Source organism: Nelumbo nucifera, chromosome 2 (assembly GCF_055504915.1).
Source record: "Nelumbo nucifera cultivar China Antique chromosome 2, China Antique-T2T, whole genome shotgun sequence".
Classification (NCBI taxonomy): Eukaryota; Viridiplantae; Streptophyta; class Magnoliopsida; order Proteales; family Nelumbonaceae; genus Nelumbo; species Nelumbo nucifera.
Genome location: NC_142650.1, coordinates 13,950,360 through 14,022,448, shown reverse-complemented (window position 1 = coordinate 14,022,448; position 72,089 = coordinate 13,950,360). Strand labels below are relative to the sequence as shown.

Genomic DNA, 72,089 nt, shown 5'->3' with positions numbered 1-72,089 from the left:
TTTGGAACCAAACAGAATGAAACTGTGATGTGTTGATTTTTTTTCTTTCTTATTTCGCTTGAAAGATTTATTTGATCCCAGTATTTATAATTTATTACGGTGGTCAAAGACCAAATATTAGCAAAGAATTGCCTGAGAAGAGTGAAAATAGAAATATATACGGTCCAAATACAAGGTTTAATCACTATGCGCATATATGTATATATAGGTACCCCAGACGAGTCGCCTAGAAAAGAAATTTAAGACGACCTCAAATCTAACACAACAAGGCAACGGTTTTGAAAGTTATCAACGTTGTTGGCTTCTTGACCCTCTCTAGTGATGATCTGTTCATGACTCATGAGCCAGTCCAGATGCAAATTAAACTCCATTAGTCTTAATTTTATGATAAAAACTAAATGAGACGCGTGCAGCAGACTGGAGTTAAAAACGTGTCCATATTACATTAATTTTATTTCAATTGAATTGATTGTGGGTGAACTTAAATAGCTCTATATTTAAGTTTTATTTTAAAATAAAAAAACGTAAAATTTTAAAAGGATAAAAAAGAAAGAATGCAACGAGAAAAAAACTCCTGTACAGATCGTGAACGTGAAAACAGGGGAATGCCACGTATGATAAATAAATGTATGAGAGATATTCCCAATAAGTGGATAGATTTAATTACAATAGACAGGTCAGGGTTCAGCAACATGAGGAATTTGATATGGACAACTGTATTTTGAAATATAGTATAGATTAACATTGAAGCTTTGAATGGCCAAATGATCCAATTGGCCATTCAAACCTATAATAAAGACAAGGTAGTTTAGTTGTTCCCCCTGAACGACTCAAACCTATAATAAAGACAGAGGGTCCTCAATCGGTCCCATTAGGCATTAGGCGAGGTCCAGTAATTAAAACTGCATTTGGTTGCATTTGAAAGGAAAGGGAAATAAATGTTTTTTTTTTTTAAATTAATGGAATGGCACGTGTCATGTACTGTGCAATTAAAAATAAAAGAATAAAAAGACATTCAAATGTTAAGGAATTTTTTGTACTTGGTTAGCTGCCACAATTGAGTGAATGAATTCATAAATTGAATTATTTGTATAATTACTTGACAAATATTGATATTATATAATGTTATTAAAATATTTTAAGCTAACTATTATGACTTAAAAGGCCCTTAAGGTGAATATCACATTACTTGTGTGCAATTAAGTATTATGTTTTACAATCAATCAAAACACTGTAAAAGCAATTTTCTAAGAAAAAAAACATTGTCTTCCCATTTTACTAGCCAACTTCTATACCCACAAGACATTATTAGACGCTCATTCACATAAATGACAGTATATATACAAGTGAATGGGAATAAGATGGAGACACATCTTCCCTTATTAGGTCCATTAACAGATGTAGAAGTGAATGGGAATTACAAAACCAATATTGGAAAAATTTAAGTGTGTATTTTGTTTTATAGGTGTTTCGTGATAGGCATTTATCAAAATGTTGTAATGTTATTACCAAATCAACATATTTTTCATCATATTCATCTATATCCATTGATATTAACAAAAATATGTTTTGACTTATGTATACACCAACCGTAAGGGAAACTTTATTTAATGCTTTTCCCTAACGATTAAACATTTATTCATTGTTCCATTGAAGTGACACCTACTAATGCTTAATTGTCATTAAACAATTTATCAAATACTTTTCTCGGTTTTAATGATAAATCAAATGCAAACATTTATTTAATAAATGAAAGCTATACCATATACATACTTTTTTGTGCAGAGTAAAAAATGAACCGATTAGGCAGTTTGAGTTTGGGATGATAGTATAATGCCTGATCACCAAATCAAAGGGGCAACAAGCAAGCGGCCAACAAAGGTCCAGGTCAGGTTAGCATTCAGACCACTCAAACTGGACCCGACCACATGGAAGAAGGAACTGGTGTCGTTGTCGTCATTGTGTCATGTTGTACGTACTTTTTATTTTTATTTTTATTATTAAATTATTAATTGGGGTTGGCACTTAATACTTGGCAGCATCTCCCAAAATAAAGACTGCATACCAACTTACCAAAAACTATAAGTTGATGCGTGGTGTTTTGTTCCTTCAAACTCGGGACAAATTTAAGTCCGGTTGGGACTATATATATATATATATATATATGCATAACTTGATCTGATCAGATTATATCTTCTTTTTCTTTTTTATTTATAAAAGGAAAATTTTTTAGTATCTTATACATTGGGTTTAGTGCTATTTTGATATCTGTCATTAACCAGCCGTTAAGTGTCATTTGAAAAAAATACAAATATCCTTTGAGTATCGTCTAATTCTCTTTATCAATCATCCAAACGTTGACAAAAAATGAATAGTCTTAAGTCTTTGCCTCTTCAAGAAAGTTAAGAAAAAAAAAAAGAAACGAAAAGAAAAAAGGAATAAAAACTTTTTAACAATGGTATTGGTAACAAGATCAAGACACTATAGTATAATAATATTTTGACTTTTTTGGTGAATATAATATTTTCACATTTGATTGGGGCACTATTGAACTTTTTACCTTATAATAACTTTCTTCCCCATCTATATTTAAGTTGATACTATTAGAGGGCCAAAAACATTTATTTATTCTACCTAACCATTTTTAACGTGGACTATTGTTATGGGAGTTCACTTTTTAGCATTCGACTTATAAATATGTAATAAATTTATATGTCAATTTGAAAAAAATCCAACTTTAATAGTTAATATAATGTCTAAGCTATTGAAGTGTACTAGTTATGATCTTCGGAATATCTTTGTCAAAACCCTCATCACCGTTTTTCTCCCTCCAAAGATTAGTTATGAACTTCACTTTCAAATTCACTTCTCTATTTATCTCTTTCCCTCACTCAAGCAAAAATGCCTTTGATTAGTTTGTTTCTATCTTCAAGACCAATATGTTAATGGTGAATGTTCTTAACATATTATAACTTAGACCTTTTGGGTTTAGGTGATGAAATGAGGTACGTCTTAACAATGGATCATTAATAAAATGATTTGATTTTTTTTTTTTTTAACAATGGATCATAAAACAGATTAGAACATTTATTCCTTTTGGTAACTAAACAACGGATCAAAATTTAATCTTGCCTTTTGCTCCAAAACCATCCAGCCACACTATTCGCCTTCGTTTTCTTTGTTATTAGTTATATCTTCCTCTTCATGGACAATTCTACTACCGTGGTAAAGAGAGAAAGAGGGCTAGGTCCTGCTTTTAAGATCTTTAAATAAAAAATTATTTTATTTTCTTTCGAAGGCATATGAAAGTTTCTTCTCGTAAACAGTTTCCTACTTTTCTTTTCTATATTTCACTTTTTATCAAAATTAAACATTCATATAATTTTAATTATAATTCCTTCTTTGGAGAAGATATATTTCTTATGGTCCATTGAATGTGAATCCCCTTTCTAGACAACCATAACATGGCTATAATATATAATTGAATCCTTCTTATTGAGTCTACTGTTATCTTTCACCCATAGCTAAAAAAAGCATCCAAACAAACCCTAAATTAATATTATGCTCATAATAGGATTGTTATTATCTAACTAAAATTAATATTAATTCAATAAGAGGTGTCTTTTGTATTTTTTTTCAAGTTTTTGTGTTTAGATGATTTCACATGCACTATGTTAATCCTAAGTGAGATTCGTGAATTTTTAATTTTTATTCTAAATATCAGGATGAATTTATAATTAAACAATTGATTGATATATGATTTCAGCGTAAACATAAATAATGATAAATTATTGGTTATGGGATCTCCAACCACCATTTAACAGTCCTTATGTGTCATGTGTGTAATTGATGAGAATTTATGAATACAAAAAAAAAAAGATGAGAATTTACAGACAGTCGCAATGAGTTAAATAAAAATAGTAGGTAGTAATAAGGTCACCATCGGAAAGTGTACGTGGCCATTTATGATAGATCAAATACTTGAACGATCAAAAAAGAACATTGGAAATCAAAAATTGTTAAGGGTAAAGATGGAAAGTAAAATCAAAATACAACCATATTAACAGTAGTATACATTATCTTTTTTTTTTAATCGTTGGAAAAACTCTAATAAACAGCATACGGCCTCATGATAATTAAATACTGAAAAAACAAAAATTGTAAAAAGTAAAAAAAAAGGAAACTAAAATCATGATTTTTGACTAAACAATTGTTAACATCCTTATTTTTATAAATGGTACAGTGCCGTGACAAACCATTTTTTCCTTCTAAAATTCGTGTCTTAGTGCAGGCCAATATATATATATATATATATTTGAACCGGCCGGTCACCTTATTCATCATTCAGTGATGGTGGAAAATAGACCACTTGGCACTTTAATTTCTCTAACACTACATGAACATGCATATCAAATTAAATTAAAGAATAAATTAATACTTGTTTGTTAGTACGTACATATATATATAGGTGCATGCATTGTCTCGAGTCTCAACAAGTCAACAGTGAACACCATCACTCTTCAGTACAAATGCATGTGTCATATATAGGTGCATGCATTCTCCAAAGAAAAGGGCAAGATATCACCTATTATTATTCTTATTATTTAGTCTATTTTCCAATTGACTAGCTAGTAGCTGAAATCGGTTTCCTGCATTTCATTGGCCAGTGCTAAATAATGCACATAAATTAAAGGAAATTTTCTATTTTAGTATCTCAACTTTGGGGTAGTGTCCCAACTTTTAAATGTGTAATTGCATTACCTAAGTTTAAAAAAGTGTCAATTTGGTCCCTGTTGTGATGAGATGTCAAACTTTTAAAAAGTGTCAACTTAGTACCCTGATCTGATCAAGTGAATATGTGATCACATGTGTAACTTAAAATTTTTGAAAATATCAATTATCCTTCAAAAGAAAACATTATTTATTGTTTTCTACCTTGAACTAAGATGTAGTAATGCAACAAGCTCGGTCTCCCCCACCCAAATCCCAAACTCTACCATGCGGGCATCAACCTCATAATCCTTATCCGTTTCTCCCTTTTTACGGAACCCAAATAGCGCCCCAGCCTGTATGACTTCGACTTCGGCAGGATGTCATAACTCACCATCTTCTTAATCAAATCAAACGCCATCTCTGGGTCTTCCATTGCAGCATCCAATCTAATGTGGCATCATTTGGAGCAATTCCATCAATACCCATTTGTTGAAAATTCTCAAAACCCCTTCTTAGGAGCGTCATCGTAAAGGCAAAGGGCTTCAACAAGGTCACCATGCTTTGTTCGAGCTCATATCCAGGCTGAACCAAAGCAAGGGTTCAACAGACTCTCAATGGGCTTCCTTTCGTGATTTGTTGGAAAGCGAGGTGGTGGTTGAAGTTGAAGATTCATTAGTGGGTATTGTTGCAAGTTAGAAGAACAACCAAAATAAAATAATAACAGTGAATACGAAAATAATAGAGACAAGTAGTAAAAGATAAATAGGTTAACCTTGATGGTTATGGCCGATTGCCACTCTATTTATATTGACAAAATCCAGTTTACCGTAGGATTTACAAGAGATAAGAATGGAGAAATTGTACATTATCTAGGTTAGATGAGAGTTATCTAGGATAGAGTCTATCTTAGATGAAGATTAGAGTTATCCTAGATAAGGAAGCTATCTAGAAGAGTCCACAGGATTTGGTCTCTTGAGAGAACTTGGCCTAGAGTCCATTTGCTTAGAACTCGTGTATGGCCCATGCATGGGCCCATGAGTTTCTACGTTATCATCCCCCCGCAAGTTGAATGGGCCTACGTGAAGCTTGGACCGAAGATGAGCAAATCTTGAGGACAAGAGTGGCTTGGTGAAGACATTAGCTATCTGATCTGCAGTAGGTATGTGCCGAATGTGAAGCTTCTTTTGAGTGGTGAGATCTCGAAGAAAATGGAATTCAACCTCCACATGTTTGGTGCGGGCATGAAAAATAGGGTTGGCAGCCAAGTGTCAGGCTCCTATATTGTCACAACAAAGGATCGGTGGGAGAGTTGAGCAACCAACATCTTTAAGAAGAGATTGAATCCATAAGAGTTCGGTGACTGCATTTGCAAGGGCTCGAAATTCAGATTCGGTGCTGGAACGGCTATCGTTTGTTGTTTCTTGGAACTCCAAGCAATGAGATTTGAGCCAAGATATATAGCATAGCCTCCAGTCGACCGCCGGTCATCCAGACAACTAGCCTAGTCAACATCAGTGTAAGAAACTAGTTGGTAGGATAAAGAAGACCGAAAAGAGAGCCCATGAGAGAAAGTAGCTTTGAGGTACCAGAGGATCCTCTTTATTGATGCCAGTGTTCATCAGTTGGAGAGTGGAGGAATTGGCAGACTTTATTAACAACAAAAGAAATATCTGGCTGAGTGATTTTGACATACTGGAGAGCTCCGACTATGCTGCAATGCTCCATGGGATTAGGTAAGGGTGTCCCGGAATCCTTACAAAGAAGGCTAGAGGTAGCCATGGGTGAACTAGCTGGTTTGGCTCCTTCTAAATTGGTGCGGTGTAACAAATCCAAGATGTATCTCTATTGGGAGAGATATAGGCCACTAGGAAGCGGTTTACTTCAATGCCCAGGAAATAGTGTATGGGGCCTAAGTCTTTCAGTGGGAATACCGAAGATAGAGATTGGAGGAAGTCGGTAATAGTTGTGGAGGAATTTCTGGTTAGGATGATATCATCAACATACACAAGAAGCATCAACATGGTGTCATCGGAGGTGAAGACAAAGAGAGATGGATCAGTTGTGGAGTTATGAAAACCCATATGGTTGAGGGATGAACTTAAGCGAGAGTACCATGCTCGAGGAGCCTGTTTAAGTCCATAAAGTGCCTTTCACAGTTTGCAGACATGAGTGGGATGTGTTGGATCAACAAACCCTTTGGGTTGATGAACATAAATATCTTTATCAAGTAAACCATGTAAAAACACATTATTTATGTCCAATTGGTGTACCGGCCAGTTGTGAGAGAGTGCAATAGAGAGAACCGCATGAACGGTAACCAGTTTGGCAACCGGGCTAAAGGTGTCAAAACAATCAAGTCCCAGAGCTTGATGAAATCCTTGGGCAACGAGCCGGGCTTTGTATCAGTTAATGGTGCCATCAGCTTTCTTTTTGATCCTATAGATCCACTTAATGCCGACGATGTTCATGGACGGGTCATACAGAACTAATTGCCATGTATCATTATTTACTAGAGCCTGATATTTGTCTTGCATAGCCAAACACCAATGTTCTAATTTAGCTGCTTGACAAAAATTCTTGGGTTCTCGTTCTCCGTTAGAGAGAAGAGTCAGAAGAGCCGAAGGAATAGGATACCATGTGGCAAAGTGAGATCGAGGAAGGGTACCATCCATAGATCTGGTACACATGGAGTGAGAGCGTATAGATGGAGAGACCGGGTCTGTGTGATCCAACAATTCCTAAATGTTGCGATATCGCGATGGTTGATGAGGCGTGGGGGAGGTACTGAGAGGTGAATTAGACGAAGTCTGTTTCAAAGAGACTAGAACTGGAGAGGCTGGAGTCGAAATGGAGCTCAACACAGGAGGAGTAGAGGATTGTTGCTGTAATGGTGGTGTCGGTTCTAGATGTCGTGAGATGGGCACAGAGATGTATACACCAGAGGGAGTGATGGAGGTGCCAGAAGCTGCCTCGTCAATCCCCGAAAAAGTACTTTCATCGAATACAACATGGCAAGCAATAAACAGACGCCCTATAGGAACATGACAACATTTACACCCTTTGTGCCCTGTAGGAACATGAAGACATCTATACCCTTTGTGTGAGCTACTGTAGCCGATAAATATACATATGAGAGAGTGAAGCTGGAACTTCTTCCTATTGTATGGCTGCAAGAAGGGATAGCAAACACATCCAAAATAGTGAAGCAAGGAATAATCAGGGGTAGTGTGAAAGAGCTTCTCATAAGGAGACATACCATTGAGAACCACAGTAGGCAGCCGATTGATAAAAAAAAATAGCAGTTTTAGCCACATCAGCCCAGAAGGAGAATGTGAGATTGGAGGTGGCCAATAGAGACAAGGCAGATTCAATTATATGACGGTGCTTCTGTTCAACAGAACCATTTTGTTCATGCGTGTGAGGGCAGGCTAGTTGATGAGTGATTCCTTGAGAGTTAAGATACTTGGATAGATTATGATATTCGCCACCCCAATCAGATTGAAAAACTTTTACCTTAGTATTAAAGAGAATTTCAACATGTCTCTTGAACTTAAGAAATAAATCAAATACATTTGATTTTCGAGACATAGGGTATATCCAAGAGAATTTTGAAAAATCATCCATAAAAATAACAAAATGAGAAAATCCACTATTTGACTTAACGGGAGTAGGTCCCCGTACATCAGAAAAGACTAAATCTAAAGGACCCTTGGACTAAAAACTAGAGGAATGAAAAGATAACCTATGACTCTTACTCATTTGACACGACTCGCAAATCGACTGACTAGTATTAGACTTATCAAAAGGAAGACCAAATTTTGAGATAACTTGTCGTACGATGCGTAGAGTTGCATGACCAAGCCAAAGATGCCATCCATGAATAGACATCCGTTCCCCATTGAGAGCCTCTGGATCTATGGTGACTGATGAGGGAAAGTTGTATATGTCGTCTCTACTGACCCATCGAAGTAGGATTCTCCCCAAATAATCCTTCACATAACCACAGTCACTGTGAAACTCAAAAAATAAATCATTGTCCTTTGTAAATCGGTTGACTGATAATAAATTTTTGTAGATAGAAGGAACATGGCGGATATCTTTAAAAAAAAAAGCATGTTGGTTAAACAACATAGAAGATGATCCAGTATGGCGAATGTTCAAACCTTGACCGTTTTTGACCTTGACTTGATTTGACCCAGTGTACTCAGTTTGATTTTGCAGATTATCAAAGTCTGGAGTCATGTGATGTGTAGCTCATGAGTCTGGGTGCCAGTTAGGGTTGAAATTATTGTCATTGTACGAATTCTATTACCGAGGAGTATTGACGCCTCCATGGAAAGCAGACGGCTCATTGTATGTGTTATCATTAGCAAAGCCAAGGGCATATTTCGCTTTGGCAGATTTGACAGATTATATTACTCTTACCTCCCCGACCTCCAGAAAACTGTTGAGACTGATTTGGGAAGGATTGATGATTGTACTGCGAAGATCCACGACCACGTCCCTTGCCTCTATTATTATTGAATAACAATGAAAATTGTTGTGGAGGCTTTTGAGAGTTACCTTTCTTGCGAATAACATCGACCAGGTTTGCATTTCGAGGATCAGACGTGTGACAGTTCTTCAAGCCAACTCTCGTGATTAAGGAGAGCTCCCATAATGTCTGCAATATCGAGATCAGCTGCATCTGATCGGTTGGTGAGTGCAATAACTACAGATTCATATTCACTCCCTAGGCCAGCAAGAATGTAAAGAACAAGTTCAACAACTATGGATAGACTATCAGCAATGGACTTAGCACGTTGGATATAAGCAGAAATAGAAAGGGACCCTTTTTGAGACTTTGCAATTGTTGTCGCAACTGCAGTATTCTGGAGTGAGAGTGAGTAGAATAACTATGAGCAAGTGAAGTCCATATCTTGGCTGTTGTTGATAAGCCTTCCACTTGCGCTATAACTCCTTCTGTAAGATAGGAGATCAACCAGCTCAACACAAGTTGGTTTATGTCTGTCCACTTTTCAAATTCTGGGTTGATGATTGTTCTCGTATCGTCTGGATTTGGAATAACTTCAAGCGGGGGCTTCTTCTTCCCTTCCATAAAATCCATGAGATGGTGATGTCACAAAATAGGAAGGAACTGGGCGTGCCACAACAAATAGTTGTCATTACCGAGTTTGATAGGTAAGTAGAGAGTGATGTTTTGGATTGAAGGGAGCGAGCTGCTCATTGATGACGAACCATTGTTGGAGAGAGCAGGACTACTACCGTGTGTTCGAGTTCCAATCGACATTGGCTCTGATACCAAGTTAGACCAGCAACCAAAATAAAATAATAACAGTGAATACGAAAGTAATAGAGACAAGTAGTCAAAGATAAATCGGCTAGCCTTGATGGTTATGGCCGATTGCCACTCTATTTATATTGGCAAAGTCCAGTTTACAGTAGGATTTACATGAGATAAGAATGGAGAAGTTGTACATTATCCAGGTTAGATGAGAGTTATCTAGGATAGAGTCTATCTTAGATGAGGATTAGAGTTATCCTAGATAAGGAAGCTATCTAGAAAAGTCCACAAGATTTGGTCTCTTGAGAGAACTGGGCCTAGAGTCCATTTGTTTAGAACTCGTGTATTGCCCATGCATGGGCCCATGAGCTTCTACATTATCATTGCAGGGAGGGCCAAAGTAGAGAGATGGATTCTCTTGTTCGAGGAGAAGCTATTTTTCCTATTGATGATAACAAATTTGAAAGAAATAAGAATTGGATAATGGAGGCCAGAACGGTGAGCATATTTGTTCTGGCCGCAGAAAGGAAACTGTGTTTTGGGGTTTGGGGTTCTACGGCGAGGTGTTGAGGAATGGATCCAATGGCATGGAATCGATTAGAGAAGATGTTGGTGTGGAGGAAAGAAGAGAGGAGATATTGGGAGTGGTTAGAGAAAGAACCAACGAGTTTCACGTGGACGGGGATTGAGATTTTGAGGGAGAGGAGGGAGGAGATGCTGAAGGTGTGAAGGGAGAGGGATTTTTGGAGGGACGAGGAGAGGGAAAGAAAAGAATCATCGGAGGCATGTGGGTCGACACGTGACTGTTGGGAGAGAAATGATTCAAGTCCTGGAATGAAGGACAGAGCAGTGGTTGTAATAGGGTAGATAGTTATGGTTAGGAGGAGGATGAAGAGGAGGGTGGTGATGGTGATGGTGGTGGTAGACATTTTGGGGCTACGGGGTTTAGGGTTGAATCATAGTGTATTAGACTTGGGAGTCCCCAAGTTTGTGTGAGAAGGTTCAGTGGTCAGTGGAACACAAGTGAAGGGTGTGACAGAGGACTATGAAATGAAAATGGTAGAAGTAGCTCATGGTCATTAGTGATGAATATTTTCCTGTTTGGAGGAGTTTCGATTCGATCTCAGGCTTTGCTCCCATCAAAGCACTGTTTCACAGTTTCCCCATCGAGTAATTCTTGGAGCCACACGAGTCCTTGAGAAGCAATTTGGCATACAATGTAGAGAATGGCGGGAACACTTCCTTGCTTTGGCATACTAACTTGACACTGTTGTGGTACAAAGCAACAGAATCCATAAGCAGCTTGATATTGGAGGTGGTTATTGGTTAGAGATCAGATACCAATACCAATCATAAGAAAATTAGATGATAGGTAAAGGGCATTTTCATCCTTTCACATGATACTAAACGATTTTGGACCAACTTGAAACTTTATGAAAATTTGGGTACTGCAGTAACACGTCTAAAAGTTTAGATACTAACTTGACACTACCCCAAAGTTCATGGTAATAAAGTGGAATTTTCCCTAAATTAAAGCAACCCCCTTTCTCTATGATCAGTGGAATGGAGAAATTAAGGGGAGCCTAGCCTTAGCTTTAGGCTTATCTTCTCAACTGATTGGCATTACAAATGTCTCCAGTATTGTTTATTGGATCCAGTTATTTTTCTTTCGATCTATACATATGTTATCGAAGTTTTGAAAAATGGACCAAACTTGCCTTGATCGGTTGAACTGCTTTCAGTCAAAATTGGGCACGTTTTTTATTGAGTCGTCAATGAAAACCGGAATCTTTACAGGTTCAACCATGCTAGAACTGATGAATTGCCTGGTCCAGTTTTCAATTCGGCTCTAAGCCTCTACCTCTACGTTGAAATTTGGTAAACCTACAAAACATGGAGTGGGACGGTTCTGTCAATTAACTTTTGTTGTTCCCGCTACTACTATCTCCATTAGGCTTCCTTTGGTTTGTGGGAATATTGGATGGGATGGGGAAGCGTAAAAATTTATGTAAGAAGAAGAAGAGAGCTCCATGACTGCAGTGGCGATCAGAGAGAGAGAGAGAAAAAATGAGGGAATAAGAATGAGATAGGAGTGTTGAAAAAGCAGATCACTAGAAAGGGAGGAAGACGGGAAGAATAGGAAGAAGAAGGTGAGGGAGAAGAGAGATCACTGAGAAAGGGAGGAAGACGGAAAGCAGATCTGCTGAGAAAGCAGGTCACAAGTATTTGGTGAAGAAGGCAGTAACAGTGGTTCCTTGCCAATTCGATGGTAATGGGGAAAACATTGGTTATCTCCCTCCTCTGTTCGTCGTCGTCGCTGGTTCGTTTTTCTAAGCCCATCCCTCTATTGTTCGTTGTTGATGGTAATAGTGGTTTCTCCGGTTTTTCCACTGGGATTGCACTGTTTTGGTGTGATCCCGATTCCACGATTTTGAAATCTTGTATCCCACATTTTTCTCATCTCATCCCTCTACTTTTCTTTTTCTCATCCCCATCCCACAAACCAAAAGGAGTTTATGATTTATGGATTCCACTTTCCACCACGTCCCACTGTTACTTACTGCTCACACCCTTTTGGTGTTTGTAGCACTAGCAGGCGGAAAAGTTTTTGTTTTTCAATCTGATCATTATACATATTACGAGTCAGTTATGTCTTTTTTCTTCTTACAGTCAAAATTTTGTTTTCCGCTATGAGAAGAAAGGCGGCCAGCTGGGTGGAGGAGATAGAACATCAAATAGCTATTTGATCAGGTGCCCCCAGGGGATAACCAGCTGTCTGTCTTAAACCAACTCCTTTAACCAGCAAATTAAGCTTTGGGCTTTGGTGCTGGTGGTGGTGGGGTAGAAATAAGAAATCCACTCCAGTAGCTTTAATTCGATCAGATGGCGGTAGCACTAGCACCTTGTGTGATTGGTCTCCCGTAGTAAAATCTAAAATGGCTGTTTCCATCGCAAGCTTTTTGTTTTTTTCCGGGTTAGCTTGGCTTTGTTGGTTTTTGAGTGGAACTTGAACTTGATTGAACATCTGGTTCCTAAGTCCGTCCGGCCATATTCATCATATATGGCTGGGCCTGGGCTTCCACGTCTCCGCATGTGTGATGTGTCCGTGACCGGTGGGTGGGGGTTGACAAAGACGATCCTAGTGCTCGTACCCTAGCAAGCTAGCTTCTTTTTGAGTCTGAGTCGTACGTTGTTGTACTACTTATTGGCTCGAACTCGATCAATGGCTTACCGCTGGTGAAGATGGGATCGGAAGAGACCAGTCGCTTCATGCATGCATGGGCTGGAAGCTCGGCCTCAGATGGATGAATGGGAGAGTGGAGAGTGGTCATTTCATTTCCCAAGGGTGAAAACCGTCCCTAGCTTTACTTCTATAATTCTTCTACACACTAAAATTCAAATGCATGTTACTTGCTAATGCAGCCTACGTTCAAATTCAAATTCAAAGTCAGTCTCTTAGGTAACAGCGAGACGATACGTGGTCGGTGGTCCGCATACCTAAACAATTCTCTTCTCTGCATGACAATTGACACGAAACTTCTCTGTTCCGTAAACTAGTTAAAACCTTAGGAGCAGGAATCTTTACACGTTATACTAAACGTGGGTAATGGGTCTCAATGGGTCGTTTAATAAGTAATAGGGTAAAATATAAAAATGTACTTTGAAGTTTGTGACAATCATAAAAACCTCTCCTATACATTTACTTCAGCAAAAATCTCCTCTGAATTCTTAAAAAAATTGACAAAAATCTCCCTTTCGTTACTGACTTAAACGGAAAACATTTACCTATGCATAATTTTTTTTTCCAAATACCCATTTTACCCTCTTATAAAATGAGTACTGAAATAACTAACAGAAGAAGAATGGTGACGGAGGGTTTCTTCTTGGTCTGTACGAGAGAGATGGAGTTGGGATTGAGATTGGGAGACACCTCCAACACCTTCGCTTTTGCGGACAAGAGTCATAAGGTTAGCGCCAAAAGTCTAGGGTTTTGATGGGCTTAGGTGTTGGGATTGTTAACAGTAGAGAGGGCGAGAAATAGAAGCTGACGAACGGGATTCTGCTTTAAGGGATGCAGATGAAATGGAGGAGGAGAAAAAGGATTCTGCCGATCCGCCTATTCAGCTTGATCTTCTCCCTCCTGGTCCCGTCCCTCGTAATCCGCCTTCTTCTTCGCAGCTATGCTTTCCATGGTCAACTGAAAATGGTAATACCCGATGCTGTCAAGCGTCCACTGATATCTCCACTTTTGTTTTGTTATATTTGTTCTATTAGGCGTCTTCATGTATTATTCTCCCTCCTGTTAGCTTCTTGTCTGCTTTGTCTTTTTTTTTTTAACTGATCCCCATTAGATCGAAGGAGGAACAGAAAGGAAAGAAACAAACAATGAAAATGAAGTAAGAAGCAGAACCAACCAAAGGTTTGGGAGGAAAAACGAGAAATGCTAGCTATTTTCTCAGATATCTGAATATAACAAGAAGAAATAGCAGATTTCTTCAAGACAAGTTAGAGAACCAACCAAAGGTTCAAGAGTTAACAGCAAAAACGAGAAATGCTAGCTATTTTCTCAGATATCTGAATATAACAAGAAGAAATAGCAGATTTCTTCAAGACAAGTTAGAGAACAGAGCTTCCTATATCTCTGAGAAGACCTCGACGATCACTTTGTGATGATGAATGGAGTTATTGCAGAAGCTGCTCGAGATCCTTTGCTGTAAATATCTGCTTTTCGATGATCATCTCCACCATTGATGTCCTGAAATCACTGTAAGGATCGCTAGAGCGCTTCACTACTGCGAAACTTTCCTGCACTTTCCCCCTAGTGGAAAACGTATAGCATCCCATATCGGAATTCTTGCTCACTGCTCTTCTCCATTCAGCTCTGGCTTCTGATCTCCGGCGAGAACTCTTCTTGTTTAGGTGACGAGAAAGTAGAAGGCTAGTCTTCTTCGAATGAAAATATATACAGGAAAGGAGCAGGAGATTGAACTCGACTATAAGAGCTCAGAGCTCTCCTTTGAGATTTTAAAAAGTCCGATACCTTCTTTCTATTTTCGTCTGGCGTGCATCCGGTGATGGGTGTACGTGCATCGTGAGGAAGAAGATGAATAATATTCGTAAAAGGGTAAAATAAGTATTTTGAAAAAAAAACGTGTTGAAATTTTAAAAAATAGAAGGGAATTTTCTGCTAAAATGAAATTATAAGGGAGATATTTATAATTGTCAGAAATTTGAAGGGAGATTTTTTATATTTTACCCTAATAATTGATAAAGATGAAATAATACAATAAGTAATAAATATTCAATTTGGATGACTGTTACGACTCATAAGTCATAATGCATGGGGTCTGGCTCTGCTAGCGGAGTAATTGCCGTAGCAAAAGTAATCCACGCGATCGATTTAGGATTGGGTTCCTTCCATGGACTAAGAGAAAGCCAATTTGTATAGGAATTAGAATTGGGAAAAATGATGGAATATTATCCTATGAGATATTATTGTGGGGTATATATGCAATTAGCTTTTAGGGGTGAAATCCCCAAAATTTCACACAAGCCAGACAACCCGAATTAAATGGGCATGCGTGTAATTTCTTGTTTTCTCTAAATTGCATACGCACGGGGAGGTCCTTCCTGGAAAGATCGAAAGAAGAAGATAAACTCACTTCATCAAATTAAACACGGTCCAAGCCTCCAACTCCAAGGAATTGAAACCATTTTTAGTTAATTACCAAGAAATGCGACTTCAAAATCTGGTATATATTATTTTCGATGCATCGGTCGGTCGTTTTAGATCAGATCCATATTCAAGGGTTTTTTTGTTTTTGTTTTGCTAGATGTAGGACTAGGACTATGAGACCGTAAATTAATGCTATGAATTAATTGTCTATATCATATGTTGAAACTTGAAAGAAGAGGCAGGGTTCATAGTTCATACAGGAAATGGGTCCGTACGATCCCTCTCTACGGAATAGCTGAAAAATAAGACGATTTCTTATTGTTAATAAAGAAACAAAATAGGTGAAAAATGAGAAATAAAAAAAGTGCAATAAGAAATGGTCTAAGCTCCAAGGATCCATCAGGTTGTGAGAATCATCCAAGGATTCCGTCCGAGTTGCTAACACTGTCCGCAAGTAGCATCCTTCTTAGTTCTTACGTATTCCAGAAAACAGCTGGAAGAAAAAGAAAAAGAATCCCATTGACATTTGTTAAAATTGAGTCATAGTCATAGCCACCCTACCCTAGATCTCTGAGTGGTTGAAATAATGGAGAAGACGTCACTGAAACGGTCATAAATGGATCTTTCAAAAAAGAATATGTAGCTTAGCCCCACCTAAAATAATTCTCACAAAACCGAACGTAGCTATCCCCATTTCTTATATTAAAAATAAATGTATTTTTTGATCGGAAAAGGACGACCAAACATGGGTCTTCTCATTTTCCTTGTATGGCTTTTTGGTCTCCTCCTTGCATGTTTACACAATATTTTGGCCCCTAAAAACTAAAATTTGGTTCCAATTATTTTCATTTAATGTGTATGCATGCATTTCTATCAATCAAATAGAAACAAGCCAACTGTGATGACCGATCGACATCTTTTATTAATGGCGGGCAAGGCCACTATAAAATTGTGTACACGCACCTTATGCTTGTCTTGTGTATATCTTTATACCAACTCTAGCTAGCTAGCTATATCCATTTTAACTAAAACCCCACCATTCAAATAGTATATGCAACAAAGTTTGCTTAACAAAATAATAATAAAGCACTACTGGATTATAAAATCTAATTCGTGATTGATCAAAAACAATGCATCTTAATTAAGTAATTAAATAGGTCATCACGGTCTTGAAAACAAAAGCAGCAAATGTCATTCATTCGAAGACTCCAGCTGCAAGTCAGCAGGTGTTTGGATTTTTCCATGGATTACCAATGCTACTGTTTCTTTCCTTTTTTTTTCTATGTTTTGATATTTTTATATACCAATCATGGATCCAGAGATCGGACAATATCTGTGCATTTTAATTTATTTGAATTTGAACCATACAACCCCGTATATCCATTTCTCAGGGTTTTTCTCTATTAGGAACATCCTCGAGATTTTATTTTTTGGAATCCTAAGATTTTTTTTCTATTGATTGATATCTCTTGATTAACCTGGGTCACAGGCTGAATGAGTCAGACTTTGGAATATTATTGGCGAGTAGACTTGTTCATTGCCTGGGTGGTCCAACGGATTTTAAGGCACACGGTCTTAAAAAAGGCTGGTCCGATAGTATTTTATACTTTTTTTTTCTTCTTTTCTTTTTTCTTACGCCATAGTGAGATTTTTTCTTTTTTTATGTTTTAAGGCAGTTTAATATAAATAATTCAAATTTTCAAGTAAAAAATAAAATTTTCATCTTGATCAATTTTTAAGTTGAGCTTCTGGCTTAGAGCCAGAATTCGGGTTTTATATGAGGACCAGGCTTGGGTTCAAGATTTAGGCCTGATGGTTGGGTTGGACTTAGGCTCAAACCTAAACATGTTCTGTTAATAAAGAGGCAAAACCCAATATTAGCTCTCTCTCTCTCTCTCTCTCTCTCTCTCTCTCTCTCAATAACTAACTAATTAACTATCTGTAGGGATGGATTCGAGCCAAGCCGAGTACTTGGCTATTTGACCTCAACTTACTGAAACTATATTAGGCTCAAGCTCGATTCGAGCTAAAGATTTGAGCTCGAGCTCGACTCAATTCAAAACTCGCAACTTCAAGCTTGATTGCAAGCTAAGTTTTTTTAAAAAAAGTAAAAAATATAAATATAAAAATATTTTTTTATTTTACATACAAAAAAATAAGAATTATAAAAATTATTTACCGTTATACATAAAAAATAAAAACATTATTATATAATAAAATTATTTATATATATATATATATATTTATATGTATATGTATATGTAGGTATGTATGTATATAATAAAAAATTATTTATTTATTATACTAGGCTCGCTAGTCTCACGGTCGAGCCTATATATCAGGCTCAAACTCGGTTTAAACGAAGTCAAGCGGAACTCGAATAACTTATGAAAAGCTCAGTTCATGACCACCCCTAACTATCTATCTGGCTATCTATTTATAAAATTCATAAATTAAATAAGACAATCTATAATGCATCAACTTCACAAAGAATGCGAATTAAAAATAACATGCTATAATTGAAAATTTTCATTAATCCTTATCAAATGTGGATTAATGAAAATTAAATAGATCATATAACAACTTTAATGTGACGGGTTTCTTCGGTAAGTAAATGATTTCCTTAAGAAAGAGGAAAAAGAGAAAGACAAACAGAAAAATAGGAAAATATAAAAAGAATAACAAGCAAACTGAAGCAGCTAAACTAACGACGAATCTAAACCTAATAAGGGGGTGAGAAATCTTACTATATATCTTATCACCAACCAAGTTCGTATCTCTGACATATTGGTTAAAATCTTAATTTGACGTTCAACTACTACTCATAAAATAAAATGTTGTAATTATATAAAAAGTAATAAAATATAAATTGACCATATAGGTTGATTCTGGGTGTAGATTCTCTCTCCGGATGGCAATTCGTTACAAACTTACAATACATCCCCCTCGTGGAGTACAAAACAGTACATGTTTTTGTCCATTTTCCTTAGACGGTACCCAAACAACATACTTAAATTGTTTGACACCTGTCACAGCGAAAGGAAGGTGGCCATCTACAAAATATGAGGTCAGGGATTTTGTTGTCTTCTTTTTGGTTGGTCATTTGGAGAGCTGACATTCAAGATCCAAGCCATCCATTTCGTCCATGTATCATCTCATCATCAAATAAATAAATGAAGAGCCATCAGTTGCATCTACCACAGTTTTTTATTACTTGTAATATGCAGTTAAATGCCTTTGTCAAAATCAATGTCCGCTGTCGTTTTCGAGATCAAGCCCATGGTCTCTAGTGTGGGCATACTCCCTTGACGGGAGTAAACTCAGGAGTCAGGACTTTCCAGGCTCTTCTCTTGTATTCACTTTTACCACGTGGCAAACCGCTTTTGTTTGTAAGATGGAGAAACGCGTACATAGACCTATGCCACCTGTCAATATTTTACTTGTATTATAACAAATTTCTTAAACATTGAATCACACAGACTCTAAGGTCAAGGTCTGACGTCAAATGAATAAAGAGGACAGTTACTACAAATGTTTTAAATATTGGTTGATACATCTTGCTTCCGTCGTATGTATGGTTCACAGTTTTAGATGTCTCAAGTGATGAATTGTTTAGTTATGAGAAATGGGTTTTAATTGGTTAAGAACTTAAGATAATGAAGAAGAAAGATGGATAATTAAGAAAATCACTTTATACGATATCATCTTTAGTGACAGTTGAAAAAAGCCATGGCTGGTGGAACGCTCTACAGCTCCCAGGTTTATACAACCAATACTTGTTCTTAAAAAGAAGCTTTATCTTATCTTACATGGAGGAGGGGGCAATAAAGTGATCCTTCAAAAGCAAAAGAGAGAGAGGACTAAAACACAGCTTGGAGGGTGTTTGGAACCGTGTAATGTGGTGCCTAGTCATAAACAGATGTAATTATTACATTTATTGGTTTTACAAGCAAACAAAGTTGAATGAAAAACGTAAACAAAACCAAATACATACTTAGTGATATGATAGAATAAGTGGTAAATCATGAACTCTTAGAGGTTACATAATACGCCGACCATTGGTAGGATGGAAACGTGGGTCAATCAAATGGTGCCAACTGGCAAGTTTAGGCCTGCAACATAATTCATTCACCTCCAAATTAGGGACAGAGAAGGGACCGGGAAAATATTTTTGGTCCAAATCTAGGATAGGGAAGGGACGGGGAAAATATTTTTGCTCCAAATCAGAGACGGGGTTTGCATATAATTCTCCAAACCCAATGGTAAATTAATAAAATATGAGTAGAATTAATATTGATTTTTAAAATATCTCTAAGTTTTCCTCATATTCTTATAATCCTAGGATCCCACAATTCTATTTATAAAATACCCCTAAATTGTTATAATCCAAATCCTAAAATATTTCCAAATTCCCATAATCCTAATTGTAAAATATCCACAAATTAGATTATTTTTAGGTGGTGGCCTCGGGTGGGGAAAATTTGGGGGCTCCCCATCCCCGATAAGGAATGGGTGCCTCGCCTTGAACCCACCCCACCACTAGGGACCTGGTAGGGATGGGGTAGGGTGTCTTGACTATGGGGGCGGGGGACATGGAGGAGTGCTCTGTCCTGTGCATCACACGGGCCACACTAGTCTATCTATATATATAAAGCAAGACGTCCACGTCAACATGCCTCTCCTTCTCCATTACCCCCACTTTGCATTCTCCTTGGCTATCTCTCATCTTCCCTTCACACCACTCCCATTAAGCCACATCACCATTCCCAACCCAACTACCTAAGGGTCCGTTTGGTTCGTAGTCATAATCGGAATCGAAATCCTCCAGAATTGGAATCGGAATGGTCCATTCCCATAGTTTGTTTGGTTCAGACTGGAATGGAAATGGGAATTAAAATCAATAGGAATGGGATTTCATTCCCAAAGGAGGGGTAGGGAATGGCCATTCCCTCAGATGAAGGAATGTCATTCTAGCAAGAATGGGAATGGGATTCTGATTCTGCCCAACCAAACAGTAAGAATCGGAATGGGCCCATTCTGATTTCAATTCTAGACCCCTAATCCTGCAAACCAAACGGGGCCTAAAAATATTCCTAAAATTTCTCTCCTAAAGTATCTCCTCTAAGCCATTAGGAATGTATCATGTTACCCCACTTCCCAATCAATTCCTAAACTCTATCCCCTCAATCTATATCCACTCTCTCTCATTTAAAATATTCATATTATTTAAAAGATAGTTAAATATGATTAATATTTAAAACTCATATTCAATGAGTATTAAATAGTGTTATTACCAAAAGTTAATACACAATTAGTAAATTACCAAAAAATTAATAAATATTGTTATTAATTAACTCATCATGACTTTTTAAAGTATTTTGGGTAAATACTGTTATATTCATTTTAATTACAACATTTTGTAGAAATTGCTAATTTCTATAAAATTGAGAATTATATTTAACAATTACCAAAAAGTATAAAAATTTAGTTATTGCTATTATTGTAGTTCATAACCAAATGTATATGGGGGATAAAATATTATGATGTTGGAAAATGAAATTATTAATTAATTTATATTGGAAAATAAAATATAAATTAGTGTGATTTTGTTAGTAAACTACCTAATAAAAATAAATATTTAATAACAATTTAAAATATTTTTTAATAAATCTCCATAATTACACAGATGTAATAAATTTTTCAAAAATTTCATAAAACTACGTTTTCATAAAATAACATTTTGGAAATTAAAAGATTAAATTTTTGAAAGTTTATTTAAAATTTATTAAATAATTATTGGAATATTTTGGAAATTTTAGGAAAATTTATTACATTTGATAGATTTTGGAGAACTATTGAAAAATCATGTAATTTTTATTGTAAATTATTGAAAATTCTTAAAGATAAATGAGTACGGAAAGGGAAATTTGTAATTTGAACCAATAATTACACAAATTATTAAGATAAATTAGTATAATACTGGAAATCAGAAATTATTGATTAGTTTATATTAGAAAAGATAAGATAAATTAGTGTAATTTTTTAAGTAAACCATTTAAAAATAAAATAAATTATTTAATAACAATTTAAACATAAATTTGAATAAATTTTCAAAATTACACAAATATAATAAATTTTCCGAAATTTTCATATAATTACATTTTTGAACATTAAAGACAATTTGTGTACTTTTAGAAATTTACCATGTGGTTGACGATGAGTGAATGACTTGCCTTGACCCTACCCAACACTAGGGATGGGGTAGGAGAAATTCTAGGATTTCCCATTGTTGATGAGGAGTGGGTGTCTTGCCCTAAACTCTGCTTGACATTGAGGACAAGGCAGGTAAATTCAACGATTCTTCGTCTCTAATGGGGAGTGGGTGCTTTGCCTTGAACCTGCCTGACACTGGGAATGGGGAGGGGAAAATTATAGGATTCCCCATCCTTGATGAAAAGTGGGTGCCTTGCCCCGAATTCACCTGACATTGAAGACAAGGTGGGGAAATTCAAGGATTCTCCATCCCTAGCGAGGAGTCGGTGCCTTGCCTTGAATTTGCCCGACATTGAGGACGAGGTGGGGTAGTTCAAGGATTTCTTGTCCCTGATAGGGAATGGGTGCCTTGCCTTTAACCCACCTGATACTGAGTAAGGGGCGGTGATGGGGTAGAGTGTCTTGACTACGGGGCAAGAACAGGGATGGGGTGCCCCGCCCCAAACTCGCCTTGTTTCCGTTCCTATATAATTGTTAATTATTAGTAAAATTAATAAAAATGTTAACTTTTGTAGTTATTTTTATTTATTTAAAGTCAACCAAAATTTCATTTAAAAATAATGAAAATAATAACAATTATTAAAAATACTACAAACGATTAATAAAATTAAATTTATTAAAAAATATTTATTCAAATTAAATTAATAATTATTTTCTATAAATCAACATTAAATAAAAAATATAAATATTAACAATAACTTTGAATACTTTTAATTAATTAACAAATTTTTATTATTAATTTATCAATTAATTAATAGTAATTAAAATTATTCAATCTTTCAAATTTTTCCGTACATCGCTCGGGTCCCCACTAGTATAATAAAATAATAGGTTTTTAAGAGTTCTCGAGTTATTTTAAATATTTGATAATGTATGTTTAAAAAACAGTATAATGAGGTTGTCTTTGTCTATTCTGATTAATGGATCGGCCTGGAAGGATAAAAGAATGTAGAATGAACTTTGGGTGTCTAATCTGATCTTGACATTCAAGAATGGTTTATTTAATTAAGATACTGGAAGAAGACTAGCTGCTATAGGTTGGAACATCAAGGGGTCGAGACAATTCAATACACTTGTTTATTTAATTTCTGCAGGTTAGGATGAGACTGAAATTGTAAACTATGGCTTTGGGATTAATGTAACCCCCAAAACTTAACTTAGATTAAGGGCTTGTTTGATTCGTGAGAATAAGGGTTTGAAATCAGAATTTTGATTCTAATTATTTGATTGGATAGAATCGGAATCTAATTTCAATTTTAGTGGAATGACATTTCTTCATTTAAAAGAATAGTCATTCCCTTTCCCTCTCTTTGGAATGAGAATCCATTTCATTTAATTCTAACTCTGATTATAATTTTAACTTGAACCAAACAGGTGAGGGGAATAGTTCATTTCTATTTTAATTCTGAAGTATTTTGATTCTGACCCTTGTGATTTGTTTTGAATTCGAGGCCTAGCATTTCACCTAAAATTGCAAAAATTAAATTTATTTTCTAAATTTATAGGTATTCATGGGCTCATGAACAAAGCAAACCCTGCTGACTGCTGTGCAAGAAGAAGAGGAGACAAATCTACCAAATAACAAATTACTTTTTATTGGAAAAAAAAATTAAGGAAAATCAGTGAAAAGGGCGAAAAAACTCGGGCTGTCCACAATCTCGGCACAGACTCTCTCTGCTAGACACGTTAGTGTGGACAGCACAGCACAGTGTCCGAAGGTAGGCACCCATATCTATATATATTTTTTCCGTGTTTTAGATAACCAAGGGAGGGCATTAAGGTCATTTGGAAAGATATAAAGTCGTAAATCGTGATGATGGGCTTCTGTAGGCAGAAAGACAGAAACCCCCAAGAGTTCGAAGACTGGAGCCCCACGAATGCGCCAAGAAAAGATCTGGGCGCTCCTCCTCTAAGGGTCTGTCTACCTTTGACGGCGGAACCGGGGAAGACGTCTCTGCCCAATCTAGAAGTGGCAATTTCCGTAATTTCTGTCCAATAATATGGACAATTAGCCGATGGTCAGAGCCGTGAAGTTGGGGTTTTGGTTGTGAGAGAAGGTGGAGAAGCAACTACGAATTCAAATCTGACAGCTGTGAAGCGTTCCAACGAAATGTTTGTATCGCAAGACAGCGAAAAAGTGGACCGTCCGTCCATCCTCCCCCCTTCCCTTCCCTTCCCTTCCTCCGTTTCCTTTCCGTTTCCAATTCCATCCTTTTATTGGATTTTTTTTAGATTATTTTAAGTAAAAACTAGTTTGTTAATTAGGCGTTTTAATTTTGTGTACGAAAGCCAATAAACAACGAACGGTTTGCCTATTTAAACCCCCTTCCTACCCTCATCTCCTCCCCCTCTTTCTCTTCCTGCGCTGCGCTTCCTTCATCTTTAGTGTTGCTTCAACTCCTGTCCTTCTACGTTTTTCGTTTTCCCCACCTTTCTATTGTTTCCTTCTTGTTTTCTCTCCGCTTCTGCTCATTTCAAACTGGTATGGCTCTCATTTTCAAGTAAAAACAAGATTGGCTGTTCTGGCATTGTTCTTCGAGTATCCTTTGGAGCTTCCAGATTCTAATAATTTTACAATAAGAAGAGTTCTTTTTTTTTTTTTTTCTTTTTGTCTTTGCCTGGGGCTTGAAAAAATTATGCTCCCGCGGTGATGCTTCTTCTGCTTTTGAATTTTGTTGCCCAAAGCTCGTAAATTTTTATCAAAAGTTTCAAGTTTGGGTTCAAATTTAGACTTGCGGAATTAGTTTTGGAATTGATGGTAGAAACAACACCATGTTGCCTTTGTTAATAATTCCTCTATTAATTCCTTGGGGAGCATAATTTTAAGTTGTCGTTTTTTTAGGTTTTCGCACTCGGACCATGAATAAAAGTCATCTCTTTTGTTTCCTTTGCTTTTATTTTTTCAGGGACTTTGGTTGGTACCGACTGAGGCTTGCAAAGTTGATATTTTGTTTTATTCATTTTTTCTCTCATTTGAGTTTCGATCTTGGGGACCTGTTGTGATTTCGCTTGTGAATAGACCAAGAGATGGAGACCAATGTGGTGAGGAAGGGGCCTCCACTGGATCCTTCAGAGTTCAGGCTTCAGGCCCACCACTCCTTCACCTTCGACCACCAGCTTTTGAGCTTGAAATATGGTCCTGCCCTCAAGACTCAGCCACCTAAGGTTTGAGTGATGACTCAACATGCTCATCTGATGTCTCCGGTCCCATGTTTACAAATGACCCTCTTCGACTTTTCTTCTTTCTCCCTCTCAAATCTTATTATTGAACTATTTTATATGCCAAAAGTTTGTGGAAAGTGGTCTATGAGTGGTGTTTGAATTTTCTGTTCTGTTCTTTTTTTTTTTTCAAGTTTTACTATTCTGTCATAAAGCGTATGACCTTTATATGAAAAGCCCCTACTTTTGTTTGAATATCGTATTTCCCAGCTTCGATGCATTCATTGATTTATTCACTATTATCGAACTCGGTGTCAATCATCGATGTACTAGTCTAGTTCTATATTTCTGTGTAGCTGTCTTGGTGCTTCTATGTTACAGTTGGACTTGATCATTTTACAAATATTCCGTGGAAAAAAAATTCTGCGATTAATCTAATCTTAATAATATTCATGGATTCATATCCATCTAGCAGGTGCTAACCTCTGTTTGTTCTTTCCTGAAGCTTCTTAATTCAAGATGGAATTTGAGGACCCATACCGACAAGCTCAGAGACCCAAATATGATTGTCTTCTCTTTGGTAAGTCATTTTATCATTTCTGAATTTTGGTTGACGAAGTGGATGGCCTGCAAGGATTAATTCATGGTGGTTTTCTTACTTTTCAGACCTAGATGATACTCTTTATCCCTTGAGCTCTGGTTTAGCGATAGAATGCCGCAACAACATCCAAGGTATGCATACATGATGCTGAGTTCTGAGCTTATTACATTTCACTAAATTGTCGCTGTTTATAAATTTTCCTGGGTGCATTTCCAGATTATATGGTTCAAAAGCTTGGCATAGAGGAGAGCAAAGCTTCTGATATGTGTAATCTACTATACAAAAATTATGGCACGACAATGGCTGGTCTCAGGGTATGTCTTTGATTTTCCTCCTCCCAATTTAATTTCCATTTTGTGATCAAACAATAATGTGCTAATAAAGTATCTCCATTTAATGGGTTCTATGTTTTGTCTTTCTTGCAGGCCATTGGCTATGATTTTGATTACGATGATTATCACAGGTGCCGATTTTCCCCTATTTTACCTTGTCTTTTTCAAAGACAAAGGATTTCCCCTATTTTACCTTGTCTTTTTCGAAAAACAAAGAATTTTCCCCCGTTTTTCCTTGGCTTGCCCTGTTTTTCTTTTGTTGTTGTATGTATTATTTTGAAAAGGAATGTAACCTTGCTCTTTTCTGTTTTATAGTTTTGTTCACGGAAGATTACCTTATGAGAAACTAAAACCCGATCCTGTTCTAAGGAGTCTCTTACTAAGCTTGCCTATTCGTAAAGTTGTAAGATCTTCATCACTGAATTATAGTCTAGTCTTGTATACTTCTTAGCTGCAAAACTTCCTCCTAATGGATATCTACTGTCTCTGTAAAATAGATATTCACAAACGCAGATAAGATCCATGCTGCCAAAGTTCTTAGCAGACTCGGGTTGGAGGACTGTTTTGAAGGGATTATATGCTTTGAGACCCTGAATCCTACACACAAGAATGCTGTCTCTGATGATGAGGATGATTCTGGGTTTGGCGGTTCAAAACCAACTACCACAGGCTCTGATCAATACTTCGACATTATTGGGCACTTTTCTCAGCCTAGTGCTGGATTGGAATTGCCAAATACACCAGTTGTCTGCAAACCATCTGAAATTGCCATTGAAAGAGCACTCAAGATAGGAAACATCAATCCCCAGAGAACGGTAAGGCAATGAATTATTTGTGAGTTACTGCATTGGGTTGGGGTTTTGGGGGGAGCAAGTTTCCTGTTATGTAAAACATGAAGGAAAAAGTAAGGTCCACATCATGAGTTGTTTCACCAAAGTATTGTGCTGACTGTAAAACTGTAAATAACTAGACATTGCTCACATTCTTTCTTGTCCATTAAAAGAATGTGAGAATGATTATAGTTTAAACAAAATATGCATATACTAATTGGAGTAATTTCATCTTTCAGATGTTCTTTGACGATAGTGTTCGAAACATACAGTCAGGAAAACGTGTGGGTCTTCATACTGTGCTGGTGAGTCGCTGGAAATTCTGTGGAATGTCTTCGATGCCTTGGTGGGCTATAAAGGGGCCATTCTGTTTCTGACCAAGCTGATTTTTAATATGTGTATGATGCAGGTGGGCACTTCTTACAGAACCAAGGGTTCTGATTTTGCATTGGAAAGCATTCACAACATCAGGGAAGCATTGCCGGAGCTCTGGGAAGCCGAGGAAAAGTCAGAGAAGGTCAGATATTCCGGCAAGGTTGCAATAGAGACATCTGTGACAGCTTAGGTGTAGAAAGAAAAAATGTGTCCGGCGATGCGATGCTATATATCTACAATCTACATGTTGTAATATCATCATCATTCAATAAATATAAATAAAAAATTAACCCCCAAAAAAATTGCCTGTTTTGTGTTCATCATGCCCTCATTTTCATAATTTTCATTTTGGTGGTACATTACACATAATAATGTTAAATTGTTACTCACCAGTCACCACCAACTACTGACCACCTCATTTCACGTGGGTTTTGCCTGCCTTAGTCGGCTTAACAGCTTTGCTTTGCTCTCTGGTCGTTATCAAATACGGTTCAGATATGGCAAAAAGGATGAGGCTTTTCTGAATAAACCCAGATGAGACGAGAGCCACAAGATAACAAGAGCGTAGTGCTTAGTAGTAAATTGCTAATTTATTAGGCAAAGAGAAAGTGATGGCAAAATAGGATACCAAATCAGCCCCCCTATCATCATCGGAAGATTAAATGATGATATCTTCATCATCGCAAGACATGAAGTATCAGTCCATCTTTTTCAGGTAAAGATGGAAGTAAGCCCTGTTCATGTATCAATAATTAGAGCTCCCTCTCGCATGTCATATGGTATGGACGATTAGGTTCCGATGGCTGAGCCAGGCTGTAGTGTGGGACTGGCATCCCACATTCTCACTTCATTCACGCTTAAAACATTACACTGTTCATTTCTCAATTATTCCAAGGTAAGGATGACTTGTAATGGAGGTCCACATGACGCGGCAGTCTCCATCCCGCACATTGAATTGAACGGCCCATTGCTAATTACGCATACACTTCTTCATTTGGAAGTTGTAACCACACCCAACAATTATAAAACATTTAATTTTAAAAAGTATAGTATAATTATAAAAAATAAATTTAAAATTAGATTTATGATATAAAATATTTTAAATTAAGAAATATGAGAAATTTCTCACTTTTTTATATTAAGAATTATATTAAAAATATAAAATTTTAATATATATTCATGGTTAAATCGTTTGATTTTGGTCAGTTTATAAATCGTTTGAGAAATTTTTGAATCAAAGCCAACCTAAAATACTAGAAAACTGACCAACTCGGGTCGAGTTGATCGGGTTGGTCAATTTCATTAGTTTGATTAATAAGCCTAACTGAAATAAATTATTGTTATTTTTGTATTATAAAAAATTTATTAAAAGTAGTATATAAAATATGAATAATTATTGATTATTTAAAAAGTTAAAAATATAAAACAATTGTATACTCTTATGTGTTTCTATTAGGGTCATTTACTAGAACACAACTTATAGTTTCACATATTTATTTAAACCTACCTTATAATTTTCATTTTACTAAAACATCCCATATATTTTACAATTTATTTACTTAATGAACCTTTCATTAAGGAGTGTTTGTTTTGTCATTAGGCTCATGATTTTTTATTCAAAAAATACCCTTAATATTTTTTGTACAGAAAACAAAATTGACCAAATATAACCAATAGAATAGTTGTTCGAATCTTATTAAGGGCAAAAATGGTATTTTTATTTTTGTTTTCTTTTGATTAAATTTATTTAAATGAACATTAGGATCAAAACTGTCATTTTCCACAGTCATCTAATAGAAGATTGATTAAATCCATTGCAAATTATAAGTGGTGTTTTAGTAAAATGCTAACTCTATGATAGATTTTAGTAAATCCATGAAACTATAAGGGATATTTTACTTAATGACCATTTCTATTATTTAGCTTTCTCTTAATAAATCCTGTGCATTGCACGGGTCCCCGCTAGTTAACATTAAAATATAGTTCTGCAACGAGGGTTCTCCTTCGCTTTCCCATGAAAATGCCATTACCATGCTCAAAAGCATGGTTTTCTAATTGTCGTTGATTTGGACGGTCAGACCATTCGACCTGATAGTCGTCTAGGCAATCGGTCTCTGGTAAAAAACTACTGAATCGATCAATGATTCGTTGACCCAAACGGTTGAACCGCTGACCTATTGACCCGTTTAACGGTTTTTGGTCGTTTTTACATCTTAATGATTTTTTAAATTATTTTGTTAGAACAGGCCGTCTACTTAGATTGGACAATCGGACCGTCAACCCGGAAACCGATGGCCAGAATGGTTCCGGTTCTACGTCTTTTTTTAAAACATGTCTCAAAAGGACTACCCGGAAAACTCAACCAATAGACCCCTCATTGCATGTTGTGTGTAGGAAGAATGTGGATTAATTTTAGAAAAAAGTAGGAAAATTTTCTATTGTAGTTCAAAAAAAAGAAAAGAAAAAAGCTTTGCATAAGATCTTGGGTAAATTACAAAGACCCCCTATACTATGGGGTCTATGACAAAGGCCCCCTCGTACTTTGTTTTGCAACAAATATCCCCTTGTACTATGACCGTGAGACAAAGACCCCCCTTGACCGTTGAGTGAGATGATGGAATATGTTAAATTATTAAAATACCCCACTATTTTTTTTCTATTTTATTTTTTTGCCCTTTTCTCTTGAAACCTATTTAACCTATTCACTGATTGATTCGATTCAGGCGGCAAAGCCTAGATACAGATTTTATATATATTGTTATTTTTTATTCTGATCATTTCTCTCTATTATATTTTGAGGAGTGTATCTCTGCTCTTTCTTTAATCCCATTTGGTTGCAATCTTAAAATGATTAGTTTGATTCAGAAACAGAAGAGACCAGAATAGAACTTGAAAAGTTTGAATTTCTTTTATGTTCTCTCTCTCTCTTTTATTCATCGTCATCATATCTGGCATCTCGCCCACACTCTATTCTAATAATTTCGTTTTTCTGTTGGTATCGGAGTGGAGTAATGAAAATTATCTACAAAGCCAAAGGTTGTCTGTCTCCGGAGCCACCACGAGAAGTACCTCTTCGTCGGACTTCGAGTTCACCATCTCTCTATCCCCTTGAATGGCCTCCTCCAATCTCTATCCAGCTGACGAGCTCTTCTACAAGGGCCATCTTCTCCCTCTCCATCTCTCCCCCCGCCTCTCCATGGTTCGAACTCTCCTGTTAGCCTCGTCCAGCTCTTCGTCTTGCTCCGACTCCACTACCACTGCTTCTCGAGACTCGATTGGCAGTTCCAATGACTCCAGCTCCTCTTTTTTCCGGTGATCTCATCTTGTTCATCTAGTGTGACTCATCACGGCCGAGCTCGACGGCCGAGGAAGACGAGTTTAAGCGTCTCAACCACAATTATCACCATAAGAGATCATAGATCAAGAAATCCAAGTACTTCTCTCTAGCGAGGTTCTCTTCTGTGTTCGCAAAGACAACAACAAGCATAGAGATCAAGAGAATGTATCGGGTCCTCCTTTTGTGAAGCGGATGAGTGCGTCGGCCAAGGACGTGATAAGGAAGTGCTGGATTTTAATCTCATAAGAGATTGAATCCAATGGGTTTGATTGATCAATTACATGAGAAATTGCACCTGCACACTTGATTGAAAAATTAGCTTTTTTCTTACAAAGCCCAGTTTTGAACTTGTCCCACATTGGAAAATTATAAGCTTTGTTTTCAGTATTTTAATAGGAGCTGATTTGCACTCCTTAGAAATAGTGGAGGAGAGTATGGGGGTTTGATACCGTGCAATGCACGCGCGCGCACGTGTGTGGCGCAATGAGGCGCACTTTGCTCGCACCCGCGTGGCTCGCGAAGGGCAACTTTGGTTTTGGTGCGACGCTGACTGTTTTAACAGTCATTAACTGTTAACTACTTTTTAAACAGTCACAATTTCAAGGTGCCTTCTCTAAACCAGCACTTACATTTTCTTCATACCTCTTCATAAACTATTTAAGGAGCATGAATCAGACTCCCAAAACACACAATTTCGAAATCCACTTTCTCTCAGTCCGGTCTGCTACAGTCTTACAGAAGGTTTCTTCGGAGATTCTTCAACTTTGCTGGTTGCAGATTCTTGCCCAAGGCTCTATTGTATCATGAGAACGGATTTGCCTGTAACCCAACAACAAATTCGGTGAAAATGAGTGGGGGCAAATAACGTTCTAAAGACAGTGTCTTCAGACAAGCCTTAGAGCTTCTCCTCCAAAGTTATAGTGACCCCATTTTCCAACAGGAAGTATTTGAAAATGGTGAAACCTTTATACTAGAAGTTATCACTGAAGCAGCAACAACAGAAGACGGCGACGATGGTAACAGTGGCTTCATTGGCGATGAGGACAGAGAAGTCTCGGAAAAATAGAGATATCTCTGCTTCAAGTGCGAGGAAAGAGAACAACAGTGTATTCTAATACCCACGAAGGAAAAAATGTGTTTCTAGTTGCCCATCTTCGACGTGGTTGTCGCCCAGTCATTCCGGTGTGCTTTGTCAAAGCGGTGTTTTTGGTGGTAACATCGTTGGAAGCATGCAGTATGTAGATTCATCGTCACTGGAGGAATTGCAAAGTGTGATTCAAGGAGCCATTACTCACTGCAAGAACTCCTTGCTTCAGAAATCAGAACAAAACGCTGGTGAGTAATTAGATTTGAAAGTTAGTATTAATTTTGCTCAAAAAGAATGTATCTAAATCTCTGTTTAACTTTTGTTCCTTTTTAATCTCAAGAACTTAAAACCAGATGTCTCTTAGAAAATAATGTATCTAAATCTCTTCTCTTATTAGGTGATGATTACTAAGAGAAACCCATCTCGATTTTCTCTTGGTTTGGCTTGACAATTTACGTTTAATGGAAATATTGACTACGTCATTGAAGGTTCTTCGTTCATTTTCAAGGGGATTGGAGTGCATGAATTGAAGAAAAAATTGGAGGAAGAAACAGGGAACGAGGATCGTGAGGTCGGAGAAGATCAACAGTATTTTTCTCCCTTAATCGGAATAGTTATTATAAGGGTAATATAAAGATTAAAAAAATATTATAACAGTCTTTAAACTAAGGGAAAAGTATGTTTGTCTCACGGTTATGGTACAGACCCCATAGTAACAGGGGGGTCTTTGTAATTTACCCTAAGATCTTTTCTGGCTTATGCAATCCCTTTGTAGGAAATTTTGCTTACTAGGGCAGGGTTTCTCTACTGTCCCGACCCACTATTTATAATAATGAGTGTATTGGCCTATTGGGGGTTATTACCCAATTCATGGGGCATGCCAATGTTATTTTTGAGAAAATTAATTAAGCTCAATTTGGAAGGAGTACAAAATGCAAATACAAATGTACAGAGAGCATAATCTTATGTTTTGTATTATTTTTGTTTGTAATTGTATTCTTTCCAAACTTAAGTTCAATACGAATACCAATTAGAATTATTCATGGGCTGAGTTTGACCTGAAGCTTAGCCCGTAAACAGGTTTAATAGGTAATAGCTGATTTCTTAACCAAAATAAAAAACAAGAAACAGTAGGCTCTTAAAAGGAGGAGGGTTGGATATACCGTATACGTATACCAGATGTTCAAATATTTATTGTAGGTATTATGATATTAATCACAATCTCATCGAGATAAAAGAAAGCACCTTATATCAAAGAACGCCGTGAACCAGATTTTAGGGATCTTATTGTTAAAAGAAAGTACCTTATATCAAACTCTCCTAATTAATATTTTTAATATTTAATTCCTTATTATTGACAATTAGGGTCCCAAACTTCTAGGCCTTTTAATTTTCCATACGAGGCAGATCAATGTTCTATCTGATTTTAGTTAATTCCAATTCCCAATACCATTGTAGGTTGCAAATGGATCCAAATTTGATTCATTATTATTTGGATCGAAATGGGCTTTTATCAGTCGCACTTAGGTTCAGAAAGTTCAGAAAGATTTCAGACAATACAGTGGGATTGAGCACGGTGATTGGAGAACCAGTAACTGTAAGTTTAGGGACCTCATTACAATTATGACGTCAGTTTCTGTGCTTCTGGGACGGAGAACCAGTAACTACAGTTTGGGCACTTAATTTATGTTTTCTTTTTTGGGTGGGAGATCTCATTGCGAGTTTACTATTATGACATGGTTTTTGAACCACCATTGACCTGGATGGTCGGATTGTTCAGTCCCAAGAACCGTCCATGCAATCGGTTCTGTTTTACCCCAAACCTTATTTTTGACAAAAACCATTAAATTGGTCAATGATCTGTTGATTTAGCACTCGGGATTTCCTGCTCACTCTCTACCTGCCGTGTATTGGAACCACATATCTCTATTATGAATTGAGAGATGTATGGCTGCAATCACAGCGGATAGAGAATGGGTAAGAAAAGTGAATAAGAAATCTGGGCTCTTGATTCAGGTGATTGAACCGTAGATCTGTTTAACGGTTTTGGCCATTTTTTATTTTAACTTTTTTTTTTAATTTTTTGTTAGAATAGGCCATCTATCCAAATGGGATGATTGAACCATCAACCCCAAAACCAATGACTAAAACGGTTCCTATTCTTGATGATTTTTTAAAACATTGCACCATGATGCATACACATATTAACCAGAAAAACACAAAGCTTCTATGAAAACATTAGCGTGTTTTGTTTTTTTAATTTTTTAACAGGTCCCATTGAATTATAAATTTTTTACTTTTCATTTTCATAATATTGGACAGATAATAGGTTCTATGGCTAAAGAGCGGTTCTGGGCCTTATGCCCCATGATCCTTAAAATAAAGCTTGTACGGTTGTCTAACATTGTGACCTAGGCCTCCTTTATTAAAGGAAGATATTATAAAGGTTTTTATAAATAAATAGCTTTTTTCATAGTTCAGTTGGTTAAAGTATCCGTTTAACAAGCGAGATGTCTTGACTTCTAATCTCAATGAAAGCATTATTATAATTTTGTTTTGTAATTAACTTGTTTTGATAGATTAATAAAATATTAAATATCAATATAATAAAGGAATTTCCATTGCCTTTCTTTTTCTTTCCCTTCTTTTTCCTTCAAGCCAAACACAGCTTAAACGAATCACGGAATCAGATCCGATTCGATCCGATCCGTGTGGGAGCCCTAATGAAAGACGATAGTCGATAGATCTTAGAAAAGAGCCCTTCTCTTTGAGAAAGAGAGGGAGAGAGAGAGAGAGAGAGCGGGAGGAGGTCTTGGTGCTTAGTGTTCGAGTTCGACTACTTTCCCCAAGCTACTCGAGGTCAGAATGGTCAAGCGTGAGCTTTCCAGCACGTTGAAGAACTTGAAGGTAAGACAGAGGGAAAAAATTAATTGTAGACTGATTTCTTTCTTTGCAAGTTCCTGGTGGAGATTTGGGTTGGTATTTCCTTGAAATTCAATTGGTATATTCTTTATTATTTCAGTTCATGCAAAGGGCAGCTCAAAAAGAGGAGAAATCTAAGAAAGAAGAAGAGCTCCAACCCAATAGTGACTTTGTTTCGCCTGGTTTTCAGAATAGAAAATGGTATTTTGTCTTCAGTTTCTTAGAAGAATTTGTCCGAGTTATGCGGTTATCCCCCCTCCCCTCCCCCCCAAATAATAAATAAATAAATGAATAAAAAGAAATTGGTTTATGAAGATATTTCTTAGTCGAATTACTGTTTAATTATCTTTATAATGTTCGAGATGGAATGTAGCATATTTAATAATAAAAATTTTAGCTGTATTCTTCACCATTGGGTCCATTTGAGACTCTTATATGTTTTAGGATATATAAATTCATAATCTTTGTTTGTTGAAATCGAATTATGCTCTGATTTCAGAGTAAGCCATTTTCTGAAACCATATAACCTGAACCGACAGCGTAAAAAAAAAAAAAAAAGAACAGACGAGACTTCAGTTTGCTCTTCTTCATTTTTTCAATATAAGTAAAATAATTAAGGATATCTTTTATAACCAAGCAAGCGATTGGCATTCATCTATTAACTGTTCTCTGTCATAAGTTATTCTGGCATTTTATAACCAAGGAAGATATCAGTATATTTCAATGTTTAACATATATAGTGTAAAAGAAATAAAATGAAGACACTGATATGAGTACAGATTCTCTTACAAAACTGTGGGAGGTTTATCCAAACTTGATAGTTAGTGGGAATAGTTGTGCAACATGTAGCTTCCTAGATGAAATAGTTAGTAGATGTTTGCTTGGGGTTGGAGGACCTAACAAGAAGATGAAGAAAATTAAGAAAGTTTGTAAGGGAAGTAAAGGGGGTCAAATATGAACCTCTGGCAATGTTGGGTAATCAAATAAAGTTTTGGGTGGTGTTGAGTTGGGATAGTGTTCTCTGTTTGGGCTTTTGCTGATTGTTAGGGGGTGTTTGGTGCTTTTGGTTGGAGTAGATTAATGTACAATGATGACAAGACTGGAGACTCCCTTGTTGGAGGTACAGGAGAAATTAAAGAGAAAAGAAAAAGTAGAGCAGGGCCTCATAGTCATCTTTATTCTTTGATGAATGCAGGGAGTAGGTTGAATTTATAACAATTTCTTCAAGAACTTTTTATAGTCAGTCATTCACTCCAGCCGCAGATGCTATTCTTATGCTTGTTGCCTTTGGGTTCAGCATCCTTTGAAAATTTTGCTAGTATTTCTCTTGAATGTGACTTCGATTTTATTATATATATGGTCATGGGTCTTGTTTCACTTGTCTAGCTATTTCTTTATCTACAGCATAGTCATAATGGAAGGGGATCCCCATCCGGGGGCACTGAAAGGGCGGATGTCATTTCAAAGTTTTAATCCTTCCATTGATGTGAGTATCAAGATTAATCAACTTGAAACAATTCCAAAGACTGTTCACCACATTGCTTCCTCATGTCAAAGCCTTGTCTTCTCTTGGTACTTGGTAGAAAGTGAATGAAGAGGCAGCAAGTCTTTGTCAACCAAAAGCATTTGCCACAAATTCTGTCAATCAAAATGGAGGAGCTTATCCCAGGTTGGTGATTTAGCATTGGATTCAAGTTTCAACATCTGTTGTAAACTTGTAATACCACTAGTGCTTTACATGATGGTGGAACCTCAAATTTCAACATCTGTGAATAGTTCATTATTATGGAGTATCATGTTATTGTATTTCTGTGTAAAGAGGGTTTACCTTTTGAAGCCGTTTCTAGTATGGCTTCATGTAAGTGGTGCATACATTGATGTTTGGTTTTCTTTTCTACTTCTACAGAGAAAATGAGTCTTCAGCAACCATGACAGAGTCCTCAAATGTAGCTAGACCTGACAGTGATTGTGATGGAGATCATAAAAGAAAACAGCCATATATAAAGACTGAATCACAATATCCTGGTGAATCACAAAGAAACATAATTAGCCTGGGTGATCAACGTCCATCACCAAGAAACAGTAAAGCCTCCTATAAGAAACAGAAGCATGAAAAGTTGGACTGGAGTGTTCTAAGACCACCAAAAGCTCAGAACAAGAGGGGATGAACAACATCGGGTGAATATTTTTCATTGTTGTGTGATTTTATTGTTCTATTTACTTTGAGCTTCTAATACATAGTTTAAAACCGTAGATGTGGTATGTAACTCGGTGCATCCTTTCAATAGTACTTCATTTTAACTTTCTTATCTTTAACAAGTATTTTGAAAATTTTTAGTCAGGTTTTCCCCTATCTCTGTAGGATCAAGTTCTTTCATTCTGTTTCTGTTAGTTATTTATAAATTCTTGCAGGATGACCTACAGAGTACAGATTACATGCATATTTGCTGATCCTAGACTTAAAAGTGGACTTAATTGGTGATTTTGAATACAAATCTTTTGTTGTGACCCAACCAAGGATAAGTACAGCGATCAAACTGTGTTAAATGATGCATGTGGGTTAGGGATGTGAAAATTGTATGAATGCTTATGGTAACTAGCATATCGGATCCTAGCACTACCTCTTGTATCCTCTTGAAGAAAACTCAGCTAAAAAGTTCTACCAGATCTTACCCATTGTCCAGTCATCATCCCAAGTCTTTTTGAGTTGGCTAAATGTGTCATATGTCACAGGCTGTTTTGTAGTTTTGCATGGGGCCAATTCTGTTAAAGCATGAGAGTTCCAATATTTCTTACCAAACAGGCAACACTCCTTTGCTTTCCCTCTTATTATTGTGGTGTTCTAATTTTTTTTTTTTTTTTGAAAAAAGATGTTAACTTTATTAATAAATTGAGGGTACATAAGAAGATGTACACAGAAATTACAACTCAAGAGTTAAGTAGGAAGAGAACTATCACTAAACAAGACATCCCTGTGAGCACCAGCTTTTACTAAACCATCCGCATCAGTGTTTAGCTCCCTAGGGATCCAACCCAGCTGTGCATTTAGGTTGAGAAGGATGTCCCTTGCTTCAGTCAAAAAATGAGCTAGAGCCCATGACCCACTGCCAGAGTCAGCTAGCCACCTGATTGTATTTTCTGAATCTCCTTTTATAGTGATGTTCTGAAAACCCAGATCTCTCACAATCCTGATTCCAGTTAGTGCTGCCATAATTTCAGCCTTTGTTGAAGAGGATATCCCTATTGGTCCACTAAAAGCCCCAATAACTGCGCCATCTCTTCTTCTAAAAATTCCACTGATTCCTGCTGCACTTGGGTTTCCAAGCGCACTTCCATCAAAGTACAAGGTTATCTCCCCTTCTGCCACAGGAGAATGTGGGGTAGGGAGGATTAAGGATTGGTGTTTGGAGAACAGAAATTCTGCAGCATTTCTTTGGAGGTCAGAAAATGGTACTCCTTTAAAAATGCTCTGAATTGGAGGTCCAAACAAAAATTCCATGAGAAATGATAGACAAAATCTCCTCAAAGTTTCTTTCTCTGTTGTTGAAGATTCGGTTATTTCTTTCTTCCCAGATGCTCCATAAGATGGCATGTGCTATGGAAATCCATAGAATCCTTCTTCCTCTTTTGCTTAACTTTCTTGCCGTCCATTGTTTGAGATAGTTTATCACAGGTTCGGGGAATGTCCAACTAAAATTGAAATAATTGAGAAAGAAATTCCAGAATTTTCTGGTTTCCTCACAGTGGATCAGAATGGCTTCCCACGCAAACATGTGACTGGCCGTTTCCCCAGCTTTTAAACACAAACAACAAACATGAGGGGATAAATAGGACCTTCCTTGGTTATTTTTCTAGAGAAGATCCGAAGTGTTGATCTTCTTTAGACTGGCTTCCCACGCAAAAAAGCAAACTCTGGAGGGAATGTGAGTGCACCAAACTGTCTTAAACGGGAAAAATCCAGTTAACTGATATTTCTTGATTAGAGCCCTGAAGTAGGACTTGGTTGAGAACTTACCTACTGGGTGTAGGGTCCAAACTCGAGTGTCAAGGGTGTTTGGGGAAAGGTACACTTCTCTGAGAGTGTAAAGGAATCTAGATATTTCCTCAATTTCATTTTCTCTCAAAGGTCTTCTAAAGTCTAGGTTCCAGTTGTATTGAGAATGATGTGAGGATAGGACAAGGGAGATGGGAGCTTCTTTGTTTCGGGTAAGGCTATAGAGGCGAGGAAAGGATTCAACCAAGGTAGAGTCACCCCACCAAACATTAGTTTAGAATTTTATTTTATCCCCATTTCCCACTTTGTACCTGATAAAGGAGATGAAATTTTGGTAGGTTGAGAGTTCCAAGGGTTTATAACCTTGATCTGGTTCAAGTGCAACCTACAATTCCAACCGTTTGCAGGTTTCCCGTACTTGTTGCTGATGATCTCAGTCCAAAGGGCATTCGGTTCTTGAGGAAATCTCCACAGCCATTTACTCAGAAGAACTGTGTTTTTTTCTCTCAAATGACATATTCCCAAACCACCTTCCTCCCTAGAATTGCACACTTGGGACCAATTCACGAGATGAGATCCCTTATCCCCATTTCCCTCCCACAGAAAGTTTCTTTGAAGTCTTTCCAGCTGATTGACAATTTTGGTTGGCATTCGAAAGGACGAGAGATAGTATGTGGGCAAGTTTGCCAAAGAAGCTTTGATTAGGGTGAGTCTCCCGCCTTTGGACAAGTAGTCTCTTTTCCACATGGCCAGTTTTTTTCACATTTCTCTACTACTGGGTCCCAAAAACTTTGAGTCTTCGGGTTTCCTCCAAGGGGCATTCCAAGATAGGAGAAGGGAAGGCTTTCAACTTTGCAGCCAAGAATTTCCTTAAAATTGTTTAGGGACTGAACATTTGCTACATACAGCCCTGCAATACTGCTCTTAGAGAAGTTAACACAGAGCCCCAAAATCCGTTCAAAGCAGATTGTGATCATTTTCAAGTTGACAACATTGTCTTCTTCAGCCTCTAAAAACATCATAATGTCACCTGCAAATTGAAGGTGTGTCATCTGAATTGAATCTCTTCCAACTTTGAAACCCCTCACCAACCCTAACAGATTTGCCTTTTCGCCAATTGGCTAAAAATTTCCATTATGAGAGTGAAGAGTAAGGGGGAGAGGGGACATCCTTGCCTTAATCCTATTGTGGTGTTCTATTTGCAAAACAGGTGCCCTTTCTCATGGTCCCCCAATAAGTTTTCTGGATTATTTAATTTAGCTAACTTAATACATGGACTCCATTTTTGGGACAAGGCATTAGTCACATATATTCCATTTAATCTATGAAAAGGGGACATTACATATGCTGCTAATCCTATCATGGTCTTCGGAGGGGTAAACTGGACACAAACCTAACCTCTTGAACACAAAAAGTGGTTGCTTCCTGACCTCTCCATGCTCAATTCAAACCTGTTGTACCTTTAACAGCTCACATTTTAAGTGGATTGTTTAGTATGTCAATGGTTGCACTGGAATTGCTCAATGAATACTTTCATGTGCATGACTACATGTTCCATTAAATTGTCTAAAACATAAAATGGATATGAAAAACAAAAAGATTAATGTCTACATTATGTTCAATAACCAGTACTAATGAGCATAACAACAAAGTACTAATGTGCCCTCTCTACCTTAGTTTTCTTTTATCAAAGGAAAAAAATAAAAAATAAAAAGAAGGGTTCCTGGCTGAGCTCTTCCTTCCCCAATAATTGTCAAAGAATGTTGGAAAGGCAACTTTAGGTTACATACATATCAGGATATGGTCAGGAAATGCATGAGTTTATATTATTACAATACAAATCGGATATACTAGGGAAAGTGAAATAAATCTCACAATGCATCAATAAGACTAATCTAAAACTTGATCTCAAATGCCTATAAAGAAGGAAAGATTTATGCTATCGCAACACCAATTCCAATCTTTTTATTTATTTTGGGATAGCTAATTCAATTCAAATCAATTCTTGATAAATCTAATCCCAACGTATGAGCTTAACCCATGATATATGGTGACTTGCGTGGACAGTGAAATTAAGCATCTCACTCATTTTGTTACAATGCATAGCATTTCTTAACGTTCTCATATGATGAAGGATTTAAAGGTTAAAGTTGCATTAGCCTTGCTGAAATTATGCAAGTCTTTGAAACTCATATTTGAAAACTTAAATCAAAAGTATACAATTGATATGTGATTGTAAAGGAACAATCTTCCATGGCTGCAGCCCTACCGCCCTCAGTAATCCCTGCTCTTCTTTATTGTTTGCCACTAGATCCACTTCTGTTTCTTCTCTAGTCTTTAGTTTAAATGCTAGTGAATAATTCCTTTTTACACTAATAATGAATACTTATTTTTATCTGGTTAATTTTTTCCCACATTGACCCCCACCAAAAAAGTGAAAAAAAAAAAAAACGAAAAGAGGACAAGATCCATCTCTTTGCCATAGGGTTCCCAGATATTTCGTCTGTTGGAAGTTGAAAGAAACGCATCCAACATCAGTAACCTGAAAACAAAACTCATGTAAAAGAAGCAAAATCTAATAACTTTGAAGTCTTCAATTGTGATGGATAGTAGCAACTCTGCATTTCTGGACGAAGCAGTGGTGCTGGCGACAGAACAAACATTCTCAGCTTTGGTGGGCAAGAAGAATAACTAATATCTTTGACAGTGACAGAAAACTTGGATGTGTACTACCTTTTTCATCTTTATCTTTCTTCTCTTTAATTTTCGATAATTGGAATTCTTGTTACCATCAACCTTGCTGTAAGAATGGATACCATGCTAAGCTTTCATCGACTTGATTAGTGTGGAGAGATCAAGTTGGTCATGGTAGCTTTTATAACAAGAGAACCATCCCCATTTGCAACAATGCCGTTTGTTTGATCTAGAATACAATCTAGTTTTGTGCTGGAGAGAATTTTAAGGATCACAATTGTGCTTGCCAGTTAATGGTTTGTTAAATCCATGTCAACCATGTCCAGTTTCTAAAATCATTGTTATGCAATTATTAGAGTGGTTTTGAAAAATCATATCTAAGTGGATGGTATACTTTTGGTGATTGTGTTGGAAAAATTCTCAACTCAATCAAGGCTTGGCCCAATAATATATGGAGACTATCTTAATCCTGTTTCACATTATTCTCTGCTCAATGCCAAATTCATTGTGAAGTCATGATCCATTAAATCATTTCTTGCCACTCCATGTCCTTTTTGTTCTGCTCCTGGCTTTTTTAGACCTTTCAATTTGTAAGAGATCAGTTTTTATGAATGGGCAATGTGATCGTTTATACATGTGATGAGACCTTCTTAGTCTACTTTGCTCATTTTATCATCTATTGGAACCACTCCTAGTCCTAGGTTAATTCATATAATTTCATTTCCAATCCTTATCTTTGGAAAAATATCATGTAATGTTATTTTATTTCAATATTTTCTTTAAATTTGGAAGCATCATTTCATTATTTAAACTGGGTACAACAAGGAGGATAGAAAAGATGAAAATAATTTTAGGGTTTTATAGTCTGTTTTGATTCTATGTTCACTCACAATTTCACTGGCCACCATGTCACCAACAATTAGTTAGCAAATTTAAGTATGACATCTGTTTCACATGCACACTGACGTTTCTTAAAAGAAAATGTTATGAGTTGCATATTTTTTCTTTACTCATGAATGCTATAGATTTTGAAAAATGAGATTTTTGCATCACTTGTTCCTTGTTTCAAATTAAACAAGAAGGGTTCCCATACAGCATTTATCCCATATACATATTTGCCAGATGCTAACTACGGTAAAAAGTGGGGAGACCCCCAGATTTGGGCAAGAAATGCCCGAGAGGCTTCTTACCCATCCCAGAAATGAAAGTTCATAACCACTATTGATAAATTATTGGAATGAGATCATTTCAGAATTTTAAATAGGATGGCTAAAAATTTTGTCAAAAAAACTGAAGCATCAAACACCGCGTCATTTGGATATAAATGAATTCCATTTAGATAATGACTTTATTTAACATCATTTTGCAAAAGGCCACGTCGGAGCAAAATATCTTTTCCTAGTAGGCTTTTCTCAGTGTTTTGTTAAAACCAGATTGGATGTAAAGCCAGTAAGCTCACTGCTCAATGCATCATGGTTGTACTGGTTTAACCGGTGCTTGTGTAATTTGCCCCATAAATGCTATAAAAAAAAAAAAAACCTGGGGTGTTGAAAGCTCACGGGATTACTGGTTCAACCGCCTGGTCCAATCCAAGTCTTAACACCCTTGATAGTTGATTACTTGATTCTGGATCTGATGCACTTGACGGGTTGTTAGTTACCCATAGACACATGGAAGCCTTGGTATTTGTGTAAGTATGTACAGGTAATGGTATTATGTTGTTAAATTTTTTTAATAAAAATTATAAAATAGTGGACAACTTCTGCGAACCAAAAAGGCAAAAACATCAAATCCTTCTTCCTTCCCCTCTCCCCGGCCCTACTCCACCTCTCTTCTATGTGCTTTGACTACCATTTCCTCCCACCTATCATGCAGACGCTAGAACTAATCTCTCACTAAAAAGAATCTCAATTTATTAAGAAAACAAAGTCGGACTTCATCTCATCGAGTGCAATAGATCTGTGATTCTGATTGCTTCTTTGAATATGTGATAAGAATACACAGGTATTCAATGTTCAAAGTATTAGAAATTTAGAAACATAAAAAGTATTGGAAAGGCAATTTCATGGGTTTGGATATGTTGGGAAAACCCAAATAAATAGAAAGAATACATTAATAATACTAAGTTCAGGTCTTAGATGACTACAAATGAAGTATATAAGCACAGAAAATACGTACTTAAAAGTTTATGTGAAGTATGAACTATTGAGACACCCGGCATGCAACAGGGGTGGCATGTATATCTTAATTCTTAGGAAATGAGTAAATTTGTTATTATTATTATTATTATTTATGAATTTATATATTTTATTAATCATTTGCTTTTAATCGTGAATTAAGAAATGAAAATATAAGTTAAAATCTGGAACTCACATAATTATGACAAGTAATTGAAGCATAATCTAGTGAGGGGAGAGAATGTGTGGTTGAGAGTTAAATATGGGAGTTCATAATGGCATGAACAGAAGAGAGGGTTAACGATGAATTAATGAGAAACAAAATCCGTGACACATTACATCCAGGGATGACGTGGGCTGTTCTCATTGGTTCAATGGCTCAAATTTCAGCTTCGCCAAGTTCAACTGATCCGACCTTTTCTACCTTTTATTTTAATCATATTTTGAAATGCTCATCAATGAGTTGCACAACTTTGTTTTTAAGGCTCCATGTTGCTACAAAAGGTATCTATAACCCCGCAATTCTGATGACAAGTCATTTGATCCCAAGGCTCAGTTTGGAAAGATTGCAAATGCAAATATGTTCAGGGCAAAACTTGTTTTTTATTTTTTTGTTCCACAGGTTCATAAACATAATAATGCATTGGAATATCCTCTATTCGGGTTTCTGTACTATTTTTTTTGGCAAAATTACTTGATAGTTGATGTTTGGAAATAATGTGTCGTGTTTGGTTATACCTCTGAAAGGCCCACTTACATCCCGTGGTGCAACTTAGGTCGGGTTGAATAAGAAATTTGTTAAATTTCAATGGGCTCAAATCCTAAACCGAGCCCAATGTAATTGAAATCCATCAAATCGGTCACCCCACTTGCAGCCTGCTTACATCCGAAAATTTTCTTTCCCCCCTTTTAACATTTTAATTTAAAACTTCATTCATCATAATAAGAATACCCCACAGAAATTGCAATTGCAATTGCAACTGATCTGATTAACAAGCAAACTGCAATTTGAATCAGACTTTAGACATAAAATGTTTCAAATACAACTTTCCCATTCTAACGCGCTTTCAATTGAAAAAAAAAAAAAAAAGATTCCAATCAAATGATATTATCGTAGTATTCCCTATTCTGATTGAAATAAGGATATTTCATGATGTTTTTATGCATTTGCAGGAGAGGAGCCACGAGCTATGTCGGCCACATCTTTTTGACTCTAATGTTGTTGATACAAAGGAACTTTTTTTAATCCTTTCTTTTCTTTTTCTTTGGGTGGTTGTGGGGGCAATCCACGTTGTGTTCTATTAATTAAACACTGTTTGGGTTAATTACAAGAGATTGAAAACTCTTTCTTTTCTCCTCTCAAGCTGGAAGATGCATGAACCTCACCCAAGTACCAGTTCTACCATTAAATATGTATGTTCGACAAAAAATTGAAAAAAAAAAGTACGTAAATGAATAGACCTTTCAATATCTCTTTGACCTTCTATGGAAAACATGGCTTTCTACTAGGATGGCATTGATCAATCCAGACCGTCAATCGGCTGGTAGGGCGTTTCGATTGGTGCAGTTGAACTGTCCCACCTCAGTTCTAGAAGTAGAAGCAATAGCATATTTCACTCTTCCACCGCCTTCAATAGTCATAATATATCTTATTTTTATTTTAATTGTTTCTTTTTGTGATGACTTATTTTAAGTACTAAGACTAGACCTGGCAATCGGGTTCGGTGGGTTGGGTCAAGGTATTTCGGGTTGATTTCGGGTTGGGTTGAGTTTCGGGTTGGGTTGTCAAATGCTAGACCTTAACCTTAAATGTTCGGGTTAAGGTTGACCCATGGGTCAATTCGGGTCATCCCAAAAATAATTGAATTTTAAAAAAATAAAAAAAAATTCCATGAAAAATGTCAAAATTAAAAGAATTAACTTTAAAATTTCAAATATAAAATAAAAACTTGAACATTTAACAATTGAAAGAGTAAACAAACAATAAAAAGTAAAGACTAAATAGAAAAAAAAAAATTAAAAACTGAAAACTTTTAATAATGCATAAATAATCTCAATTAGACTTGACAATCGGGTCAATGGGTTGACTCATGACCCAACCCAACCAAACCCAGTTTTTTTTCGGATTGGGTCAGGTCGGGTGATTTTTACATTCTGGTTGCTAAATATGAGACCTTAACCCTATTTTTTCGGGTTGGATTGGGTCAGGTTCGAGAGTTGGATGAACTTTTTGCCAGGTCTAACTAGGACCACCACCCAAAAAGTCGTGAGTGTTTAATTGCCTTTGGGGAATAAGCCAAAAAAAATACTTATTTCAAAATAAGTGCATAAAATATAAGCTCAATATTAAAGATTCTTTTAAGCACTTAATTGATTTTTTTTATTTTGCATTTCATCCCTATCTCCCAACTTTTATTATAGTTCCAGGTATTGCCCCTGATGAAACCCTATCTTTCTCTCTTCCCTTTAACTTGTTTGAAGCAGCGGCATTGTTTTTGCATTTTAACAGCATATTTTTTGTTGTGTTTACAGATTCGTGACAACCTCCCTATTCTTTCTTCAATGAATGACAACGCCATTTTCATCCAAATGTAGCAGTATAATATTCAAATATACTCAACATATGGCTATGTTAAGTTAAGGCTAGAATTGTCATTTTTATTAAATAAGCACTTATGGGATAAACAGATCATCAAATAGAAATGGCAAACGGGGCAGGTTCGGGATGGGGACCATACTCATTATCCCTAACTTCGACTTTAAAACAACTGTCCCCAACCCCAATCCTCATTGTGGATAAAAATGACCCTCCATCCCAATCTTCGATGGAGATGGGTTCCCCGTTGAGGACTAGAATCGCCAAAATTTTTAAATTAAAAGTTTTTTAGAACATAAATTTATTTAATATATAATTGAGGTTAGAGTGGGGCAAGAAATTCACTCTCCATCCCTGTTGAGTATCACTATCAATCCCCAACCCCACTAAACAATCTCCATCCCTGATCCCATTGGGTCAAGACCCGGCAGGGATGGGGAAAGTTGGTATCCTTATCAACAAATGCTCAATACGAAAAAGCGTTTATTTTAACAATAAGCAATTGAAGGGCGATTGATTCTCTCACATCACAAATTTGTCCTTGTTAACAATAACATGTAGGGGAATCTAACAATACAAGTGGAGGGTATGACTATCATAGGTGGGGGTTTTGCAAAATAAAATTTAAAAAACAAATAAACATTTGTAAGGTAAAATAACCCAAAATAAGCACTTAATTTCCAAACATCCCCTTACATTGGAAAGGGAAAGGACAGCCTTGCTGTTTTGGAGCAAACAGAGTGCGCGTGATTCGTTATCCCAATTAATTTTTTATTTGTCTTTTTAATTAAAAGAATGTTGGTTGTAATTACTCTTTTACCCACACTCATGCTAACGTGTCCTATACACAAAGCTTCAAAACAGCCAAGAATTTGCATGTACACACCCCACAGTCCATCCCAACCGTATATTGGAAACATCTCTCAATGCATGTGGAGCGCCTATGTGAACTCAACAGCCAAGCATTTCTCGAGTCACATTATAGAAAGTGACATCATCTCTTTATTTGGGATAGAATCTGACAATTTTATCCACAAAACTAGGTCTCTGATCCGATTCGCCCCGAACAGGGTGGATTTGAAATTTTTTTGTCCCGGACTGGGGACGGGGCATGGATGGGGTCTGCATATAAATCCTCGAACCTGCCCCGGCCCCAGATGTAAACTACAAATATACCCTTATATATAATCTATTAAGGTATTACGTAGGTATTACTGTATTAGGTTTGGAGTCTGAGAGTCTCGAATACAACAACAAGTTGTGAGTTGCCGCCTGTTTCCCTATTCTCTAATCCCTATTGTTTCGTCTTCTTCAACCTTCACACATATAGAGACTCAGAGAGTCATTGAACTGAGTCTTCCTTCAACCTTCGCACAACCGCCAATCACCGGGCGTTACCGCCACAGTAGCACAGAGGATTTGCCGACCACCGTAGTTCTCACTTTCTCTCATTCTCTGTTTCTCAGTCTGGCACTGGCGGTCTTCCCAGTCTTCCTTCATTCTTCGATCTTCACTGTTTTTCTCAGTGCTCTCTATGTTCAATACGACATGATAGCTTTGCATTTATTACATGTACATGAACTGGAATTACTTTTGCTTTTTTACTTTGCTTAGAACACATGAATGTCGATGCTCTTCAAGGTTGCTTTTTTTATTGTTCACATAAACAAATTTGGTTAATGATGGAAAGGTGTTAGACAAAGATTAATACAACACTACAGTGAAAAAAATAGAATTCGAAGAGGACGGGTGTGGGGATTTTAGCCATGAAAGTGGAGTTCGAAGAAGACGGAGCGAGTACATGTCGAGGATTCCCCATCTCCGATGAGACCGGGGATGGAGGTTGAATCTTTACCCCGATACTGAAAACGGGGTGGGGATTTTAGCCACGGGGCGGGGATGGGGAGGGGGTGCCCCGCCCCGTTGCCATCCCTAGTGGCATTGGAGGTTGTTCATGATACATCGGGTTGAAATCAACCCATAACAAACGTAGTATTGAATCATTTGTGAATATATATTAGCCTGTTGTCTGTGGGTTGGAAATTGGAACGGCTTCAGATTGAGCAAAACCCACACCAAACCGAACCCATTGATATCTCTATATTATTATCCCCAGCCCCATTGTAAGATGGAGTATTTGTCTGAATTTAACTTTTCAATTCATTTTGTTGATGAAATATAATATTATTAAAGTCATTTTTTGTTCATTCTATTAATGAATATATAATACTTTAGTCATTTTTAGTTTAATTTATTTTTACTCTTCAATGTCTGATTACAACCTGAATTCAATTCATTTAAATCCAATTGATAAGATTCTATTCGAATTCAAAATTAAATTTACCAACATCCAGGTTCGATCCATTTGCAGCTCTAATACTTGTCCTTATCAGTAGAGTTTGTATTTAACTGTCACTTTCAGTGCTTGTATCTATTCTTAACTTTACTAACTTGGTTGCATATGCTCTGGCTGCAATCTCCTTCCACAACCTAGGAATTTTCCTTCTGGTCTTGGCAACTTTTTCTCAATTCAATTCAAAGGAGTCTCTGGATTCTTCTTCCAATTTTTTTTAAAGAATTAAGGCCTCATTTGGTTCACAAGAATAAAGGTCTGGAATCGGAATTAGAATGGGGTATTCCAATTCCAACTGTTTGGCTGGGTGGAATCGGAATTTCATTCTCATTCTGTTGGAGTGGCATTTCTCCATTTGAGGGAATGGCCATTCCCTATCCCTCTTGGGAATATTATCTCAATCCTACTGATTTCAATTTTTATTTTCATTCCTGTGTGAACTAAATAGATTATGGGAATAGATTATTCCGATTCCAATTTAATAAAGAAAAGAAAAATTCGATTCCAATTCCAATTCTAATTCCAAACCAAACAGACTCTAATTTAAAATACCAGGTTGGAATATGATACCAGAAAGACATGATATCCAGAACTTATAAAGAATTAATTGGTATCACAAATTTGCAGGCAATCAGTTTGTATTCATCAAAATTCATGTTCATGGGATTTTGATTGGTAAAAACTCAAAACTATTTTAGAATCATGAAATAAAGTCTCTTTTATTTTTAATTTTTATATTAAGAAGAAATTAAGAGGTGATCAAATCCAAAGCCATAGTACAAATCCCTCCATGCTACAAAAATAAGTGGGGCCTCGTAAGGAACTCCTTGGTCCTTCCTTAATTGCGTAGGAAAACTCGCCAAACAGCCTTGACTTGAAACTGCTGCTGTATTGTTTGTTGAATTTTCGTAAACAACCAAGGAATCTTACAAGTGGCAAATTAATTGAGAGTTCAAAAGTTGCTTTCAAATTCTTTTCTCCACTTGAGAGTGTTTGTCATCCCACCCAATAACCCCACTGTTGCTAGACACAGCTGTTAAAGATAATCCATGAAAGCTTCCTACTTACCCAATTAGGGAACCCCTTTTGATGATTGTGTCTCTTTTCTGCATTAACAAGAAGCTGCTGTTACACTTTGCACTAGACAAGTTAGGAATCTAACATGTGATAGGAGCCCAAATGCCCGGGATGTGGCCAAGCCATCGTTTTGGTAGTTGTTGTTATTCTAAATTAAAGAATGGAGGAGCAGCGAGCTAGTCTAATTGTCTAAAGCAAATGGAGTATAATACCTAGGTGGATGGAATGTGGAGGCAGACATCAGTGAGTCTGACTCTGACTCTGACCTATCTTTTTAAATATCGATCAACCTGTACAGGAACACCACATTATTTAGCCCCACTTTAACTTCATTATCATCCCACGAGATTGCTAACTTACCGTTTTATTTTTTAATATCTTTCATTTAACAATTCAATCAAATTCATCATACCATCTGTAGTCAGGTTCTGATCTGGACCACCACTACAGTCTGTAGATGTCGCTTACAGAGTTTTATTTTATTTTATCTTTTCTTCCCGACAAAGAAATCAAGGTGGTCGGAAAATTGAGGAAAAAAAACAAAGAGAAAGAAATTCATACACCGCCGGGCTTGCGACATTTAATCGCCTTATTAATATTAGTTTTTCTTTTTATTTTTTTCATCGAGGAGAGCAGAAACTGCGTTAAGCAATGTCGTTTCTCTCTGGGAATGGGTGAATGACGAATGTAGAGGTTCGTCACACATCCCCCACTAGAGGGCACCGATTGGTTAATAAAACAATATTTTCTAATGCACAGGCTAATTAATCTTTTTTTCGCTCTAGCTTCATGATCTTGATTGATGAATTTATACTGCAATTGAGCAGAGGCTACGTGGTTCTCGTTGGGGACTGGGGCAACATCAGGTACAATATGGCAGGGAGAGACAATTAAAGAAATAGATTCTAACTTGGGGATGCTTGGTATTGATGATATTTATTTGATAAACGTTTTGTACCATTTTTTTTCAGAAAATCTGGACAAATTTTGCTTTAAAAGTTTTTTTTTAGCAGCTCAGCACTACTAGGCACCACTGCACATCATTAGGTGCGCACATGCGCTGAACAGTAAAAAATGCCATTGAAAATGAAAAATATCAGTTTTTTTTTTTTAATGTTTTTCTGATAAATGACTCTCACATAAATGATAAAAATATATTTATCTGATAAATGGCTCAACCAAATAATAAATTTAGCTTTTTTTATTAAATACCTACATGGTTCTGAGTTGGTGACATTGCTCCGAAAATGCCATCACTTACCAAATACCATCCTGGTTATTTCAATTTTCATTACATTACGGTAACGAGGGGAAATGACAAAATGGGGAAAAAATGAACTTAGTAGGAACACCATTGAAATGAACTTCGTAATTAACAACCAATTTTGTTTAAAAGAATGGCACACCATTGAAAATCTTTATAATGAACCTTTTATTTGAATTAAAAATATTAATATAAACCGCACAGCTTTTGAAAGTGGGCAATTTTATTTTGTTATAGGTAGTCATGTATCTAAAATTAGCAATTTTTCTATTCTCACTTTTTCTGATAGTGGATATATATATGTCTAATCAAGGTTCAAAGTATCGAAAATACTAAGTGTATCGAAAAGATAAATTTAAAAGACAAGTCATGATACATTTTGGATACGCATGGATATAGATGAAAAATTAAGATACGCATGAAAATACATGAAAACACTATCGATACTCCAATAAATTATAAATATACATTAATAACATTAATTATAGGGCCTAAATGAGCTATATATGCATAAAAATCACATCAATCCTTAAGTGATTTTTATGAAAAAAAATGTTACAATCAACATACGGAAACATAAGGGTATTCTCTAATAAGGTTATAACTATAAAATATAAGCTTAATAATTATTTAATTAAACATTTTCCATAATTTTTTAAATAATTATTTATTATAAAATGTAATAGAAAAATAATTTTATGGATGTAGTAGATCATCCATAGGTTTACAACATGTTAAATGTTATAGTTAGACCATACCAAAAATTAGAAAGAAATATTTTACAATAAATTTTAATAGATCTATGAATTAAAAATTGAAAAAATAAATAAATTATAAAAAAGTTTAAAAAATAAATATTTTAGATTTACAAAAAAAATAAATATTTTTTTATACTAAAATTGAAAAATAAATACAAAAATTAATATTTTAGAAATTTCAACAAATCTATGATATGGTAGATCACTCGTAGATCTATGACACAATTATTCTTCATGGGAAAATTATACCAAAAATATAATTTTTTTTTATTTTTTTTATTTTTTGTTTTTTCTAAACTTTCTTCAAAAAATTAAATACATCTATTTAAACCTTAAAGAAGAGAAAGAAGGCTTTTAGAGAGAGTTAGAAGCCTTTTTTTTCTCAAAAAATTTTAATTCGTTTTTTGCATACAGGAAAATCGTATTGTATTGACCATTACACCTCGATACAAGTCCAATACACCCCAATGCAAGCCCGATACACCGTAATATGGTCACGATATGGGGTAGGCATGACGAAAAAATATGACACAAATGATTTTGTAGTGTTTCCCGTGCCAACCCTTTAAAGATATGATACATATTGACCAATACGGGCCGATACGTTACGAAATTTTGAACCTTGTGTCTAATTATAAACGATTTGAGGGCTTTGTTTTAATATATAGGGTTTCTAGAAGATAAGGGCAACTTTTTGCCCTTAATATCATTACAAAATATTATTTTTATATAATAATTAAAATAGGATAACTTTTTAGGAAAATTATCAAGAAAGGGCACTTTTACTCATCTTCCTCCTCCGCCTCTGTATTTGTGATTGGTTAAGGTCGTCAACAACAACTATGGCCGGAGTCCTCAGGAGAAATCTGTAAAATCATAGGAGACACAGTGGAATGTTTTCTTGTTTCTTTAGGCAAAGTGACGTCAACAACCTCAGGATCCCAGCCAACCTCAAACCAGAACTTTCTCTCTCTCTCTCTCTGAGAAGTGAGAACTCAGAAGCAGAGCTTTACGGCCATGGCGGACGAGACAGCAGAGACCTGAAACAACGCTATGCTGGCCATACTGGAGCTCGCCAACATGATTAGCGTCCCGATGTCTCTCAACGCCATCGTCCACCTCAAGGTCCCCGACGCTATCTAGCAAGGTGGTTCTAACGTCCCTCTCTCCACCTCCAAGTTCCTAGCACGTGTCTTCCCAACCGGCAATCCCGAAAACTTCCTAAGGCAGATGAGATCCATTCGCATGAATACAGAGGCAGAGGAGAGAAAGACGAACAACAACGCCCTTTTTTGATATTTTTCCAAAAAAACTACTCTATTTAAGTTATTATATAAAAATGTTATTTTTTATTGATATTTAAGGGCAAAAAGTTGCCCTTAATATTTCTCCCAAATGTGCTTAGCACAATTTCAATTGTAATAAATTTATAATTTTAAAAAATGATCAACACGAGGGATACAGATATTAGTGATGGGTTCAAATCATTAGGGCTGAAAATGGATTGGGTAAATTGGATTCAAATCTTATCAATTAAGTCCACACAGGATTCAGGTCAAATTCAGATTAAGATGGGATACAGATAGGGGTGTTAGTGGACCGATTATGGGTTGGACCTATCCAAATCCAAATCAAATTGAATTGGACCAGTTTAGGCTTTATGGTCCAAAGTATTTATTGGATTGGATTGAACCTCATCCATCTATAATGGATTTATATTGGATTGGGTCAAATTGAACCAATATCTGGTCCACTGATGAATGATAAGAATACAAGCGTCAATGTACTAGGTTTGGGTTGGAACCAATCTAAAATAGATTGGACAGTTGAGACATTGAAATAGACTAGTCAAAAAATATTTATTGGATTGTGTCAAGTCAGTTGGGACTGATTAGTACCCTATACCCTAAACTTTAGGGGTCATATCAAGTCAGTCCTTGAACTTCAAAATGTGTCGCTGCAATATCCTGAACTTTCAAATTGTGTCTAATACCGTTAACAAACGTTAATGGATAAGTGAAATGACAAAAATATCCGTTAGGTGTCATCTAATTTTCTTTATCTGCCACTTCCACATAAACCAATTCAGGAGTTGAGCAACATGAAATGGTAGCGCTTTAGATGTGGCGATTGTGGCAGAGAATCGTCGCGTCTGTTAATGTTGAGTTCCTGTAGTCTTCTTTTTCACATTCGGGCATTACATTCCTATTTCATCCATATCTAGCAATGGGAAGTGCAATTGCACCAATTCTTGCAAACTGAGCAAGTTGTTCTATGGATAATGAAAATAGGTGAACCAAGTTGTTCCATTGAATTGGTCAATGAACCGTTGACCTGGCGGTTTGACTGCTGAACTGTTTGACCCAGGGAATGGTTCGCGGTTTATTACTTATGACAACAAGAATGAAAAGAGAAGATCTCTCAGATCTGAGATCTACTAGAGAGAGAGAGATTAGTTGAGAGATGTGTGAGAGAGATCTTAGGTTTAGAGATATGTGATAGAAATCTAACTACTAGAGAGAGTGCGTGTGAGATCTAAGAGAAATCTCACATCTACTTTCGTCGCCACTGTTCCCGTTGTAGTTTATCATCGTCATTGTTGTCATCGTCATCACTGCAAGTGACCTCCTCCTCCTCCTTCTCTTCTAAACTCTCTCAACCGACAATGTCTTAAATCTCACTCTCATCCTCAAACCTTATTTCTCTTGATATTTATATGCATCTTACCCTATTATTCCAATCTAATGGGTAAGATGACATATCTCATGTTAAAGTGTTTAAATCGTTTGAACCATTTAACTCGGATGGTCAAACCGCTGACTCAGAAACCGGTGGCTAAAATGGTTTCATTTTTGGGTCGGTTTTTAAAACCTTGCTTACCAGAAACATGGTGGTTGAATCACTTAACACCTCCTTCAAACTGTGCTTGTCTCCTGACGTGGTGTTAACAACAAATATATGTGATTAATTCGTTTTCTCTAGAGGCTTATGTGGCTTAATTTGCAATGTGTGAAGCATGCTAGTCAAGATGAACTCGTTCTTGGTCGTGGTCTTACCATGAACTCACAACATTGAGTCGTGTTGATCGTATTTGAGGCTAACTACTTTGATGTTGAACATCATCTTCACCCTTGTAGCAACCTTTGCCACCGAACCCATCTGAACCTTCTGGGTGTTCTCAGATGAAATTGTATCACCTTTGGATGCCAAGTTGTATATGAACCAAAGGTCGTCTGGTTCCTTGGGGATTATCTCCACTGTACTAGACCCATTTCCATCTAGAGACTTTTTAATGAGATTTATTGCAGTAGAGGAAGCCTTGAGCCTTGAGCAATATAATTCTTCGTATGAATCCAGTTGATTGTTCGATTGCAATTGATCATTGAATGGAGGAGCTTGAACAAGGGAGCGGGAGCTTCAACAGTTGATCGGTGTCCAGTTTCATAACCCTTCTTCCCCTTTCATTTTTTTTAACACTTAAACGAAATGGGTAAAATGGTTAGAAAATACCATAAAGGATAATTTTGCCATTTTAAAATTATTTAATGCACATCTAATTTTACATGACGCTGTTGACTGATGGTCAGCTAATGGTAGAGACTTATTAGACACGATTTGAAAGCTTATATACTAGAAAGAGACGTTTTAAAGTTCGGGGACTAACTTAACACAACCCCCAAAGTTCAGGACACCGTTTAAGCTTATATATTTAAATTGAGTTGGAACATTAGGGATGGATCCATATTTGATTCCCCAAATTTCTAATTAAAAACGGATCAAGTTTGGACGAGTATATATTAAACATTACAGCATTGGAGACCATTGAGCATTAGGGCTCTGTTTGGGAAGGCTGAGCTAAACGTTCAATTTAGCTGGTTGAGACTTTAGATGCTTTGAGGCAATACAGATGAGCTTTCCAAAAAGGCTGAAGTGGACAACCTAACCTAAAAAACGACTGATTAGAAATGCCTATTTGTCTCTCCTAAGTTTTCATCAAATATATAGCTTAAAAAGACTGTCAATATAGGGCCCACTTTGGAAAGCTAGAATCCGTTGCAGTTCAACCCTCCCAAACGGGCACATGGTCTACAAGTTCATTAGGCTTCATTTTTTGGCAATGTTAATTTTATTTGCACTGGTGTAAATGCTTCGGAGTGTAAATGGAAGGACATTTGTTTATGATGTCATCCCTATTTTATTTGGGAGATAATTACGATGGAAGGTAATGCAAATTTTGCACTAGGTACTAAGAGTGCAAATCATAGTAAAAACAAAACAGAAACAGGTGCAAATTATATATCTGATATTCTGATTCAACTTTGTACCACAAACAAAAAGAGCCTTTAATTACATCACAGGAATACAAATGCGTAACGTGTTAAACTTCTAACTCCAGATCTGCTGTGTGCGAACGCTGTGCACACGCCGAAGTTCCCTATGCACGTGCGGCTGTGGTGTCCTGCTCATAACATAACTTGCGTACCGAAGATCCGTGAACTAAACTTCCCCAAGTAAATGCACATTAATACTAATAAAAATAGATTGCGCTACACAGTCGGAGGTGAGTAACAGAGTCAGAGTGGACTATTCAACCATGAATAAGTGAATTCCTTTCCCAGCAACGCTCAAAATTCAAAACAGAAAAGAAATGACCACCAGACCAGACATGATACAATACAATCATCGATATGCAAACAATATGGAAGACAGCGACAGCTACCCTCCCCCTCAAAAAAAAAAAAAAAAGAGAGCCAAGACCAAGAGAAGAGAATGCAGGTCAGAAAGCACGCGGATGGTGACAACTACAACTACAAAGGCAATAACAATGAGGACACGGCATCATACAATGTCATTTATTTTGGATGCTCCTGTTTACAAAAATTTCTTCTTCTACACCACTGTCTAGTGTCAACTACTGGACCGGCACATCTTACACATTACAAAAACATGAATATACATAGGCAGCATATCTCTTTCCTTACTAAATTCTTTACCAAGTATTTCATTGACTCCAACAAAATGATTATAATGCCCTCTGCTAACTTTCTTGTAGTACACAGTGTCTGGCGAAATACAATAAATGTTTGTCCACTTCCATTAGCTTCTCTCTACTTTGCCTTGATAAGTTGATAAGATGCTACCATTACATGCAATCAGACAGTGATCCCCCTTCCTCCATGGCAAGATCGACAGCAGGGACGACTTTTCACCCGCTGGATAAAGCAAATTAAGCTACTGCAGCAATCGAGCGAGCTCATATATATACCTGGACACAAAGTAGTACAGGTCATAAATATGATAAAAATAAAGCCAACCATGTCTTAATTCAAAGCCACATAGCAAACAGTATTTTACCTTTCAATAAGTTTTCTAGTTCAATATGGACTAAACAAGACCACTGCCTCGATCCTGCCCTTGGTCAAATGCTAACAAACACATTTTCAGGAGTCATGCGCTGGTACCCAAGAGGAGAGTGCATAAATAATCCGTCCTTTCCATCCTTGCAACATCCACTGGCTGTCCTCATCGATCACAAAATCCTTGTGATAGCTTGATTTCACCCTGTCCCTTGCCTTCTTCATGATCTCCTGGTCCAATGGGAGCTGTCTGAACCCAGCCCTCGTATTCCGAACCTGCCACTGCTTGTAAGTCTCTGGTCTCTCAACCCTTTCTGAGCCCTCACATGCTATCACATTCAGGGCTTCTCGTCCAAAAATTTCTCTCTCAATCAATATCCTCTCTTGATCCTCACGTGGAACATTCGTTTCAAGCATATCAAACACAGAAGAAAAGTGGAAAAGAGCTTCCCGGAACCTTGTAACAAAGAATGGGGCACTATAGGCCCCATTCACAACCCCATGAATGAAAATATCAGGATTTAACCTCCTGATCAGGTTCAGAACAGCATTCCTTGGACTCTCCACCACCACAGTCTCATCAAGCAGATTTCTAAAACGATACAAGCAGTTCACAATAAGTATCTCATCCCTCTCGATCTTGAGATCCTCAATTTGAATGGTTTCCCATTTCTGTGCAATGGCATTGTACTCGAAAGGAACACCAAAACTTTCAGCATAATTTGTTAAGCGACGCCCTGTTTCCTCGACTCTCTCAGCTGGCCGGAAACCAGGCTGTGGAAGATCGATCCCAGTAAAAATAAGCTTGGGGGGCCCACCAGGTCTTTTTGAGAGCTGGTGGATAAGGCATGGCCATTGGAAACCATAAAGGATACCAAAATCTATGATATGGAGCCTTGTTGCTTTCTCGGCCAAATTCAAAATTGTCCGGTTTGAGAAGAAATTTGAGAGCTTCTTGAATGGACATGCAGAAAGGTATAGATGATAAGCCTTCAAGGTATCAGCAGCTGATGTTCTCTTTGTTGCAAGGGCAGTGTAAATCTGGCTCCCTGTGCCAGCCAAGCGTGCCTCAAGGCCTTCAGCGAAATAATGGGCTAACCTCTGGTTTCCATCCCCAAATGGAGAAGAATGCTGCCTGATTTGTTTCAGCAGTTCACCAGCATTTCTACGGTCATCCGCAGCAACAGACTGTGCACAGTGAATAAGTAGAGTCCTCAAATCCACAACTTCCTTTCTACCACCATGTTTCTTACCACGGGATTTCCCACCATTGGATCCTTTGGAATGCCCATTCTGATGTGAATTTTTGCTTGTGCCATTATGCAAGGCTTCTTGAAGAATAGACAAAGAAGACTCTTCTTTCCCTCCAGTACAAAGCAATACCTTATCAAACTCTTCAGATCGTACAGTGGGTTCAGCATAAACTGCAGACTGCTTGTTACTCCTCCCTTCCTCTAAATCTGTATCCTCTGGATGTGGATTCTTCCTTCCCCTCGACCCATTAGGTGAGTGCTCCCTCTCATCCTTCTGCTCTACCTTGACCACAACATCCTTAACCTCTTCTTTTGGTTTGCGAGGGAATAGAGGATAGGTGTCTAGATCAAGAATCAGGTTATTACCATTAGGAAGGAACTTACTAGCTTCCTCAACTCCTTTCTGGAACTGCCAAACAGATTCGCACTCACTAATTATCTCAGGAACTTGAACTGTACTCACTGAGGACTCTAAAAAACCATCTACAGTGCTAGTACCACTGTTTGAAGAGCTGAAAGATGAAGGGGAAGTGGACTGAGAAGTATAGTCACCAAGAAAAGTCGCTGTCTGAGTGGGCTTGAACTCTCCAATATCAGAAATCCAATTTGTATCAACTGCGTTGCTGCTACTACTGCTACTGCTGTTATAGTTGATGTACTTTGGGGTGAAGTGATCGTCTAGGCCTTCAGGGTTATCGTCAAGATAAAGAGGAGGCTGATTGGGGGAAGGGGGATATTTCTCGCCAAGGATATCATAGAAAGGTTTTTCAGTGGCTTGAAGAGCCGAGGACTCCTGGAGCATGCAGGCTTTCTCTTCCATGTCTTCTTCCATAAGCATCTGGCTTATGTACTTGAGAACTACATCGGAGAAATCCAATTCTTCATGGGACTCTTCCTCGCTCACAGTCGAAGATGAAGGGACAGTGCTAGGGTTTGGATCAGGTTGAAGAAGTGGAAGAGACCCGATAGGATTTACAATGGTTTCTTCGAGTTTAAGCTTATTGACAATATTCTGAAACGAAACGGGATCATCGTTGAATCTGATTCCGTTCATGGAACCAGATAAAACTCTGAGGTGTGGATCCATAACCATCTATGCTAGAGGACCACTAACACAATTCGACGTGGAGAGTCCCCTATCCAATCCTAGCCGATAAGTTTCCTATGAATGAATAAATTAATTAAATAACCCTTTTTCAAGATAAATTGGATTTTTCAGGTTTTTACAGACCAATAACTTCAACAACTCTAAAACGGAAACATATATTAGAAATTTTCTTAAATCTTATAATCGCTAGAATGCATCGAACATTTCCAAAGCTGAATCATCGAGTACGAAATTTACGGGCAAGTTACTAGAATTTAGCATATTAGATGACTAGATTCAAAAGTCTAACGCGAGAACTGAATCAAATCGACATGGAGATTAAGAGAAATGAACAGAAACTAACGTCAGAGGAGACGCGAGATCGACATATAGCAATAACAAGCTTTCGATTTCGGAAAAGGGATAAAGGAGAGAATAACAGACTACGATGAATAACAAGCAGCAGGGAAGAATAGTCGTACCTTGACGAGACGAACCCTAGCCCTAACCAAGTACGCAGAGAAAGAAAGCTGAAGCTGAAGCAGAAGCAGAACTTTTGGTGACTTGCTCCACTTTAAAGGGTGGAATGGAAAGGGCTCCTTTACTGTGTCGAAGGGGGGAACCTTCAAGGAAGGACCAGAAGGCACTATCTCAGCCGTTGGATCCGTTCATCCAGATGTTACCGGCTACAGTCTTTATTTCAACGATTTTCTCCGGTGGTCGGTCCTCATAAAAGCATGAGTCGCTACAGAGACTGTCATGAATTAGTCGTCTATCTCCTCGCCGATTTCCCCATTGTCACTTGTCACTGTTGGCCTTGGGCTTGGCCGTTTGGGACCAGCAATAAGTTGGTCCAGGTCACTCCGAACTGATCCTAATCTAACGGCGAAACTGATCGAACTAAACAGTACAAAACTAGAAAAAACGACAAATGGAGCTCTTCCATCCATTCATCTCCCTATAGACATCGCGGGACCTATGAAAATATAGTTTTTTACACGTGTCCGACCTTGTGTGCGAAGAAAATAAAGAATATATATTCTTTTTTTCGCTTCATGGGACTACACAACAGCGTGTAGCCCATTCCCTTTCTCTTAACCCTCGCCACCATCACCCCGGTGGCAGCGGGATTTGATCCCAGGTCTCTACTTCGACGAGTCACAAAACCTACCAACTGAGACACCGTCAGTTGGTAATAAAGAGTATATATTCCAACGGCTCGCAAGTAAGCCACTATCAGTTGGTAACGAAGAGTATATATTCAAACGGCTCGCAAGTTACTAGGAGCGGGCCGAGCGGCTCACATTCGTATATCTTAAGTTGGTACTTGTTGAGGGTTGAAACGTGTTTTGTTGGTAGAATATCTCTCGGATCACCTGCCAATAAAACGAGACTAAATCAGCCCCTCACAACATCCCACAACACATCTTTGCCGTACATTGGGAACATCTCTTGATGATAATCTTAGAAATGATGATGTTATCATCAGGAGATGCTTTCAATACATGGCAGAGATGTGCTGTGGGACGTTGTGGGGGCCAATCTCGTGGGGGGTTGATTTGAATTCCAATAAAACATATTTTAAACCTCTACCAATAGGATCTCACACCGCACATCTTATACATGGCGGCTCCCACTTTTATGATGGGTCCTAGACTGATGGTGAGATGTGCGGTGTTAGATCAAGTTGGTAGAGGGTTGGAATGTGTTTTATGGGCAGAATATCACAATTCTCATCATCCTCTGTGGTGAAAGCCTTGTTTGCTAACACTCTACAAATGCCTCATAGCATATCCCAATCATGTATTGGGAACATTTTCCACAAATAATTTCTGGAGATGTTCTCAATGCATGTTGAGATGTGCATGTGGGGCATTTGTGGGGGCATCATACAAGTCAAAGTGATTTTGAGCCCATCTCCATACTTAAATTTAGAGATATTATTATCATGAATTTTCAAAACCTCAGGAAAGTCCCAATTAGTGAGTTTTATTATATTTTTGTTAGTTCATTATTAATGATTATTAATAGAAGTTGTTTACATTATCATTTGGGTATTTTACATTAACCAATTTATTTTTGAATGGCCAATCAAACTTACTAAATATTTTTCAAAACAATATTACTCATTACTTGAGCCTTACCTCACACCAAGCTTGCAATTAGAGATGGTAATTTACAACCCAACCCACCCGTTTATTGGCAGGTTGGGTCGTATTTGTTAACCCTGGGTCTTTAGTGGGTGGGTCAACCCAACAAAAATATTTTTAATGGATTGGGTGGGTTGGGTCATGGGCATCCAACAAGCATTCAATAAGAATTTACTTTTTCTTTTTGATTTGGAAAGCACTGTTTTTAAAATCGGACCAGACTGGACAGTTAGACCGAAAAAACCAGGAACCGGTCACCTGATCAGTTCCATTTTCCTCCAAAACCGCTTTTTTTCCTAAAACTGTTGATTTTGATCAATAAACCACTGAACCGGCCGGTTAATCGTTCGAATCGGTCGAATGGTTTTGACCATTTTTCAATTTTTTAATTTTTTTTGTCAGAATGAACCGACCGTTCGAACCAGTAACTGGACCCCTGACCGATTCGGTCACCGGTTCGTTTTTAAAATCCATGTTGGAAAGAGCTTTATTTTCTGTATATGTGTGTGCGTGCACGTGTATTGTGCGTGTCAAGACTTACATTTCTTCCTAATTATTACAATTGCTGGAGAACATTACATGCAGCGATGAAGTCAACATTAGAATGCATCGTCGATTCTTATGGTGATGTGAATTTTATCGGTGTTGTTGCCTAAAGTTGAGGAAGGGAGGTTCTACTAATTAGCCAGTGAAGTTAGGGTCGAGTACAAGGAGTTCGAGACTAACGTGATAGCATTGTTTCTTGGAATTGCAGTTCATGCTGGAAATCTGATAATGGTGCAGAAACTACTGGTAAGCCATTCATAACTCTCAAGATCGTTGCAACTGTTCATTTATCACTTGTGTAAGCAGAGGACTTTGGCGACGTTGGAGAATTTCATTCATTTTCTACCTGTTTTTTTCTCTGCATTTTATTTTGACATTTTTTGGGACAAAAATCCATTCTTCATGTTTTGCCGAAATTATGATTTCTCTAGGCTTCCTTTTGTGCTCCCCTTGGTTTTTCATATTTGGCCTTTTTGGTTGAGGTTTTCTTAATTAAATTTTAAAATCTTCTTTTAAGCCCAAGAGGAATTATTCTCAATTCTTAAATCTGGAGACAAGCTGGAGGGATTTGGACGTTGAAGTGGAGGTGAAATTTCCTCTTCTTGATGTCTGGTCTCCTTCCCAGCATGCTTGACAAAGAGGAAATTTCCTCTTCTATTAAATACTTGCTTTGTTACAATGTTGTTCGAAATATTAAAATTAATTGATTAAAATACTAATCAGTTTTTTTTCTGAGGAAATTTCCTCTTCTTGATGTTTGGGCATTTTTGTAATTTATGTTATTTTTATTTATTTTTTGTGTTATTTTCGTAATTTATGTTATTTTTCCGTGTATTTCTTTGTTTTTTTTTGTAATTTATATTATTTTTCTTCATTTTCTGGGTTATTTTTGTAATTCATGTTATGTTTCCATGTATTTCTTTGGTTTTTTTGTAATTTATGTTATTTTTCAATGTATTTCTTTGGTTTTTTGTAACTTATGTTTTTTTTTTCATTTTCTGGATTATTTTATAAATTATTACATTTATTTTTTCTGTAATTTATGTTATTTTTTGCATTTAATATTTTATATACATTCTGTACTTTCTATAATTTAAATTATATTTTTCTAGAATTTGTGTGCCTCATTTACTGAATGAAAAATTAATGAGTTGGTTGGGTTATTGTGGATTTGGGTTGAACCCAATTCATTTAATTTTTTATAAATGGGTCATTAATGGATTGACGGGTCAAATGTATTGGATTGAAACATAACCCAAACCCCACCCACCCAAACCTGATCAATTGCCACCCCTACTTGCATAGTCAAAGTGAATTTTAGATAATATCCCTTATTTTTTACCTTGAAACATTTTTAATTAATAAAAATGAGATGCGCCAATGTTAGTCCTCTTATTTAAAAGGAAAAGGTTTTAACGAGATTGTATAAAATCTCCAACTACTACCAATGCATCATGAACCAAGGTTTAGAAATGTGATATTCAAAGTAAGGTTATTTTGAGAAATTGGTTATTTTCACGGGATAGGCTCATAACAGGCCTAAGACCCACCCCTGACATATTTTTGAAAAAAAAAATAATAATAATAAAATATGCACAAGGTTCATAGTGTCGATACCACCCCTTCCAATGTATCACGGTGTATCAATTCTTTGAACAGAACCATTTATCAGGAATATTCAAGGTTCAGTACGTAGATTAAAATAAAATATCAAATCAAGACTCTTATAAATGTTCCTAATGTTTGGTGTATGATGTATTTATAGCAGTTAATAAGTCTGACTTCTGACCATTAACTATATTGATAAAATGTAATATCAGTGCACATGAAGGAGTCTTCATCAATGTATACGTCTTTGGCAGTCATCATGGTTGAAAATCATACATATTGATAAACACCCCTAAGTTGTCTTTGGAAGAAATCTTTAAAATAGTGAAATTAGACAATGTAAGCCTTATTTATCACTCTACGTTAGATGTTCAATTCAATGTGCTTGCCTTTTTATTAATTTAGTTATTTTGGTGGGGGTGCATATATATATAAAGTGATCGCAACATAAGGTCCAAGACGTTAATCCTTTCAGTGGGATCAGTAGGGTTTGGGCATTCGATAACCGGTGGAATAGGGGCGGAAATCAGGAAAAAAAAAACTAAGAAAGGATAGATCTACGGGCATTGTTAGTATATGACAAAATAAATAACTATAATGCATGTGCTTCATTATTCAGGAATTAATGCCATGTTTGGTTTACTGTTTTGGGATTCATTCTCTTAATTCTTGCTCATTCTAGGCAAGAATGGGCAAGAATGAGTAATATTAAAGTGTTTGGTTATAAAATTCTTACCTAGGGCCACATTCTTTTCACAATGAAAAATCAGCCCCATAGCACAAAAATTGACTAGCCTGCAGCATGAAAAATAATGATGTCCGATTTTGCTCTTTTCATTCTTTGAGAAAACCCTACCTACAAAACTGTTGTCATAAATGTTTACTTTTGCGAAAAGACTTTTACAAAAGTACTTATACATGAAAGCACTTTTATGGAAGTACTTTTATGAAAGCACTTTTATGAAAATACTTTTATAAAAATACTTTTACGGAAGTACTTTTATGAAAGCACTTTTATGGAAAGTACTTTTATGAAAGCACTTTTATAAAAACACTTTTATAGAAGCACTTTTATAAAAGTACATTACTAAAGCACTTTTATGAAAGTACTTTTATGAAAACACTTTTACGAAACTACTTTTATAAAAGCACTTTATGGAAATACTTTTACAAAAGCACTTTTATAAAAACACTTGCGAAAGTACTTTTATAAAAGCACTTTTATGGAAGTACTTTTATAAATGCACTTTTGTGGAAGTACATTTATAAATGCACTTTTGTGGAAGTACTTTTATAAAAGCACTTTTATGGAAGTACTTTTATAAAAGCACTTTTTTGAAAGTACTTTATGAAAGTACAAAAGCACTTTTAGAAAAGTACTTTTATAAAAGCAATTTTATGAAAGTACTTTTATAAAAGTTCATTTGCGAAAGTATTTTTATTAAAGCACTTTTACGAAAGTACTTTTACAAAACATCTATGCCAATTGGTAAACATTGACTATTGGAGACCTAGGCTAGTGATTTGTAAATACCAACACATTTTTTTTTTAAGAATGAAAATGAGCAACATAGGACACTTGTCAATCTGAAAATAATTCATTTTTAGGAATAAAGTGTTTGGTTCATAGCAATATTTTCTCATTTTGCCAATTTTTACCCATTCTTTTCCCTTTTAGAATTTCATCTTAGGTAAGAATGAGAATTGAACCAAACATGGCCTAAGTGGGCCTCGTATTAATATTTTGCTTTCAACTCATTTATTAGTAGTTATTAGATTTCTTTAAGTTGGGTTTAATTGGATTGAGAATTTTGTAATTTTTTTGAATATGTAGTTGGGAGTTCGTATCTACTCTCATAGAGCGCACCTAACACTGAACTCGCCATACCTTGGGAATATCTGTCATACTTATATTTATTATTCATGGGAAAGTGTTTTCAATACAGGGTGTGAAATGTCATTGTGATGTCGGTGTGAGGCGCACTCTGTGAGGAACAAATCCCAGCTACACTTTTGTTAACATGGTCAATGGATGACAAACCACACCAGGTATAGAATCCATGCCATTTACTCACAACTTATAAGTTATAACCAACCAATCCACCAATCGAGTGGTGAATCGGTTGGCACGTAACTAGGTAAGCCCTAGACAAGATGCAATTTCGACTACTAACGACTCCAAATCCATCTTTGAGAAGAGTATAATGTTGCTAGATAAAAAGTGTGGTCCTATGCCATAGAAATTGAATTACAGCCTATATGGGGGCAAAAGACAAGCAATCAATATAAAAAAAAAATCAATCCATAGTTCCGTATCGAAGGAGGGAGGCCTTAAAAAAAGTAAGTCGAGCTCTAAAGTGAGCCTTAGGTGGTGTTTGATAACACTTTTCAAACTTTTGAAGTTTGATAATGTTGCTTTTCAAACACGCCAGAGGTGTTTGGAAGTGTTTCTAAACCTAGTCAAAAAGTCCAAAGTTCCCTTTAGTTAAAGACATGCTTGTGCTTCTCCGGCGAACTAGCGACAACAAGTGACTCCTCCGACGAACTAGCGGTGACGAGTGATCTTTGTTTTTCATTGTTTTCTTTAACATTTCTTTATTTTCTATATATTTGTGATTTTTTTTATCTATTTTAAATTTGTATTATTTAAACCCATTTAACCCAAATGATCTAACTGCTTACTTGCCGCCTATATGTATTTAATTAGTGAAATTTAATGATGAGAAACAAAAATACCTTAATAAATATAGGATTCAATGCCATGGAACAAAAATTAATACCTTAAATATGAGACATAATAAAAGGAAATAGAATATTTCAATCAAGGAAAAGTTCAGAAATTAATCTAAGACTACTTCATTCTCACTTTTTTTGTAGTATCATAGATATACATAAATCAAAATAATATAAATTAATAGCAGCAAAAAAACAACTGAAATGATGAACAAAGAACAAATTAAAGGGTAAAAGTAGGATATAGTGGGTCAGTTGGTAGGTCTTGGAAGTAGAAATATTTTTGCCTCTTTTCTTTACTTATTCTCAATTGAGATGACAAAGCAACATAAGATAAATGGGTTAATTTTTTCCAACTTCTTTTATTCTTTTATGATGTCAATTTTCAAAATAAATAAATGTTAGTATATCCTATTATAAAGTAGACACATGCCTTCGTTTGGATCATCAATGGTGAGAAAATGGTGCTGTATATGTGTGGGTTGGAAGCAAATGATGTCTTTTTTTTTTTTGTTTGGAAACAATGCTGTCAGATAGGACATTTTCTAGGGCAACAACAACACCTTCTATCTGGTACCAGTGCTCCATATATGTTTTCAGCACTGGTACCCATTATAAGAAGTCAACGTCACTGCCACATCATGTTCTCATTGGCAACAACTAGCTCCAAATTGAGAAAATGTCAAATTTGGCATTTTCCCAGGACACACTTTATCGATTTCCAATGCGTAGTCTGGAGCATTGTTTTTTATGGAAAAACGGTTGCAAACATGGTATCATTTTCTAGAACACCGATTTTTCCAACGTGGTGCTGATGTATCACCGTTTTCTAGAGCAACGGCATCAATGCCAAACACCGCCTAAATTTGATAATATATTGTTACCTACATAGAATGTGCCCTCACACTAGTTTTATATAAAGAATAAGTTCCTCAAGGAACTTATCCTAATTTACTATTCTTAGATTAAGTCAATGTTATATATAAAGACAAATTAACTACATTTATTTACCATAAATATATATATATATATATATATATATATATATATATATATAAAAGTAGTATACATTCAAATATACACGAGATTTCTTAAAAATCATTATTTAGTAGATATTAGAGAATATTAATTATAATCTTTGGAACTAAGTTGCTTCCTCAAAATTTTGTTAGATCATAGGGGCTATCCATTTAAAAAAAATATATTAATTTTAAGAGGCTTTACTATGTATTTATTTATATTCATCCATCTATCTATCTAAAAGGGTAGCTACCCTTAGTGCACGAGATTCCCTCGGAAGCGGGGTTTAGGGAGGGACAGATGTATGCAACCTTACGCCTATAGAAACACAAAGAGGCTCTTTCCAAACTTTAAATCCTAATCACTTGGGTCACAATGGAGCAACCCAACCATTGCACCAAGACTCACCTTCACATGGAAGGTAGAAAAATCTTATTCGTGCAGATTTTGAAACAAGACTTTCTCGATCTCTTTTCTTTGTGTATTATTTGTCTTTTGATTTTGGAGGTAACCAACACTTGCAATAGCCATCTTGTAGTTGTATTGCCCTTTGCATACAAGCCATTCGCTAGGTTTTAGGCATCTAATGGGCAAAATGCTTTAGGGCTGTAAACCTAGAGTTTAGATTGGTGCCCCATAGAGCACACCCCACATGCACATCTCAGCATGCATTGAGAATATCTCCCATACTTATCATAAACTTAACATTCCTTCGGGAGCAGCGGACTGATTGAGCAGAAAATCATTAATTCCTAAACATTTTAGATCTCTTTCTTTCTACCCCTACAAAAGAAGAAAAAGAAAAACTTTAGGCTGTATTTGGCATTCCTTGTTTTAAGGACTTTGCTGTTAAAAACTCAATATAGGGACATTTTAACTCTAAAAGGAGAAAAGCCCTTAAAACAAGGGATGCCAAATGCAGCCTTAGAGACACATGGGATCCACTCATTTCCCTCTAGCACGTGGTGTGCTATCACTTATAGAGAGGGATGTGGTCTTGGCACTTCCCTCTAATTAAATCTAAATCTTCTAATTATTTTTTACTTTTAAGTTCTAAGGGCCCGTTTGAGAATCAAGTTTTTATTCACAATTATTTAACTAGTAGATATTAGGTTATGTTTGGTTTGAAGGAAAAAGTAGGGAAAGGAAGGGAAAGATAGGAAAATCAATACAAGATTTGTTAAGGTTTCCCTACCTCTTTTCCTTCTTTTCCCTACATTTTCCTTCAAACCAAACATATCATTAATAGATATGAAAGTTGAGGTCTTAATGTCATTAACCCAAAGTAAAATAATTTATAAATAAGCTGTTTACTCCAAATTTTTTTTATTTTAAATCATTTTTCTTTCTAATTTATTTAGATATTAAAGAATATCAGTTATCTTAGTCAGAGAAGTTTCAACAGAAAAATCATTTTTTGATTGAAGGACAGCGAATTGGAACTGCTTTTAATAAACAGTGTTATAGGCTGTCAGGGTAGGGGTGCTCACGGTTAAGTTAATCCAACCATGTGCATAATTTTAAAATCAAACCGAACCTTTCGGTTTTTTCATATTTGTGAAACTGAACCAAAAAGCCAAAATTGTGGAAAAAAAAACACAATCAGATTTTTTCCATTTGAATTGTCGGTTGCAGTTCGGTTTGTGGTTTCGGACGAGCACCCCTAGCTGGCCCACCTTGTAAATTCATGAACCGCCGTGGGAAACTCCACCCAAATGAACTCGGATTCAATCCTCACAAGACCATGCTCATACCGTCCTCACAGCCAATTGTAGCTGTATATTGGGAATTCTATGAATAAAAATATATAGTGTGGATACACGTTTGCAAGTGACTGTGAGGATGGTGTGAACATGATCTTGTGAGGACTGAATCAATCTCCTTCCAAATGGTTCAATTTTAAATGAACTCTCAATATAAAGCCATATTTTTTGGCTATAAGATAGCTATTTTGGAATATATAGGGTTTTCACCAATACTGTTTTTAGGCTGTTCAGGACTTCAGGTGCGGCGTACCTCCTAAAGCAAGAAGCCACGCCCACTACGTCAAGGCCCTCCTCAAAGAGTGAATGACCCATTTGGGAAGGTTTTCATGGTGTGGTTCTTCTTTTTATGGGATGGGGGGCCACTTATAAATATCATATATATAGACAAAAATATAATATGAACAATCACTTTTTTCCTCATTCAAATCCTTCTCATTAAGTTTTATATTTATGGTATGAATTCCCAATTTCCCATTAATATTCATGAAATCCTATTCTTAACTAGAATACCCTATTTCTGAATTTGGCCACTCTCTAATTGTGAGACTACAAAATGTAATTTTAACTACTACTTTTCTCCTCATTAAATTACCCTTTCATTAAGTCTTATATTTAGGGTATTTAACTTTCGTTCTTCATTGGAATTTATATTAATTAACCATATATTAAAGAAAAATAAGTGAGACTAGACAATTGTTTATTGAAGATAGAAATAAAATATAATTTTAAAATTAATGCAAAAATGGCAAGTCAACCATTCAACTTTTTAGATCAAATGTGTCAACTCTAGATGTCATAATTGAATAACAATAAAAAATAAAAAAGATGAAAACACACAAAAGTACAAAAAAATACAAAACAAAATGTAGAAACATTTAGACACATCTCTAATATTGTATTTTTGTCATACTAAACAAAAATGTGTGATAAATAAATATAATTTTTATATGCATAGGTATATAAAAATTGTACAAAAACTTTGGAAACATATTATTTAATATCACAATCATCATAAAACAATTACCACGTATAAAGCACATGCACACTTTCATTGACCCAAATTCCTATGATCTTGACCCTCTAAGGCTAATCAAACCTTACCAATCACCTTAGACTACCCAAAAACCCTACCTTGTGAAATTTTACCCAAAACTGCCTTTGTTTGCCTGACCCAATCTAATGGTGGAGTGGGGTTAAGAAAAAATGGAGGTGATAAATTCAACCAACATCCCAAAACCGAACTGGGAAATTCTTAAGGACAATAATAACCTGTGGGTCAGAACAGTAAAAGTAAAATATATCAAGGGAAAAAATTTCCCTGGTTTTTTTTGAAGGGAAAATGCCTCGTGGTTCTAGAAGGGAATTTGTGACCAGAGAACTAACTTGAAAAATGCATCATATGGAGAATAGGTAATGCTAAGCCCTGCAACCATAGATAACTGGGTTACCAAATCCCCATTAAGAAGTCTCTGTTCCCAAACCAAAATATAGTCAACGTGGACGCCACTAAAGTGGAAAAGCAAGAGGCAAGTACAAGCAAAGCAATAAAAATAAATAAAAAATACGTTTTTAATCACATTTTCAGGATTAAACAATGGAATTGGCAAATAAAAGTGCTAATATCACAATCAGTCCATAAATTGTTAAAACTTTCATAAAAAAGCCGAGTAAATAATAAAGTACCTCGTGTTTTACCCTGGTTGTCTCACGATCCCTTTATGGCCTGGACACAACAATACTTTGACCAACTTCAGGTCAAGCAAGCCCTACGGCCAATCCAACAATAATAACGGAAGCAGCACAAAACAATGGATACATGGTAAGCCCCTCGCACCAAAATTAAGTAATGGACATCATCACCGGTAATCAAAAATAGGTGGGATGATAAAAAACTAGCAAGTTTATTCAGTAGCGAAATTGAGCAAAAAAATCAAAGCTATTACACTCCCTTCCAGTGATAAAGAATACGAAATGATGTGGGGAATAAGTCAAAATGGAACCTTCTCAATCAAATAAACCTACGTTGCACTAAACCAAAAAAGGGATCAAAACAGAAAAATTAGAACATTGAGAAAAAAAAAAGGAAAATTCCCGATAGATAATTTGTATTTTAGGTTGAGTGTCAATTTAGTATTCGAACTTTAAAACTTTTATTTTGCGATAATCTAGTACCTACCATTAATAAACCGTTAATTATGTATATTACGTGATCTCATGTGCAATTTAAGACTTTTAAAAATGTCAAAACTACACTTGGATGTTCATCGTTTTCTTTCTCAAGAAAATGAAACAGAGTTCAAACACTGTTCATCATCTTTTTTTCTCAAGAAAATGAAGATCAGGTTCTGGGAACCCAAATCTCTTGATAGTTGTTGCAACTCAATAGTGGCAATCTCTCACCACTACAAATCTCAACAACAATAATCTCTAGCCATTGCAACTCTCAACAGCGACAATCTCTCGCCGTTGCAACTCTTAATAGCGAAGACGACGTGGGATCGTAGGCAGGCAAAATCGGAATCGTTGCATTCAACTCTAATGGTAGTAGTTTGAGGTAGTACTAACGACTATTGAGAATCCCTCTTCATTGTTGTTGCAGTTACGTTGTTCATTGTATTCATCTTTCTTTTCCATTGAACAAATTTTATTTGTATTAATTATTTTAATTGTTATTAATTATTAAATATTTTAATAGTTTTAAGATATTATTTTTCTAATTATTAAATAATTTTTCATTGCTTCATGGACTTTATTACTATTTTCATTATTATTTTAACTTTTAATAATTATTTTTAATTTATAAATTTATATGTATTTTCAAATTGTTCTTATTTTAATAAATTATTTTTTATTTTTATTATTCATATTTTCAATATTATTTTGAATTTATAAATTATTTTAATAAAGTTGTACAAATTGAACTCAAAATTATCAAATAGTCTAATTTAGGGGATAAAATAGTAAAACAGTGAATTTCAGATGTTGAAGGTTTGATCCAACACAAAGATGGCATTTGATAACATTTTTCAAACGTCTGAAGATTGAAATATCTCATTTTCAAATGCA

General features: G+C 36.3%; 3 protein-coding genes and 1 pseudogene across 4 annotated transcripts; 3 read left to right on the top strand and 1 right to left on the bottom strand.

Annotated features, from left to right (window-relative positions):
- The first annotated feature begins 24,018 nt into the window (after positions 1-24,018).
- On the top strand, positions 24,019-27,546 carry LOC104597165 (suppressor of disruption of TFIIS). Of its 2 annotated transcripts, none has more exons than XM_010258589.3 (9): positions 24,019-25,112; positions 25,612-25,686; positions 25,773-25,838; positions 25,924-26,021; positions 26,133-26,170; positions 26,355-26,442; positions 26,537-26,854; positions 27,109-27,174; positions 27,279-27,546. In XM_010258589.3, exons 2-9 carry the CDS (start codon positions 25,626-25,628, stop codon positions 27,432-27,434), a joined length of 891 nt encoding a protein of 296 aa, XP_010256891.1. In that variant the 5' UTR covers positions 24,019-25,112; positions 25,612-25,625; the 3' UTR covers positions 27,435-27,546. The 2 variants fall into 2 exon arrangements, with proteins under 2 accessions (XP_010256891.1, XP_010256890.1); XM_010258588.3 differs by having other exon boundaries at positions 24,288-24,429.
- A 1,370-nt stretch (positions 27,547-28,916) lies between these two features.
- LOC148801930 (uncharacterized) lies at positions 28,917-31,288 on the top strand (annotated as a pseudogene).
- Positions 31,289-34,391: 3,103 nt separating this feature from the next.
- Positions 34,392-36,943, top strand: LOC104597166 (uncharacterized). The gene is made up of 5 exons (XM_010258591.3): positions 34,392-34,575; positions 34,691-34,791; positions 35,995-36,076; positions 36,174-36,259; positions 36,497-36,943. The coding sequence occupies exons 1-5, from the start codon at positions 34,534-34,536 to the stop codon at positions 36,756-36,758; spliced, it is 573 nt and encodes a 190-aa protein (XP_010256893.1). The 5' UTR covers positions 34,392-34,533; the 3' UTR covers positions 36,759-36,943.
- A 19,386-nt stretch (positions 36,944-56,329) lies between these two features.
- On the bottom strand, positions 56,330-59,820 carry LOC104597167 (scarecrow-like protein 9). Its single transcript, XM_010258593.3, has 3 exons — positions 59,683-59,820; positions 56,859-59,275; positions 56,330-56,769 (listed from the first exon to the last, which is right to left on the bottom strand). The coding sequence occupies exon 2, from the start codon at positions 59,204-59,206 to the stop codon at positions 56,945-56,947; it is 2,262 nt and encodes a 753-aa protein (XP_010256895.1). The 5' UTR covers positions 59,207-59,275; positions 59,683-59,820; the 3' UTR covers positions 56,330-56,769; positions 56,859-56,944.
- Between the last annotated feature and the right edge of the window lie 12,269 nt (positions 59,821-72,089).

Coding starts and splice junctions, on each gene's coding strand:
- LOC104597165 (XM_010258589.3), top strand. CDS start 25,626: ATGGAATTTGAGGACCCATACCGACAAGCTCAGAGACCCAAATATGAT. Junction 26,855..27,108: donor ACATCAATCCCCAGAGAACG/GTAAGGCAATGA, acceptor TTCATCTTTCAG/ATGTTCTTTGACGATAGTGT. Junction 27,175..27,278: donor TGGGTCTTCATACTGTGCTG/GTGAGTCGCTGG, acceptor TGTATGATGCAG/GTGGGCACTTCTTACAGAAC.
- LOC104597166 (XM_010258591.3), top strand. CDS start 34,534: ATGGTCAAGCGTGAGCTTTCCAGCACGTTGAAGAACTTGAAG. Junction 34,576..34,690: donor GCACGTTGAAGAACTTGAAG/GTAAGACAGAGG, acceptor TTATTATTTCAG/TTCATGCAAAGGGCAGCTCA. Junction 36,077..36,173: donor GTTTTAATCCTTCCATTGAT/GTGAGTATCAAG, acceptor GGTACTTGGTAG/AAAGTGAATGAAGAGGCAGC.
- LOC104597167 (XM_010258593.3), bottom strand. CDS start 59,206: ATGGTTATGGATCCACACCTCAGAGTTTTATCTGGTTCCATGAACGGA.